General features: G+C 43.9%; 4 protein-coding genes across 11 annotated transcripts; all 4 read right to left on the reverse strand.

The window, feature by feature from the left end:
- Nucleotides 1-9,289: 9,289 nt before the first annotated feature.
- On the reverse strand, nt 9,290-12,156 carry LOC123997643. Its single transcript, XM_046302087.1, has 4 exons — nt 11,892-12,156; nt 11,182-11,308; nt 10,901-10,982; nt 9,290-10,772 (listed from the first exon to the last, which is right to left on the reverse strand). The coding sequence occupies exons 1-4, from the start codon at nt 12,001-12,003 to the stop codon at nt 10,392-10,394; spliced, it is 702 nt and encodes a 233-aa protein (XP_046158043.1). The 5' UTR covers nt 12,004-12,156; the 3' UTR covers nt 9,290-10,391.
- Nucleotides 12,157-12,245: 89 nt separating this feature from the next.
- On the reverse strand, nt 12,246-22,996 carry LOC123997289 (sialic acid-binding Ig-like lectin 12). Its single transcript, XM_046301439.1, has 3 exons — nt 22,964-22,996; nt 12,622-12,931; nt 12,246-12,513 (listed from the first exon to the last, which is right to left on the reverse strand). Exons 1-3 carry the CDS (start codon nt 22,994-22,996, stop codon nt 12,248-12,250), a joined length of 609 nt encoding a protein of 202 aa, XP_046157395.1. The 3' UTR covers nt 12,246-12,247.
- Nucleotides 21,282-47,694, reverse strand: LOC123997642 (myelin-associated glycoprotein-like). 6 transcript variants are annotated; one of them, XM_046302082.1, is made up of 13 exons: nt 47,581-47,694; nt 35,434-35,569; nt 34,234-34,373; nt 33,883-33,958; nt 31,375-31,743; nt 30,789-31,085; nt 28,558-28,815; nt 26,600-26,860; nt 26,166-26,468; nt 25,772-25,871; nt 25,002-25,104; nt 24,558-24,611; nt 21,282-23,880 (listed from the first exon to the last, which is right to left on the reverse strand). In XM_046302082.1, the coding sequence occupies exons 4-13, from the start codon at nt 33,926-33,928 to the stop codon at nt 23,719-23,721; spliced, it is 1,953 nt and encodes a 650-aa protein (XP_046158038.1). In that variant the 5' UTR covers nt 33,929-33,958; nt 34,234-34,373; nt 35,434-35,569; nt 47,581-47,694; the 3' UTR covers nt 21,282-23,718. The 6 variants fall into 6 exon arrangements, with proteins under 6 accessions (XP_046158038.1, XP_046158037.1, XP_046158040.1 ...); XM_046302081.1 differs by lacking the exon at nt 47,581-47,694 and adding an exon at nt 43,194-43,352; XM_046302084.1 differs by lacking the exon at nt 35,434-35,569 and having other exon boundaries at nt 47,581-47,627.
- Nucleotides 47,695-48,645: 951 nt separating this feature from the next.
- LOC123997644 (lipolysis-stimulated lipoprotein receptor-like) lies at nt 48,646-58,634 on the reverse strand. 3 transcript variants are annotated; one of them, XM_046302089.1, is made up of 11 exons: nt 58,382-58,634; nt 56,626-56,955; nt 56,315-56,434; nt 55,718-55,774; nt 53,969-54,115; nt 53,080-53,283; nt 52,807-52,866; nt 52,177-52,305; nt 51,437-51,776; nt 50,850-51,318; nt 48,646-49,619 (listed from the first exon to the last, which is right to left on the reverse strand). In XM_046302089.1, the coding sequence occupies exons 1-11, from the start codon at nt 58,419-58,421 to the stop codon at nt 49,584-49,586; spliced, it is 1,932 nt and encodes a 643-aa protein (XP_046158045.1). In that variant the 5' UTR covers nt 58,422-58,634; the 3' UTR covers nt 48,646-49,583. The 3 variants fall into 3 exon arrangements, with proteins under 3 accessions (XP_046158045.1, XP_046158046.1, XP_046158047.1); XM_046302090.1 differs by having other exon boundaries at nt 58,504-58,617; XM_046302091.1 differs by lacking the exon at nt 55,718-55,774 and having other exon boundaries at nt 58,382-58,623.
- Between the last annotated feature and the right edge of the window lie 12,726 nt (nt 58,635-71,360).

Genomic DNA, 71,360 nt, shown 5'->3' on the forward strand with positions numbered 1-71,360 from the left:
AGGCGTGGGAGCCATTCTATCCCAGCGCTTCCAGTCTGACGATAAGGTTCATCCTTGCGCTTATTTTTCTCATCGCCTGTCGCCATCGGAACGCAACTATGATGTGGGTAACCGCGAACTGCTCGCCATCCGCTTAGCCCTAGGCGAATGGCGACAGTGGTTGGAGGGGGCGACCGTTCCATTTGTCGTTTGGACAGACCATAAGAACCTTGAGTACATCCGTTCTGCCAAACGACTTAATGCACGTCAAGCTCGTTGGGCGTTGTTTTTCGCTCATTTCGAGTTTGTGATTTCTTACCGTCCGGGTAGTAAGAACACCAAGCCTGATGCCTTATCCCGCCTCTTTAGTTCTTCCGTGGCTTCTACTGATCCCGAGGGGATTCTTCCTTATGGGCGTGTTGTCGGGTTGACAGTCTGGGGAATTGAAAGACAGGTTAAGCAAGCACTCACGCACACTGCGTCGCCGCGCGCTTGTCCTAGTAACCTTCTTTTCGTTCCTGTTTCTACTCGTCTGGCTGTTCTTCAGTGGGCTCACTCTGCCAAGTTAGCTGGTCATCCCGGCGTTCGAGGTACTCTTGCTTCTATTCGCCAGCGCTTTTGGTGGCCTACTCAGGAGCGTGACACGCGCCGTTTCGTGGCTGCTTGTTCGGACTGCGCGCAGACTAAGTCAGGTAACTCTCCTCCTGCCGGTCGTCTCAGACCGCTTCCCATTCCTTCTCGACCATGGTCTCACATCGCCTTAGACTTCATTACCGGTCTGCGGGGAAGACTGTGATTCTTACGGTTGTCGATAGGTTCTCTAAGGCGGCACATTTCATTCCCCTCGCTAAGCTTCCTTCCGCTAAGGAGACGGCACAAATCATCATCGAGAATGTGTTCAGAATTCATGGCCTCCCGTTAGACGCCGTTTCAGACAGAGGTCCGCAATTCACGTCACAGTTTTGGAGGGAGTTCTGTCGTTTGATTGGTGCGTCCGTCAGTCTCTCTTCCGGGTTTCATCCCCAGTCTAACGGTCAAGCAGAAAGGGCCAATCAGACGATTGGTCGCATACTACGCAGCCTTTCTTTTAGAAACCCTGCCTTCTTGGGCAGAACAGCTCCCCTGGGCAGAATACGCTCACAACTCGCTTCCTTCGTCTGCTACCGGGTTATCTCCGTTTCAGAGTAGTCTGGGTTACCAGCCTCCTCTGTTCTCATCCCAGCTTGCAGAGTCCAGCGTTCCCTCCGCTCAAGCGTTTGTCCAACGTTGTGAGCGCACCTGGAGGAGGGTGAGGTCTGCACTTTGCCGTTACAGGGCACAGACTGTGAGAGCCGCCAATAAACGTAGGATTAAGAGTCCTAGGTATTGTTGCGGCCAGAGAGTGTGGCTTTCCACTCGCAACCTTCCCCTTACGACAGCTTCTCGTAAGTTGACTCCGCGGTTCATTGGTCCGTTCCGTGTCTCCCAGGTCGTCAATCCTGTCGCTGTGCGACTGCTTCTTCCGCGACATCTTCGTCGCGTCCATCCTGTTTTCCATGTCTCCTGTGTCAAGCCCTTTCTTCGCACCCCCGTTCGTCTTCCCTCCCCTCCCCCCGTCCTTGTCGAGAGCGCACCTATTTACAAGGTACGTAGGATCATGGACATGCGTCCTCGGGGACGGGGTCACCAATACTTAGTGGATTGGGAGGGTTACGGTCCTGAGGAGAGGAGTTGGGTTCCATCTCGGGACGTGCTGGACCGTTCGCTGATTGATGATTTCCTCCATTGCCGCCAGGATTCCTCCTCGAGTGCGCCAGGAGGCGCTCGGTGAGTGGGGGGGTACTGTCATGTTTTGTCTTATATTGTCTTGTCATTTTGCTTTCCCTTCTGTTCGTTTTCCCCCTGCTGGTCTTATTAGGTTCGTTCCCTTTTTTCTCTCTCCCTCCCTCTCTCTCTTCTCTCTATCGTTCCGTTCCCGCTCCCAGCTGTTCCTATTCCCCTAATCAATCATCTAATCTTTTCACACCTGTTCCGAATCTTGCCCTCTGATTAGAGTCCCTATTTCTCCCCTTGTCTTCCGTTTCTGTCCTGTCGGATCCTTGTATATTGTTCACCGTGCTGTGTCTTTGTCTCGCCCTGTCGTGTCGTGTTTCCCTCAGATGCTGCGTGTGAGCAGGTGTCTGAGTCTGCTACGGTCGGTGCCTTCCCGAGGCAACCTACAGCTTATGGTCGAGTCTCCAGTCTGTCCTCGTCACTACGAGTGGAATTAGTTTTTTATGCTTTGTTTACCGCTCCGATTTGTCTAGGAGTATTGCATTTTCCTTTACTGGAATAAAGACTCTGTTTTCGCCAAGTCGCTTTTGGGTCCTCATTCACCTGCATAACAGAAGGATCCGACCAAAGGATGGACCCAGCGACTACAGACGCTCGTAACACTGCCGTCGAGATCCAAGGAGCCATGCTCGGCAGACACGAGCAGGAATTGTCTGCTGCTCGTCATGCCGTGGAGAACCTGGCCGCTCAGGTTTCCGACCTCTCTGGACAGTTCCAGAGTCTTTGTCTTGTGCCACCTGTTACTTCCTGGTCTGCCGAGCCTCCGGAACCTAGGGTTAATAACCCACCTTGTTACTCCGGGCAGCCCACGGAGTGCCGCTCCTTTCTCACCCAGTGTGATATTGTGTTCTCTCTCCAACCCAACACATACTCTAGAGAGAGAGCTCGGGTTGCTTACGTCATATCACTCCTTACTGGCCGGGCTCGAGAGTGGGGCACAGCTATCTGGGAGGCAAGGGCTGATTGTTCTAACTATTACCAGAACTTTAAAGAGGAGATGATTCGGGTTTTTGACCGTTCAGTTTTTGGTAGGGAGGCTTCTAGGGCCCTGGCTTCCCTATGTCAAGGTGATCGATCCATAACGGATTACTCTATAGAGTTTCGCACTCTTGCTGCCTCTAGTGACTGGAACGAGCCGGCGCTGCTCGCTCGTTTTCTGGAGGGACTCCACGCAGAGGTTAAAGATGAGATTCTCTCCCGGGAGGTTCCTTCCAGTGTGGACTCTTTGATTGATCTCGCCATCCGCATAGAACGACGGGTAGATCTTCGTCACCAAGCTCGTGGAAGAGAGCTCGCGTTAACGGTGTTTCCCAGCTCCGCATCGCAACCATCTCCCTCCTCTGGCTCAGAGACTGAGCCCATGCAGCTGGGAGGTATTCGCATCTCGACTAAGGAGAGGGAACGGAGGATCACCAACCGCCTGTGCCTCTATTGCGGACTTGCTGGACATTTTGTCAATTCATGTCCAGTAAAAGCCAGAGCTCATCAGTAAGCGGAGGGCTACTGGTGAGCGCTACTACTCAGGTCTCTCCATCAAGATCCTGTACTACTATGTCGGTCCATCTACGCTGGACCGGTTCGGGTGCTACATGCAGTGCCTTGATAGACTCTGGGGCTGAGGGTTGTTTTATGGACGAAGCATGGGCTCGGAAACATGACATTCCTTTCAGACAGTTAGAGAAGCCTACGCCCATGTTCGCCTTAGATGGTAGTCATCTCCCCAGTATCAGATATGAGACACTACCTTTAACCCTCACAGTATCTGGTAACCACAGTGAGACTATTTCCTTTTTGATTTTTCGTTCACCTTTTACACCTGTTGTTTTGGGTCATCCCTGGCTAGTATGTCATAATCCTTCTATTAATTGGTCTAGTAATTCTATCCTATCCTGGAACGTTTCTTGTCATGTGAAGTGTTTAATGTCTGCTATCCCTCCCGTTTCTTCTGTCCCCACTTCTCAGGAGGAACCTGGCGATTTGACAGGAGTGCCGGAGGAATATCATGATCTGCGCACGGTCTTCAGTCGGTCCAGAGCCAACTCCCTTCCTCCTCACCGGTCGTATGATTGTAGTATTGATCTCCTTCCGGGGACCACTCCTCCTCGGGGTAGACTATACTCTCTGTCGGCTCCCGAACGTAGGGCTCTCGAGGATTATTTGTCTGTGTCTCTTGACGCCGGCACCGTAGTGCCTTCTTCCTCTCCTGCCGGGGCGGGGTTTTTTTGTTAAGAAGAAGGACGGTACTCTGCGCCCCTGCGTGGATTATCGAGGGCTGAATGACATAACGGTTAAGAATCGTTATCCGCTTCCCCTTATGTCATCAGCCTTCGAGATTCTGCAGGGAGCCAGGTGCTTTACTAAGTTGGACCTTCGTAACGCTTACCATCTCGTGCGCATCAGAGAGGGGGACGAGTGGAAAACGGCGTTTAACACTCCGTTAGGGCATTTTGAGTACCGGGTTCTGCCGTTTGGTCTCGCCAATGCGCCAGCTGTTTTTCAGGCATTAGTTAATGATGTTCTGAGAGACATGCTGAACATCTTTGTTTTTGTCTACCTTGACGATATCCTGATTTTTTCACCGTCACTCGAGATTCATGTTCAGCACGTTCGACGTGTACTCCAGCGCCTTTTAGAGAATTGTCTCTACGTGAAGGCTGAGAAGTGCTCTTTTCATGTCTCCTCCGTTACTTTTCTCGGTTCTGTTATTTCCGCTGAAGGCATTCAGATGGATCCCGCTAAGGTCCAAGCTGTCAGTGAGTGGCCCATTCCAAGGTCACGTGTCGAGTTGCAGCGCTTTCTAGGTTTCGCTAATTTCTATCGGCGTTTCATTCGTAATTTCGGTCAAGTTGCTGCCCTCTCACAGCTCTTACTTCTGTCAAGACGTGTTTTAAGTGGTCCGGTTCCGCCCAGGGAGCTTTTGATCTTCTCAAAGAACGTTTTACGTCCGCTCCTATCCTCGTTACTCCTGACGTCACTAGACAATTCATTGTCGAGGTTGGCGCTTCAGAGGTAGGCGTGGGAGCCATTCTATCCCAGCGCTTCCAGTCTGACGATAAGGTTCATCCTTGCGCTTATTTTCTCATCGCCTGTCGCCATCGGAACGCAACTATGATGTGGGTAACCGCGAACTGCTCGCCATCCGCTTAGCCCTAGGCGAATGGCGACAGTGGTTGGAGGGGGCGACCGTTCCATTTGTCGTTTGGACAGACCATAAGAACCTTGAGTACATCCGTTCTGCCAAACGACTTAATGCACGTCAAGCTCGTTGGGCGTTGTTTTTCGCTCATTTCGAGTTTGTGATTTCTTACCGTCCGGGTAGTAAGAACACCAAGCCTGATGCCTTATCCCGCCTCTTTAGTTCTTCCGTGGCTTCTACTGATCCCGAGGGATTCTTCCTTATGGGCGTGTTGTCGGGTTGACAGTCTGGGAATTGAAAGACAGGTTAAGCAAGCACTCACGCACACTGCGTCGCCGCGCGCTTGTCCTAGTAACCTTCTTTTCGTTCCTGTTTCTACTCGTCTGGCTGTTCTTCAGTGGGCTCACTCTGCCAAGTTAGCTGGTCATCCCGGCGTTCGAGGTACTCTTGCTTCTATTCGCCAGCGCTTTTGGTGGCCTACTCAGGAGCGTGACACGCGCCGTTTCGTGGCTGCTTGTTCGGACTGCGCGCAGACTAAGTCAGGTAACTCTCCTCCTGCCGGTCGTCTCAGACCGCTTCCCATTCCTTCTCGACCATGGTCTCACATCGCCTTAGACTTCATTACCGGTCTGCGGGGAAGACTGTGATTCTTACGGTTGTCGATAGGTTCTCTAAGGCGGCACATTTCATTCCCCTCGCTAAGCTTCCTTCCGCTAAGGAGACGGCACAAATCATCATCGAGAATGTGTTCAGAATTCATGGCCTCCCGTTAGACGCCGTTTCAGACAGAGGTCCGCAATTCACGTCACAGTTTTGGAGGGAGTTCTGTCGTTTGATTGGTGCGTCCGTCAGTCTCTCTTCCGGGTTTCATCCCCAGTCTAACGGTCAAGCAGAAAGGGCCAATCAGACGATTGGTCGCATACTACGCAGCCTTTCTTTTAGAAACCCTGCCTTCTTGGGCAGAACAGCTCCCCTGGGCAGAATACGCTCACAACTCGCTTCCTTCGTCTGCTACCGGGTTATCTCCGTTTCAGAGTAGTCTGGGTTACCAGCCTCCTCTGTTCTCATCCCAGCTTGCAGAGTCCAGCGTTCCCTCCGCTCAAGCGTTTGTCCAACGTTGTGAGCGCACCTGGAGGAGGGTGAGGTCTGCACTTTGCCGTTACAGGGCACAGACTGTGAGAGCCGCCAATAAACGTAGGATTAAGAGTCCTAGGTATTGTTGCGGCCAGAGAGTGTGGCTTTCCACTCGCAACCTTCCCCTTACGACAGCTTCTCGTAAGTTGACTCCGCGGTTCATTGGTCCGTTCCGTGTCTCCCAGGTCGTCAATCCTGTCGCTGTGCGACTGCTTCTTCCGCGACATCTTCGTCGCGTCCATCCTGTTTTCCATGTCTCCTGTGTCAAGCCCTTTCTTCGCACCCCCGTTCGTCTTCCCTCCCCTCCCCCCGTCCTTGTCGAGAGCGCACCTATTTACAAGGTACGTAGGATCATGGACATGCGTCCTCGGGGACGGGGTCACCAATACTTAGTGGATTGGGAGGGTTACGGTCCTGAGGAGAGGAGTTGGGTTCCATCTCGGGACGTGCTGGACCGTTCGCTGATTGATGATTTCCTCCATTGCCGCCAGGATTCCTCCTCGAGTGCGCCAGGAGGCGCTCGGTGAGTGGGGGGTACTGTCATGTTTTGTCTTATATTGTCTTGTCATTTTGCTTTCCCTTCTGTTCGTTTTCCCCCTGCTGGTCTTATTAGGTTCGTTCCCTTTTTTCTCTCTCCCTCCCTCTCTCTCTTCTCTCTATCGTTCCGTTCCCGCTCCCAGCTGTTCCTATTCCCCTAATCAATCATCTAATCTTTTCACACCTGTTCCGTATCTTGCCCTCTGATTAGAGTCCCTATTTCTCCCCTTGTCTTCCGTTTCTGTCCTGTCGGATCCTTGTATATTGTTCACCGTGCTGTGTCTTTGTCTCGCCCTGTCGTGTCGTGTTTCCCTCAGATGCTGCGTGTGAGCAGGTGTCTGAGTCTGCTACGGTCGGTGCCTTCCCGAGGCAACCTACAGCTTATGGTCGAGTCTCCAGTCTGTCCTCGTCACTACGAGTGGAATTAGTTTTTTATGCTTTGTTTACCGCTCCGATTTGTCTAGGAGTATTGCATTTTCCTTTACTGGAATAAAGACTCTGTTTTCGCCAAGTCGCTTTTGGGTCCTCATTCACCTGCATAACAATAAGGTTGGCAATACGAGAGGTCTTCTAACTTACCTTTGTTATATTATTTTCCTGGAATGAACAACTAGTAGGTTTTGAGTGCTTCTCCCCTATTTGGAAAGTTGGTCTGCCTCCTCTTCAATCCGAGAGAGATATTCTGAGGGCAGGTTCATGTCTCCTTATTCTGTACACAAAAACTATTTAAAACTGTATAAAACTGGTTCATATATCCCAAAGTCATTATATTTATTTAGCCGTTAATGTATTTAAAGCCTATTTCGGAAAATTAATCAAGTTAGATTTGGGTAAATAATTTTAGGTGAAAATTGAAATGGATCCTTAAGAGGTTTTAAAGAGGGATTACATGATTCAATTCGAATAACCAGGAGAGATCAGCCAATGAATTATACTTGTAAGCAAGCATTTCTGCAGGTGGCAGTAAATCACCAACCTTAGCTTTATTCCTGTTCATATAACACACTCTAGGTGGCAGAATGTGAGGGTAGGCAATAACATCTCCTACCCGCTGATCCTCAACATGGGGGCCCCACAAGGGTGCGTTCTGAGCCCTCTCCTGTACTCCCTGTTCACCCACGACTGCGTGGCCATGCACGCCTCCAACTCAATCATCAAGTTTGCGGACGACACAACAGTGGTAGGCTTGATTACCAACAACGACGAGACGGCCTACAGGGAGGAGGTGAGGGCCCTCGGAGTGTGGTGTCAGGAAAATAACCTCACACTCAACGTCAACAAAACTAAGGAGATGATTGTGGACTTCAGGAAACAGCAGAGGGAACACCCCCCTATCCACATCGATGGAACAGTAGTGGAGAGGGTAGCAAGTTAAGTTCCTCGGCATACACATCACAGACAAACTGAATTGGTCCACTCACACTGACAGCGTCGTGAAGAAGGCGCAGCAGCGCCTCTTCAACCTCAGGAGGCTGAAGAAATTTGGCTTGTCACCAAAAGCACACAAACTTCTACAGATGCACAATCGAGAGCATCCTGGCGGGTTGTATCACCGCCTGGTACGGCAACTGCTCCGCCCTCAACCGTAAGGCTCTCCAGAGGGTAGTGAGGTCTGCACAACGCATCACCGGGGGCAAACTACCTGCCCTCCAGGACACCTACACCACCCGATGTTACAGGAAGGCCATAAAGATAATCAAGGACATCAACCACCCGAACCACTGCCTGTTCACCCCGCTATCATCCAGAAGGCAAGGTCAGTACAGGTGCATCAAAGCTGGGACCGAGAGACTGAAAAACAGCTTCTATCTCAAGGCCATCAGACTGTTAAACAGCCACCACTAACATTGAGTGGCTGCTGCCAACACACTGTCATTGACACTGACCCAACTCCAGCCACTTTAATAATGGGAATTGATGGGAAATGATGTAAATATATCACTAGCCACTTTAAACAATGCTACCTTATATAATGTACTTACCCTACATTATTCATCTCATATGCATACGTATATACTGTACTCTACATCGACTGCATCCTTATGTAATACATGTATCACTAGCCACTAACTATGCCACTTTGTTTACTTTGTCTACATACTCATCTCATATGTATATACTGTACTCGATACCCATCTACTGTATGCTGCTCTGTACCATCACTCATTCATATATCCTTATGTACATATTCTTTATCCCCTTACACTGTGTATAAGACAGTAGTTTTGGAATTGTTAGTTAGATTACTTGTTGGTTATCACTGCATTGTCGGAACTAGAAGCACAAGCATTTCGCTACACTCGCATTAACATCTGCTAACCATGTGCATGTGACAAATAAAATTTGATTTGATTAGAATGTACCATTGCACCACCAAAATAAAATCATCACAGGGGGCCGCAGTGGCTCACAGGGCTACATACCCACATGTAGTCAGAGCCCTGACTCTGGCTCTGACTACATCTGACTACATGTGTGGGTATAGATGTGGGTATGCAGACCTGATTTTTTGGGGGGCCTCCACCCCCGTCAAAGTTGCCCATTGCTGATTTATTCAATTGGTATCTTATAATTACTATTGAATGAAATTTGTGGAGATGGTAAGTTGGAAAATGTACCATTTATACATTATTTTAAACAGATTTCAGAGAACAAACAAATGAAAATATAAATAAAGATTGAGGTAGTGCCTCAATATAAAACAATACTGCAATAATGCACACTTATAAATAGAAAAATATTCTCATAAATGGGTTAGCTGAAAATGTCATGAAAACGATAGGCATGCTTCAATGTGGCAGAAGACCACATGTTGTGGTGATTCTGGATGGCCAGATATCTAGCAACAATGACACAAAGCTGCCATCTGGCGAATAGTAGGTGGCTTGTTTCAGCTAGTTTTATGTTGTTCTTGAAATGTTATATTTCTGGGGGTGTTATTTGCTAATATGGCACACAAAAAAATGCTACCTAGCTAACCAAACAACTGTAACAATGTATTTGAGAGACAATAAGTGCTCATTGTGCAAATGTATTTATATGGAGATGAAATATGTGACATGTAGTCTACAATCTAAGCCAACACATCTGTTTTACCACATAGTTGTGCTCGCATCTGTTTTGTTGCTAAACAACCAATCTGTAGCAAAAAAACTTTTAAAAGCATAATTTACTTTTTTTCTTGATTCCTTAATTTGAGCTCTCCAACAGTGTATCAGTATTCTATTTACAGAAATATATTGATAACATCCACACATACTACCTAATATCCCCACCCACTTGTCAAATCAAAATGCAAAAATGAAAGGAAAGAGGAGAAGAAAAAAGAAATGTCTTGACCTCTACTTTTCCCAAACACGTATGTGTCAGTCCTTCCCCTTGGTGACAAAACACTGTCATTACAAAAGTAAATTGACTCTTCCTTGAAAAACTTCATAAAAAACTTGACCAAAACTTGCTTCTATGTACAACTAGAAGATATTCTTATTGTAAATGTACAACCACCAGATAGATACATACAGTACCATCTGACACAGGGCTGTAAAATAAATAATTTACCAAAACTATTAATTACAGTAGTTTCAGTTATTAAACAACATATCTGTATTATCATAAAACATTCAAACTTGATTCAGCACATGAGGAAACAACACCAAAACTACAGTAGTTTCAGTTGAGCAAAAGTCCCACTATCAACATAAAACATTCAATCTGGATTCAGAAAATGATAAAGGAACACATGGCTATATAATACTGCATGCTATCCCCCATGTTTCTAGTGAAAATTGCTGTGTCACTCACCACCCATAATAGCCTTGACGTTGGAGTAAAGCTCTGTATTCTCATATGTCTCTGCTGCTGGCTTACCATTCTCGTTCTCCTCCTCATTCATCACTCCACTCCCCTCTCCTCCACCTTCATACCCTTCTTTCTTATTCTCTCGTTTGATTTTGGCGTACTCTGACTCTGAGGTGGTGGTCTTCTTCTCTGCCTCCTCAGGAGTCTTCTTCAGTTGGGAGTAGTTGATAGTGGCGTAGTGCACATCTTGAGGTTCTTCCCCTTTGGCAGAGTTTCCTGCAGCTCCACTGGTCTGGGGTCCTGTGTTTTCAGCTCCCTCCATCAGCACCACCTGCAGAGGGGTCTGTTCGCCCCGTACAGCCTGTCCTGAATTCGTCTATGGAGTAGATTACAGAGAGCACTGTGTGAGGAGTCTTGTTAGCCTGGTTGTCCCAGATCTGTTTATGCTGTCAATGCTAACATAATGTTGGTAAAGCTGAAAAAAGAAAGAAACTGGTACGGCACCTGTTGGTCTTCACATGCCACCATCTCCAGTTTCGTTAATGCGCTTTTGGAGTCTGAGTCCTTTGGGATCCTCCCTTTGCATCTAGGGAAAATATTATAAATAAAATGTCTCAATAACTATATGTTAGAGAGGTTGGCAAGCACCTCTATTACAACATGGTGCAAGGCATTGCAACTTTTGACAATATATCTGATACTCTTGATAGGAAATGTGAATTTCTAAAGACAATCACCAACACTCATATAACACTAACTGTACTTCAGTAACAGAATGCATGTACCTTTTACATTTCCCTGTCAAACACAGGATGATACAACAGATGGTGGCTGAGAAGGCTGCACCAATCACAAATGCAGCAATCAGTTTTAGGTCCGACAGCAGAGCCCATATGTCTTTAAATACTTCCTCTATAAAGAGAACAAAGCATGTATGATTTTAGAAGTTGCTCACCATACTTTGTATCTTTTTTCTTTTTAAATGAAATAATAACATTATATTTTCTCACTCAAAGCATATAAATCCTCTATGCTGCAGACATATTGGGTGGGATAGGGAAGCTGTTGCTCTCTAACAAAGTAACTACTTGTCACGACTTCCGCCGAGGTTGGCTCTCCTGCCCGTTCAGGCTGTGCTCGGCGGTCGTCGTCACCGTCCTATTAGCCACTACCGATCCCTTTTTCGGTTATCTGTTGGTTTTGTCTAATTGTTTTCACCTGTGTGTTAGTTAATTAGTATCTGTATATAATGTAGGTTGTCCCGCCCTTGTTTTGTGCGGGATTGTTTGTTTTTGTCATTTAGTTTCGGCTGTCTGTGTTTTTGTGTTTTATTTCTCCGGTTTGTCTGTTATTTCCTGTTTTGGATATTTTTCACCCTGTTTGTATTTTGGGTTGTCCGTGTTTGTTGTTCACCGGAGAATAACCTCTATTCATTATTTGCTCTCTGCGCCTGATTCCACCCACCTTGACTAGTCGTGACAACTTATATCTTTACCTCCTTGCTTTCCTTGGCTCTCTTTTTGGGTGACTTGCAGCTTCTCTCTCACTCTGCCCACTTCATTTGTGCTGACACATTCCACAGTAGTGTTGTGGTTTCCGACATGCATCCTGATGGTGGTGTTCACTGAGGACCTCAACACTGATTTAGTGAGGGAATACTCCTCAGTGTTAAGCCAGCCTATGAGAGGTAAGGGAACCCCCTGGCTGACACACACAGGTCATGACCTTTGCCTGGATGACACACCCAGAAGCATTGAGAATCACTGGATGGTCTAACGAGAGACAGAGGGGGAAGATATATCATGGACAATTTAAAGTAAACATGTTTCAAGCTATTTTGTGTTGTTGTACTCACATCACAGTGACAACAATGGAAGCTGTCAGAGTCCTGTTGAGGTGTTGAGCTTTACACACATACTCCCCAGCATGTTCTCTTGTCATGTTGGAGATGGTGAGAGAGGCCAGTCCAGAGATATTCTGTTCCAAAGCTGTTGTCCCATTCTTACTCCAGGTGATAGATGGTGGTGGTGGTGGGTAGCTGTCAACAAAGCAATACAGATTCAGGGTATCACCCTCTCTCACTGTGTTACTACCAGAGATCTTGGGTACCTTCACATCTAGAAAATAAAGTATGATAAGTTTATCATGGTCATGAATCATAACTGTTGAAGCACAACAAGCTGTTGGGTTGTGCAAAGTAAGGTCAGATGATGTAGGCTACTTACGAGTCACATTCAAAGTCACTGTCTCCTCAGTGGTGATGTTCCCTTTGAATGTCACTTGGCACGTGACCTTGGTGGTGTAGTGCTCTGCTGAAGGTGTAAAGGTCAAAGTTGAGAAGTGGGTTGTTGTGAAGCCGGTCAGATCCGCTCTCCTTTGTGTCGTGGTGTTGTCTCTGAGCTCAGTGATGTTGTCCCCTGTCCCTTTCCATGTCCATGTGATGTTAGGAGGAGTTCCAGAGCAGATCCCCGGGGCGGTGCAGGTCAGGGTCGCTGGTTCTCCCTCTGTCAGAGGAGGAGTCAACACTGAGGGCTTCTGGGTCAGAGCTGGAGGTAGGTAATAGAAACACAGACTGAGTTCTAAATTCAATCAGGATCGTGGAAGATTCGCACAATAGCATGATTTACATTTAGAGGCAATGGTCCCGTATTCATGGTAAATGCACATGTCGGCTCATTGGAATTTACCATTACATTTAATTCACGCTATAACATGGATTTTGTATCAATGTAGAAAACAGCAGAAACATATAATCATAGAAAGTATGAAATCATAGTACCGGTTTAGAAAAATAAACACTTTGAAATGGGAGACTTGGGGAAATCTTGGGCTTTGTAAATTGGAGGTACTTATGTTAGTCAGTGTACATGATTAATTACACTAAAGTAATACTCTTGTCACTGTAACTAACACTAATAGTCATGCTGTACCTTTCACTGCCATTTTCAGTTTCGTCTGGTATGTAAATTTCCAGTTCAATGTTCCGGACAGTCTAAATTTATAATCTCCATCATCAGTCTTAGTGATGTCGTTGATGATCATACTGCAGTTCTTCTTTGTCAGGTCTGTCTCCAGTAGTGCTACTCGCCTTCTATAACCCTCCTGAGCTATAGAGGAATTTCTTGAGTGGAAAATGGAGTCTGTTTCGACTTTAATAGAACATTGTGCATCAGGGCATTTAAGCCACATTGCTATGCTAGCAAGGAAGTCATCAGGGTGAGTGAACGAACATGGAATAACAGCACATAGTCCAGTCTGTGGTGTTATCTCTGCTGGACTGAAGGTGATGTTGTATGCTGCTGCAGTGGCTTTCTCTGACGGAGGGAAATTAATATAGTCATGAGTAAAACAAGAAGCACTGATACTACTGCACTTGTTTGTAAAAATAAATCATGTGACAGTATCTGTTGGGATGTGTGCCATATGTATATTAACAATAGTAGTGATAAAAGGAACCTTACTTGGGCATGTGGTTCCCTCTGTCAGAGAGAGAAGTAGAGCTGCCCAGATGAGGACCCACATCCTGCCTCTACTGCCTCGATGAATCAACCACAACACCGGGGTCTCTCTCCTCTTTCTCCTCTTTGTCTAATGGTCACAATCTCTGTCTGTGTCTACTGGTATGGAGCAGGAGACAAGTGTGAAATACAATATGAAATGGTGTTGTGATGATAACAACATATAGCAATACACATCGGATATTAATATTTCATTACACCTTTATGAGTGCTACAGTGGCATTCATAACAACCCTCTTAGCACTTTTATTCAACTAAGATGTATTTTTCTCTAATGCCTAGAGGATGTCATAGAAACATTTATGTTCAAGGTTCATATGAATGCCTTCTTCAATTGCTCATAAATATATTTAACTGCATTCATAAATATTTATTCCTATGCTATTTAAAGCCTTATGAAGGAATGTGTTGTAATGCCCTAAATGAATAATATTACCATTACATAGTCATAATTCAGTTTTAACAGTCATTCAATGTAATGAGACAAAAATATATAATGGTTCAATAGCTTGTCTTTTGATCCATGCAGAGAATAAGACTGAATCAGCACATTACCTCTCTCTGTGAGCTCTCTCTTCCTATTGACTGTGAGCCCTGTGTGAGTTTCTGATGGCGGTGAACTGTCACTTCATGTCCCCAGTCTGTTACTCCTCCCTCTAACCTGGTGCTGCAATCCAGGAAGTCCCTCTGTAGTGCATATCACCCAGCCAAACTGTACTGTATCTAGACCATAATCAACCCAAGCACATCAACCAACCCATCAAACCCCACCAATCCACACATACCACCCAGCAATACTGTACTGTATCTAGACCATAATCAACCCAAGCACATCAACCAACCCATCACACCCCACCAATCCACACCTATCAACCAGCCTTGATCAACACTGCAATCCCCTTGCCTTGTATATTCAGATGCAGCTTTATTTCATAAGACATTTTCTATAAGATTTCTATCAGAAAATGTGTTTATATTCAATATATTTCTGTGATGGTTCTATACCACAATCTTTACAGTATACAGACATATAAGACCAACTTATGAAGAGAGCGGATTCCTCTTTCACTGTTACATTATGTTGACTTAATAGCAAGAAGACATGGTAATAATGCAACTGATCACAGCCTGAAATGGAAGGAATTTGTTGCAACAATGCCTGATAAAGTGTCAGCAATGTGTAAACTGAATTTCAGTTTCAATTTCTGTAGTTGTAAAGGAAGTGCATGTAGTCATAAATAGTTTACTTCATCTTCACACTTTGTGACTGTGATATGTTATTTGTTAGGTCGGGTGTTACTTCCCCGAAAAACTTACACTTAAACTCTACACCATGTTCCTTGAAATATACAGTGCCTTGGAAAGTATTCAGACCCCTTAGCCTTTTCCACATTTTGTTACGTTACAGCCTTATTCTAAAAAGGATTAAATAAAAAATCTCATACATCTACACACAATACCCCACAATGACAAAGGCAAAAAAAATGTTTTTATCAATGTTTGCTCATGTATTATAAACAAAACATAAGTACCTTATTTACATAAGTACTCAGACCCTTTGCTATGAGACTCGAAATTGAGCTCCAGTGCATCCTTTTTCCATTGATCATCCTTGAGATGTTTCTACAACTTGATTAGAGTCCACCTGTGGTAAATTAAACTGAATGGACATGATTTGGAAAGGCACACACCTGTCTATATAAGGTCCCACAGTTGACCGCGCATGTCAGAGCAAAACTAAGCCATGAGGTCAAAGGAATTGATTGTAGAGCTCCGAGACAGGATTGTTTCAAGGCACAGATCTGGGGAAGGGTACCAAAAGATGTATGCAGCTGAAGATGTATGCATTGAAGGTCCCAAAGAACTCAGTGGACTACATCATTCTTAAATGGAAGAAGTTTGGAAACACCATGACTACCTAGAGCTGACCACCCGGCCAAACTGAGCAATCTGGGGAGAAGGGCCTTGGTCCGGGAGATGACCAGGAACTGAAACAACTCTCAGACCATGAGAAACAAGATTATCTAGTCTGATGAAATCAAGATTTAACGTCTGGAGGAAAGCATGGTGGTAAGAGCATCATGCTGTGGGGATGCATTTTAGCGGCAGGGACAGTGAGACTAGTCAGGATCGAGGGAAAGATGAACGGATCAAACTACAGAGAGATCCTTGATGAAAACCTACTTCAGAGCGCTCAGGATGTCAGACTGGGGGAAAGGTTCACCTTCCAACAGTACAATGATACTGGGCACACAGCAAAGACAACACAGGAGTGGCTTCGTGACAAGTTTCTGAATGTCCCTGAGTGACCCAGCCAGAGCCCTGACTTGAACCTGATCTAACATCTCTGGAGAAATCCTAAAATAGCTGTGCAGCGACGCTCCCCATCCAACCTGACAGAGCTTGTGAGGCTCTACAGAGAAGAACGGGAGAAACTCCCCATTTACAAATGTGTAAACCTTGTAGCTGTAACGGTTTTCTTCTTCCTCCGAAGAGGAGTATGAAATATCGGACCAATATGCAGCGTGGTAAGTGTTCGTCATATTTATTACACTGAACACAGAAAACAAACTAACAAGAGAATAAAGGGAAACCGAAACAGTCCCGTATGGTGAAAACACTGAAACGGAAAATAACCACCCACAAACAAAAGTGGGAAAACAGGCTACCTAAGTATGGTTCTCAATCAGAGACAACGATTGACAGCTGCCTCTGATTGGGAACCATACCAGGCAAAACACAGAAATATAAACACAAGAACAAAACATAGAATGCCCACCCCAAATCACGCCCTGACCAACCTAAAATAGAGACATGAAAAAGGAACTAAGGTCAGGACGTGACAGTAGCTTCATACCCAAGAAGATTAGGCTGTAATCATTGTAAAAGGTGCTTATCAGATGGCGCCGGAGGGGATGGCTGCCGTTTTATGGGCTCTTAACCAACCATGCTATTTTGTTTGTTTTTTCACATTGTTTGTAACTTATTTTGTACATTATGTTGCTGCTACCATCTCTTATGACTGAAAAGAGATTCTGGACATCAGAACAGCGATTACTCACCTTGAACTGGACAAAGAATCTTTATTTAACCAGTTGAAGCTAGGGGGGAGCTATTTCATTGTTGGATTAAAAAAAAAACGTGCCCGTTTTTAAGCGCAATATTTTGTCACAAAAAGATGCTCGACTATGCATATAATTGCCAGCTTTGGAAAGAAATCACTCTGACGTTTTCAAAGCTGCAAAGATATTATCTTTGGGTGCCCCAGAACTGATCTTACAGGCGAAATCAAGATGCAACTTCAACCAGGAAATGAGCAGGATTTTTGAGGCTCTGTTTCCCATTCGCTCCTTATATGGCTGTGAATATGCTGTGAACGAGCTTATGCGCTCTGCCGTTCCTCCAAGATGTCTGCAGCATTGTGACGTATTTGTAGGCATATCATTGGAAGATTGGCCATAAGAGACTACATTTGCCAGGGTCCCGTCCGGTGTCCTTTGTCCACGTTGGTGCGTAACTCTCAGCGGCAAAATTTTTACCATGCGATACAGACAGCGAGGTATCGTTCCTGGAAGTGTGCATCATTGAAGAGATATGTGAAAAACACCTTGAGGATTGGTTCTAAACAACGTTTGCCATGTTTCAGTCTGTCACAGTTTTCTAATGGTGAAGGAGAGTCGGACCAAACTGCAGCGTGTCGATTGCGATCCATGTTTACGTTTGTTTAAATAAACATGATTAAACACGAACACTACAAAACAATAAACGAAACGAAACCCGAAAACAGCCTATACATGTGTCAACTAACATCAAACAAGGACATCAAGACACTCAGGACAATCACCCACAATACAACCAAAGAATATGGCTGCCTAAATATGGCTCCCAATCAGAGACAACGATAAACACCTGCCTCTGCTTGAGAACCACTTCAGACAGCCATAGACTCTCCTAGAACACCCCACTAAGCTACAATCCCACTAAGCTACACACAACATACAAAAACCCATGTCACACCCTGGCCTGACCAAATACATAAAGAAAAACACAAAATACTTCGACCAGGGCGTGACACAGTCGATATTATGGAGTTAATTTGGAAAAAAGTTTGGCGTTTGGATAACTGAATTTTCGTTTTTTTTTTTGGAACCAAACGTGACGCACCAAACGGACCGATTTCTCCTGCACAAAAAATCTTGCAGGAAAAACTGAACATTGCTATCTAGCTGAGAGTCTCCTCATTGAAAACATACGAAGTTCTTCAAAGGTAAAAGATTTATTTGAATGTTTTTGCTGGTTTTTGTGAAAATGTTTCCTGCTGATGCTAATGCTAAATGCAATGCTAGTTATCAGTACTGTTACACAAATGCTAGTTTGCTATGCTTGAGAAGCATATTTTTGAAAATCTGAGATGATAGTGTTGTTAACAAAAGACTAAGCTTGAGAGTTAGCATATTAATTTAATTCATTTGCGATTTTCATGAATAGTTAACGTTGCGTTATGGTATTAGGCTTGAGGCTATGATTACGCTACCGGATCCAGCATGGCTCAGCGCAAGAAGTTAATGAGGCGGACGAGATGGATTTACTCTAGACACCCGTCAAGGCCCTCATCCCGTCATCCCGTCAAGAGACGGAGATATCGCAGAAGGAGGTCGGGGTGCCTTGTAAGGTTAGACGATGAGTGGCTAACCTGCCTTTACCATCGGTACTATTGGCCAATGTACAATTGTTGGATAATAAAGTGGACAAACTATAAGAACGTATATCCTTCCCAAGGGAATTAAAAAGTGTAATATCGTATGTTCCACCGATTTGTGGCTGAACGACGACATGAGTAACATACAGCTAGCGGGTTACACACTGTATCGGCAGGATAGAACAACAGCCTCTGGTAAGACAAGGGGTGGCGGTCTATGTATATTTGTAAACAACAGCTGGTGCACGATATCTAAGGAAGTTTCAAGGCTTTGCTCGCCTGAGACCACCTTTAGACTGTAGACCACCTTTACTCCACACACAGAGACGCGAATAAAGCTCTCCCTCGCCCTCCATTTGGCAAATCTGACAATAATTCTATCCTCCTGATTCCTGTTTACAAGTAAAAACTAAAGCACGAAGCACCGGTGACCCAGTCAATAAAAAAGTGGTCAGAATAAGCAGATGCTAAGCTACAGGACTGTTTTGATAGCACAGACTGGAATATGTTCCGGGATTCTTCTGATGGCATTGAGGTGTACACCACATCAGTCACTGGCTTCATCAATAAGTGCATAGATGACATCGTCCCCACAGGACTAAGATCGAATCGTACTACAGATCATTTGTTCGTTCAACATGGTGGGATATTTTTGTGTCGGTAAAAATGTATTATGCGAGAAATAGCAGTGGAAAATCCCGCACTGATTATATCTGCAGCAAGTCAGTTTGGTGGAAACGTGCACATTTTATTCTGCATGAAAATCTGTCGCCAATTGGATGGAAACCTGTATGGTGGGGTAAAGAGTAGAGCTAAAGTAGAATAGTGTTGGACCAATTAAACAAAGTGTTTTCGTACCAATTAATTTGTATCACTTCCCATAGAAATCCCTGGGCCAGAGAATATTGATGTTGCAGTCTATCCGTTGATAATTGTTGGTCTGTTCCTCAGCCTTAATGTGGCCCTCCTTGTCTATCTGACCAGTGCTTGTAAATGGTAAAACAACATTCCAATCCCACAGTTTCATTACAGGGGGACATATGGCATAAGGTCAGGTACCAATGAAATGCTTATCACTGTTATATCTAGATTTTTTTATCAACAAGTTATGCAAGGTAGGACTGTCTGAGCGAGGTAAATTATAATCAAGGACAACTTTAAGTTCCGTTCGGCTAACTGAAATTTGCAACCAGAGAATGTAGCCTAGCGGTTAGAGAGGCAAACCAGCAAACAAATTCCAGATCCGATGAGGGAAAAGTATTTTGTGAAGTGAGCTGGCAACTGGAGGGTTGCTGGTATCAAATATTTGATGCCATTTCGTGCCCTTGAGCAACCCCCCACAACAGCACCCAGTGGCAGGTTAGTGTTTTTGGCCTGAATCTCGTTCTCGACGCAGCTTTGCAGAGTGGTCACTAGCTGAAATGGCCAAAAGTCATAAAATGTGATTTAAACCGACTTAACCCTAACCTTAACCACACAGTTAACCCTAATGCTTAACCTAACCTCAAATGAACACTACACATCTCTGTAGCTGACCCATCTAGCGAATTTCGCTCTATTCTGTAAATATCAACCTGTCGCAAATTGTGGCAGCCCCCCCACACCTCTACAAAATATTTCTGTATGTGTATGTATGTGTGTCTTTCAGAGGGGTTGGCTTCAAAAAAGGAAGTCAAATTTTGGTTGTGCAACTGACCAATAAAGTGATATAGGCCACCCCCGGGGCGGCCCATATCACCCCCGGGGCGGCCTATATTACCCCCGGGGCGGCAGGGTAGCCTAGTGGTTAGCACGTTGGACTAGTAATCGGAAGGTTGCAAGTTCAAACCCCTGAGCTGACATGGTACAAATCTGTCATTCTGCCCCTGAACAGGCAGTTAACCTGCTGTTCCTAGGCCGTCATTGAAAATAAGAATTTGTTCTTAACTGACTTTCAGGTAAAGTAAATAAAAAAGATCAATCTTAATAAACAGGTTGCAACATCCTCTGCTTGTGATTCTACTTCTTTCAGTACTGCACAAATTGGCTCTAAAATCATGTCAGTTAACAGTGTTTCTGTGACTTAAATAGCAAAAGGGTGAACAGAAGATAGTACCTACATCTCATTGGACAAAGCAGACTTGTCTCCCGAAAATGACCTCATCACCCCGAATCCATAATGATCCTCTGCTTGTGATAAACTTCTATTTTATTTTAGCATTTGGTTCAGAGGCTTGATTTAGCTTCTTTTTTTTTCAATTCCAATTATTTTCTATTGCAATACGTAGTTTTTGCTTTGTTTTTACCCCTGAAAGCTTTTTTAAGTGAAATAATTCAACCTCTTTTTTAGAATAATGTCACAGGATTTTTGCACACAAATATATTATAAACGAATTGTGTAGTATTTTATGTAAAAGCACATTAGGAAGCTACAAGTTTTTATCTTCCTCATATTCAACTATGTTGCAAATATTATCAAGTGAAATGGTTTAAAATAAAGCTTTGTGAGATGGACCTACTGCAAACAATGAGGGGTGGTGTGGGGGGAATAACTGTTACATACCGTATCAATAAAGTCATACTAATACATGGAGATATAGAATGTATTCAGGGTGTATTCTCCATACTGTTTTGGATATGAGAAAACATATCAACTATATAGATAACAAACTGAACTGGTCACATTCTCTGTTGTTTACTTGATTTATTTGTTGTTTGGACCCAAAGAAAGATGGCTTTGCTTGAGGCAGGACAGACTTGTAAAAGAAAGAGAATGATCAAACATCATCATAGAGCTCTTGTTGTCATTAAGTAATAACAGTGCTAATTTGCAGAAGGATTGCAGAATTCTGATCGGAATTATTGTGTCAAAGATATAAAACAAAAACCATCACAATAATAATAATGAATACCACAAAGTAAAGAAAGTACATATCTGCTTTACAACACACTATGTGACAAACAAATGAGAGAAGACATGAACAACGCTTCTCCATTTTGCTCCCAGGTTTAGAAAGAACTTAACCCCCCATGAGGCGTTCAAGAGAACTGACGACAGTAAGTGTTACTAAACGGATGTCCATATTGGCATGTCTCAACGTTGGGCAACACATCTTGAACACTCTGCCATTAGGTCTAGTGACTTAACCATGTCAGAACAATGACATAAAATATGTTATTAACAGTCATGACAGCTGACATAAGCGTGACACCGTCATGGCACAAATCTTTGCTTCAGTCGGGTTATTGGCTTAGCATACCGCTAGCCAACTAATTTACATAACTACCAATTTGTGTCATGACAGTGTAAAGGGTTGTCAGTATTTTGACATCAGTTTTCATGACCGAAAATGACATGTGTTATGTTATGACAGCGTTATGTCACCCTTATGACTGAGAAGTCAATTAAAGTGTTACCGAACCTGTATCCGACTTGCCTGTGTAAACCATTGTTGCAATAGTGAGCATGTACATACCATAATGTATTTACACATATGGCTGACAGCATAATAGTCATGCAGGGTATTTATTTACATAATGTATACTGGTATCCTTTTACCCATCCATATGCAGCTTATTAATATTGTATTAACAGTCATTGTTATCTAGTTTTGCCATTAGTGAGCTTGGAGATTACATTACATGAGTTGATCAAGTATATTTGAATAGCACAACCAACTGGTGTAACAACTTCAATGTTGTGCCACTCAAATGCCTCATCTGATACAACCCTATAGGATTAGGCATCGATTTCACACTTTACAACCATTGAAGAAGACATTTTGTGAGAAGCGGTCTCAGGTAAAGTGATCTTTTGAAACAGCCACAGTGATCAGTGTTCGCTGATCTTTCAGCACTGTTTACATACACACACACACACACATTGTCTCAACGAGATACATTTTGGCCTGCTGTGCGAGTGTTACAGTGGAGTCATGTATGCCAGATTGATCCAAAAATGTATTCTAATCCATTGGTTCCCATTTAAGGATAAGTTAACACTTACCCTTAGCAAAACATCGTCCAAAAATACTAGTAATTAAATCATGGGCAACGGCATAAATAGAATATTCTGTGTTACCCCGGCATATTTCCTCAAGAGCAAAACACAATGCAATCAGTGCTTATAATGCATAAAAACAAAAATAAATCAGGCCACTTCTTCCACAAACCTCTAAGAGTATCAATTTTCTCTCTTTATATAAAATCAAAGAAATATTCATTTCTCATCATCATCAAAAGCCACGGAGTCACAGCACACATCACTATTGAACTATATGTGGGAACAGAATATGTGAGATGAGGATGACTGGCTTCAATTGGATGTGTACCAGGCCTAACGTTTGTTGAACACTGGTCAGCGTTGACAACCACTGGATCAGGAAGAGAGAAGAGATCCCTCATTTCCTCCAGATCCAGGGTCAGAAATAGAGATAAGAAAAGAAAAAGCACAAAACACACCCCTTTCCCTGACACTTCGACTGGCAGCGGACACAGTGGAGAAGAACTATAACGGACGGATCTAGACAGTTAGCTTGGTATCCAAACTGATTTGCGCTGCGTTTCACAGGAAAACTGGTGAGCGCAGCGTTCAATCTGGTTTAACCAGGCTAGCTATGAGTATGATATAGGGTGACATACAGAAGGGGAGCCCCAGAAAAGCAATGCCAACAATTAATGGTGTAGAGATGGAAATAGCAACATTGAATCTAGATGATACAGTACAGTAACTAACGCATTGCACCTGTTGTGAGGGAATTGTTTGACTATGAACAATAGAGTAAGAGCCTGGAGACCGACAGCTGCTGATAATACAAAGATCTTTTTACATTGTCCACTGGGCCGTGTTCTGACCCTGCAAGTAGCTACCAGCAGTCCTGGGTGGCGAGATGTGACTGGGGTTCCCCTTGGAGGCTTGGGGGTCGACTAACGGGGACGTCATTTGAGATGATTCAGGGACGGGCGGAGACGATGGGAGTTCTTGGTGTGGCGGTGAAGGTTGGTGATGGTGTCTATGGGGGAGGGGGGAAGACGTTTGAAGAGGGGGCGAATGACGTGAGGAGGGGGGCGACAACATGGCTGCCACTGTGTCCCGCGGTGACGATGGGTCAGGGAAGGATCGCGATTCATTTGGCCTTGATCTCGGTGTAGTCACTGCCGTCATCCCCCCTCCCTGAGGCCCCCCCATCCCTGGAGCGCCCCCCGAGAAACTGCAGGGCGGCGTAATTCAGCTCTTGCCTCTCCAGGTCTGCCATAGAGCCCACAGGTTGATAATCCCCGTCTTCTCCCTGTTGAAGGTACGGAAAGAGAGAAGGCCCATTCAGAATCACAGGTTATATCAGCACAATGCCACCAATGCCATTGACACCTCAGAACATTCAGAGTATAAAGGGATAACATGACAGACATTGAGAGAGGAGAAAGGAGGGTTAGTAGTTACTGGTGAGCAGAGGCGTAAAACAAGGAGATTGAGGCGGTTTAGCATATCCTGTTAGTATCGAGGCAGCCGTGCAACAGTAGTAGTGGAAATCAAAGGCAATAGAGCACATGGAAGCTGATCTCAGACAGCAGACGACTGTGGGCCAGATCTGGTTGTTTTGTGACACATACAATGTGGCTCAGTTCTGGCACCACAATGAGTCATATGGCCCAGATCTTGTCCAAATGTATGAGATGCGAACTGGGGGAGGGTTGGCACTTTGCTTATGGGCCATCTCTGGCTTGAGTTACTTTTGGTCTGAATGTGGGCCACATTGCCAGGCAAGGTCTGGACATTTCATGTTACAGATCCACTTCAGGACCGTAACACCAAGTGGTTAACTGGGTAAAATGGTAAGTCATAATATTGTAGATTAGAGCCAAATTTGGGCCATCGTATAATTTTGCTGTCTGTGATGTGTGAGGGATGCTGTCTACCACTGAGACTTGGAGTTGGGATTGGAGCTGGGTTGTTTAGGAACCTTACCGTGCTCTCCTCTAGAATGGAGTTAAACTTTGAGCCCAGAAGCTCTGTCTTAAGCTGTGCAAGAGTAAGGGAAGAGAAAACAGAGACAGAAGAACGCAGAGAAGCGATGAAGCAGAAAACAGTGGTCTGGAAAGGCTATGGTGGCAGCTACACCAGTGGTACTGTGATAGATAGCTATAGTGGTACTGGGATTCTCCGGCTAGGCCAGTAGTTGGCTGGGGAAGTTTACATTTTCTCTTTAACATAAGAGGTCATATAGGTTTTTGATGATTTCTGAATATCTCCATGGAATGAACCTTACTTTACATCAAAAATAGGACATGAATTGAATGGGTATAGTATAGTTTCAGTATCAGCAACGGGTAAGCTATCATTCTCACGTTTAAGACAGATCTGAGAATGGTCATTATCATCATTATAGTCATCATCATCAACATGTCTCACCACTTTCTTCCTCAGACATTGTTTGTCCTTCTTGACTGTGCTGTAGTACAACGCTGGGTTCTCCAGTTTAGAGACCAGGTCCTGCCCAGGGTTGCCATTCTCTCTGGGGGGTGGAGTCACAAGATCAGACTCGGTCTCATGGCCACTAACTAACTCAGGGTGACACTCCAAACCTGGGCATCCATTTTAAAACAAGGGCCTGCATCCCAACGCAGTTAATAATCTACAGGTTCGTGGTTGTGGTCGACGTTCATGGTTGTGGTTATTGGTTCATGGGTTTAGTTGCGGTTGAGCCGACACCCTCTCTTGGAGCGACTTTCAGTAAAAGCTTTTGTCGGAATGTGATGTTTTGGTATAATGCTGAAGCACCTTAGTTAAGTAGGCTACCGTGGCTGTATTTTTAGCATAGCAGGTCAAGGGTACAAAGCAGTATCAAAGCAGGGAATTGAGCCTGCAAACTATAGGCTACGGTTAGTCTGGCTTGCTAACCCAATCCACCAGGCAGCCATTTTGGATCTCCATCTCAGAATATTCCAGAAATGGGACTAGGGATGGCAAATTAATTGAACTCGCTCTGGCGTTAGCATAACTTATGACTAATGATTATCAAGTCCGTTCATCGATCAATCATTCACTCATGAATACACAGAGTTGTTTTAGAATGGATGGCGAGGCTGAAGTGTTTCCTTATCGTCAAGTCAAACAGGAAATGACCTGTACCTGTAACTCGCATCGACCCCTGTCACAGTTAGTGAAGGGTGGATACTCACTTCTTGTTGTTATGGCCCACATATCTCACTGCTGCGATGATGAAGGCGATGACAGCCACTCCACCGATGGTGCCAACAATCACTGCCATCATGTACTTCTCTAACATCGGACAAGAACATCATATTGAAGACAATATAGAAACATAAAATACTGTTTAGCTAGGTCCTGGTACTGTAACGCATTTACATTCAAGATAATGCTATTGCCATATCAAGCCAATGGGGTAGCCAGTTTATGCTCTTACTTATACAGTCAATCTAGATATCATATAAAGGTACTACACTTCTGATTTCAGTTCAATCCCTCATGTATGCTTGGCTATACAACGTATAGCATTTTAATTGTATGCATTTGTTTCTGTGTTTAACCATAAACCTGAACTTGTGTACTCACTCTCCTGCTGTAACTCCAGATGAAAGCTCTCCGACCCGTATATGTTGCTAATGCTGCAGTGCACATTGACAGCACCGTTGCCCAAGCGCTCGCCCTTCTCCCGTAGTTTGATCATGCCCGTGGACGTGTGGCCGTCCGTGTGCGTGTAGTAGTTGTAGCGTCCGTCCGTGTCGTTGATGGTGATGTTCTTGTCGGGGAGGTAGAACTCGATGATGGGCTCAGGGTTACCCGTAGCCATGCAAACACACTGGACTCCCTCCCTCACCACTGTGCACTTGGACTCGTCCAGAAGGACTGGGGCGTCTGAAGAGAGGGTGGAGGTAAGGATATGACTGACATGTAGAGTGGGATGGCATGGTGTAGCATGGTGTAATGTAGGTGGTACAATACGATATGATATGTTATGATACCACATGATGTGATGTCCCACTCACATTCCACAGTGATGTTGAGGGAGCTGCTGGCTCGTCCGTGTTCGTTCTCTGCCAGGCAGCGGTACTGTCCGTCTCCCTGAGGGGTGAGCTCCAGAAGCTCCAGCACAGACACCTCCTCGGCCGTGATGGTGCCCACCAGCTCCCCGTCCTTCAGCCAGGTGAGGGTGGGTGCGGGATTGCCTTGGGTGCTACATTGCAGGGAGATGGAGGAACCTTCCAAAACGGTCAGGGAGCCATTTACCACTGGCTCACTGGGAGGGTCTGCAGGGAGGATAGAGAGGGGATGAAAGGTAGAGTTATATGAAAGGAGTTCAAATGTTTTACTGTCTATAAACAAGAGCAAGAAGCTATGGGCCAGGTTTATCACATGACTAATACATCGTTATATATATTGCGCATCACTACTTCACAGGAGAGGCATTTGACTGCAAACATTTAATTTTTTTAATCAAAATAAGTTTTGGTGCAGGAATGCCTTCTTGATCATGTGAACTTTCATGTGCCTTAATAACAAACATGTATGCCATCTGTAAATATGAATACAATTGTTAAATTACGGGCCTAGTTGGTTTAGCCACGGAAAAAGTCAGGAACCTTCCCACTAGCCATGATTGGCTGAGATAATTGATGGGCTGGACAGGCTGAGAGATGAGTTCGGATTGGTCTGCCATGTAGCATGCTTCTGTCTATAATGAGCTGCTCAGTATGTCTAGGTAATCTTTTCTTAAGCAGATTTGTTTTGGAAATATAGTTTTACACTTTCTGGAGGACTCAGTTTTGAAATCAGTGTAATTCCCGGTGGAAGCAGAATATGATAGCTAAGGAGATGGAGAAAATTCAGGCGTTTGATAGCAAATGCGGAGGGAGTCGAAAAGAAAACATTCTGTTGTGTAAAACTAAGGGCAACCATGTCATCCGTGACAGAGAGGGAGAAGCGTTCATCCATGTACTGTATACAGGTAAGAGAGTATAGCTAGCTACATTTTCAGATATTATACATGTCTAAGTCATTTTCATTGCAAGTTAAAGCGTACTGTTACCTGTGTAGTAATATTATTCGTATCTCAGAGCCATTTTCTAGTTTAGCTACCTGTAGATTCATGCAGGGTACTAATGCTACGAGTTGGGATAATGTTTCATTGTTTAGCTAGCTAGTTAGTTATCTACATGTCTAAACAAAATACTCCACTATGCAAGTAACCATTTCCCCGTACAGTTTATTTGTGCATTATTTGTGCATGTGACAAATAAACTTTGATTTTATTTGATATAGTGTGTGTTTACCAGAGACTGTAATGTGAAGAACAGCATGAACTGCACCATAGTCCGATATAACGTTAGACCAACGAGACAGTGTCCAAGTTCTAAAATTCTCTGGTAGAATGCCATGCTTTTACATTCACAACTGTAAGATATTTTATGTAATTCAGCGAACCGTTAACTTGTAAATTATGATCTTGTTGTGAGTTTATTTTCCTGGAATAATTCATTGATAACTGTATACAGACATGTTGATAGACCAGCCTTTAGTCTTGAAATCTTGCCTCACGTGTGAATCCTTAAAGAGATGGGTGGGGCTATGTCTTAAGAGGGTGAAGAGGGGAACAATGCTTAATGGGTGTAGACAAAGAAGAGCTACCTAAACATTCAAGTGTCAGTTTCTTAGAAGTGAGGTTATAAGTTTATCAACTTTTAAAGCAGAATTACTTTCCCATTGTTCCTCAACTGCAGTGTGTGATATACTATTTTCTAGCTCAGAGTCTTTACTTTAATCCAATGTAAAAAACACAATTTCAAATTTGACTAAATAAGACCAAACCAAGTCGGTCGGTCACATATGTCACTGCAAATGACATAAACTAAAATGTCAGCTTGGTTGACATACTGTATAACTACAATGGTTAAATGTAACTATTTTTGATTATTCCAGAAACACCATGTTGCACAATGACACTTACACAAGACAGCCAGGTACATGGACGTGTTCATGGCGCCGTAGCCATTATCTCCCACGCAGGTGTAGATGCCCTCCTGAGAGGGGGTTAAGTCCTCCAGGGAGAGCGAGGCGTTGGAAGCCGTGTCCCACAGCAGCTCCTGGTCCCCAAACAGCCAGGAGATCCTGGGAGGAGGGTTACTGTCCACCTCGCAGAGCAGTGTTACCGAGCTGCCCTCCATCACCTCCACGGACACGTTCACCCACACCGAGCGAGGGGCATCTGGGGTGAGAGGAAGGGGAAGGTGGGGTTAGACTATTAAAAGTGACAGGTGTATAACCTGGTTAAACCCGACCTAACACTGCACTCATCATTGTTTCAAAGAAAAACAAAAGGTGAAACGTAGACAAACAGGTTTGGATGCCAGGCTAACATACTCAATGCATACCATGGCACAATCTTGCAATATATTTCTAAATTCTACTTTAGATGTAGAATAATGGATGACTGTAGATATTGACAATGATTCTACAATGTGTAGGCTACCCTGGGGCGGCAGGGTAGCCTAGTGATTAGAGCGTTGGACTAGTAACTAGTAACCGAAAGGTTGCAAGTTCGAATCCCCGAGCTGACAAGGTACAAATCTGTCGTTCTGCCCCTGAACAGGCAGTTAACCCACTGTTCCTAGGCCGTCATTGAAAATAAGAATTTGTTCTTAACCGACTTGCCTAGTAAAATAAAGGTAAAATTAAAATAGCAGAAATATGTGTAACACTGCTAATTTGGCGTAGTCTTTAGCGCTCCGCACCGCTAAAGCTAACTCTCTCTCCTCTGCTCTCATCCTTCTAGACCTATCGGCTGCCTTCGATACTGTGAACCATCAGATCCTCCTCTCCACCCTCTCCGAGTTGGGCATCTCCGGCGCGGCCCACGCTTGGATTGCGTCCTACCTGACAGGTCGCTCCTACCAGGTGGCGTGGCGAGAATCTGTCTCCTCACCACGCGCTCTCACCACTGGTGTCCCCCAGGGCTCTGTTCTAGGCCCTCTCCTATTCTCGCTATACACCAAGTCACTTGGCTCTGTCATAACCTCACATGGTCTCTCCTATCATTGCTATGCAGACGACACACAATTAATCTTCTCCTTTCCCCCTTCTGATGACCAGGTGGCGAATCGCATCTCTGCATGTCTGGCAGACATATCAGTGTGGATGACGGATCACCACCTCAAGCTGAACTTCGGCAAGACGGAGCTGCTCTTCCTCCCGGGGAAGGACTGCCCGTTCCATGATCTCGCCATCACGGTTGACAACTCCATTGTGTCCTCCTCCCAGAGCGCTAAGAACCTTGGCGTGATCCTGGACAACACCCTGTCGTTTTCAACTAACATCAAGGCGGTGGCCCGTTCCTGTAGGTTCATGCTCTACAACATCCGCAGAGTACGACCCTGCCTCACACAGGAAGCGGCGCAGGTCCTAATCCAGGCACTTGTCATCTCCCGTCTGGATTACTGCAACTCGCTGTTGGCTGGGCTCCCTGCCTGTGCCATTAAACCCCTACAACTCATCCAGAACGCCGCAGCCCGTCTAGTGTTCAACCTTCCCAAGTTCTCTCACGTCACCCCGCTCCTCCGCTCTCTCCACTGGCTTCCAGTTGAAGCTCGCATCCACTACAAGACCATGGTGCTTGCCTACGGAGCTGTGAGGGGAACGGCACCTCAGTACCTCCAGGCTCTGATCAGGCCCTACACCCAAATAAGGGCACTGCGTTCATCCACCTCTGGCCTGCTCGCCTCCCTACCACTGAGGAAGTACAGTTCCCGCTCAGCCCAGTCAAAACTGTTCGCTGCTCTGGCTCCCCAATGGTGGAACAAACCCCCTCACGACGCCAGGACAGCGGAGTCAATCACCACCTTCCGGAGACACCTGAAACCCCACCTCTTTAAGGAATACCTAGGATAGGATAAAGTAATCCTTATCACCCCCCCTTAAAATATTTAGATGCACTATTGTAAAGTGGTTGTTCCACTGGATGTCATAAGGTGAATGCACCCATTTGTAAGTCGCTCTGGATAAGAGCGTCTGCTAAATGACTTAAATGTAATGTAAATGTAGTCGGCAAGATTATTTTTATATATTAATATAATCCCCCACATTACCTAATGTGTCTCCTGTTGTGTCCCAATGACACGCTTGTCACAGAATTTGAGGATTCAAAGCTACATGTTCGGTGACAACAGTCAGTTGGTCACTTACACTTGACATCCAGAGAGATGAGTCTCTCATAGACCAGGGTGGTGTTGGGGTAGTAGACCCTGCAGCCCAGCAGCTGACCATTGTGTATGGGCCTGGGGGTGAAGATGAGCGTGCTGGACAGCACGGCTGTGTTGCTCTCTTCCACGTAGTCTGAGGTATACTCGGGTTCAGGCAGGTAGTCTGTGTACATCCATTGGATCTCTGGGCTATTCTCTGGACAATTGTCTGGAGCATAGCACGTCAACTCCAGATTCTCGTCAGCGACTATCTCCTCAGGGATGTCAATGTTGGGCTGGTCTGGGGGACAGAGAGGATATAAGCGAATGAGTGAAGATTCACCATTTCACAATATTTACCAATTCTCATTAAAACTATAATAATTATAATCCCAGCTAGGACAATCCTAGCCTGGTCCCAGATATATTTGGGCTTGCCAACTCCTACTGTCATTGTCATGACAAACAGTGTCCACAGTCGTTGGAAAGACAGCACAAACAGATATGGTACGAGGCGAGGGCAATCCAGCCCTTAAATGTGACACATTCAATGGTAAACAATTGTAAACATAACCTCTCAGCAGGCTTACCCAGCACCTTGAGCTCAGAGAAATCTGGGTAGGTGTAGATGTTGGCACCGCCCAGGTCGGCACGGAAGTAGTACCTCCCTGAGTGCTCTGTACCTATATTACTGATGAGCAGGGTGCAGTTCCTCTGTTGCAGGTCCCCAATGAGCTTGGTACGCCCTTTGTAACTTTCATGTACGATGTCTGTGCGCGTCTTGATCACCACAGGTGGGAAGAGCTGGGGGTAGGGCTGACCAAAGTACCAGATGCCGTGGGTGCCGCGGTACGGCCGGATACCGGACGGGTACATGAATGTGCAGGGGATGACCACGCAGGAGTTGGTCATGGCCGAGATGTCCCTGGGTATCCATACATTCCACTGGCCACTGACATCTGAGGGAGGGCAGGAGGGATATGGGACAAAGATTGGAAATGGAAATATTGAGAGCAAAATTATATGCTGTATCAATGACCCGTCGATCTACAATACATCTACAGTTTCAAATGGAATCACTGAGAAAAGATGAACAGATTGAGGTTGAGATGGTAAGAGCAGAGACCCTATGTGGAGGAAGCATATGGCACCACTGGCACCACTGTTTAAGTGATAGGGACAAGGCTGAGTCAAGTTGGGCGCCAGCAAGCCATCAGAAAGCACTGGAACATTAGGCTGATTCCCTGCTGCCATGTGTGACAGTTGGAACCTGTATCTACTCTGTACCTGTTTGTTTTAGTGTTGTTTGTTGTAAGTTTGACACACTCTAAAAGTGGGTCAATGCAGTAAAACCACCAAATCAGTTTTACAGTGCAATTGCATACAGTTGAAGTCGAGAGTTTACATACACTCATGTTGGAGTCATTAAAACTCGCTTTTCAACCCCTCCACAAATTTCTTGATAACAAACTATAGTTTTGGCAAGTCGCTTAGGACATCTACCTTGTTCATGACGCAAGTCATTTTTCCCAACAATTGTTTACAGACAGATTATTTCACTGTATCACAATTCCAGTGGGTCAGAAGTTTACATACACTAAATTGACTGTGCCTTTAAACAGCTTGGAAGACTCCATAAAATTATGTCATGGCTTTAGAAGCTTCTGATAGGCTAACTGACATAATTTGAGTCAATTGGAGGTGTACCTGTGGATGTATTTCAATGCCTACCTTCAAACTCAGTGCCTCTTTGCTTGACATCATGGGAAAATCAAAAGAAATCAGCCAAGACCTCAGAAAAAAATTGTACACCTCCACAAGTCTGGTTCATCCTTGGGAGCAATTTCCAAATGCCTGAAGGAACCACGTTCATCTGTACAAACAATAGTACACAAGTATAAACACCATGGGACCATGTAGCTGTCATACCGCTCAGGAAGGAGACGCGTTCTGTCTCCTAGAGATGAATGTACTTTGGTGCGAAAAGTGCAAATCAATCCCAGGACAACAGCGAAGGACCTTGTGAAGATGCTGGAGGAAAGAGGTACAAAAGTATCTATATCCACAGTAAAACGAGTCCTATATCGACATAACCTGAAAGGCCTCTCAGCAAAAAAGAAGCCACTGCTCCAAAAACACCATAAAAAAGACAGATTACGGTTTGCAACTGCACATGGGGACAAAGATGTCCTCTGGTCTGATGAAACAAAAATAGAACTGTTTGGCCGTAATGACCATCATTATGTTTGGAGGAAAAAGGGGGAGGCTTGCAAGCTGAAGAACACCATCTCAACTGTGAAGCACGGGGGTGGCAGCATCATGTTGTGGGGGTGCTTTCCTGCAGGAGGGACTGGTGCACTTCACAAAATAGATGGCATCATGGAAAAATTATGTGGATATATTGAAGCAATATCTCAAGACATCAGTCAGGAAGTTAAAGCTTGGTCGCAAATAGGTCTTCCAACTGGACAGTGACCCCAAGCATACTTCAAAGTTGTGGCAAAATGGCTTAAGGACAACAAAGTCAAGGTATTGGAGTGGCCATCACAAAGCCCTGACCTAAATCCTATAGAAAATGTGTGAGCAGAACTGAAAAAGCGTGTGCGAGCAAGGAGGCCTACAAAACGGACTCAGTTACACCAGCTCTGTCAGGAGGAATGGGCCAAAATTCACCCAACTTACTGTGGGACGCTTGTGGCAGGCTACCCTAAATGTTTGACACAAGTTAGTAAGGCGATGCTACCAAATAGTAATTGAGTGTATGTAAACTTCTGACCCACTGGGAATGTGATAAAAATAAAAGCTGAAATAAATCATTCTCTCTGCTTTTATTCTGACATTTCACATTCTTAAAATAAAGTGGTGATCCTAACTGACCTAAGACAGGGACTTTTTACTAGGATTAAATGTCAGGAATTGTGAAAGACTGAGTTTAAATGCATTTGGTATGTAAACGTCCGACTTCAACTGTATGTAAACTTTGACTTTAACTGTTTCTGGATTACTTCGTTTCCAGTATTACATTTGTAGTCTTGAAATGAATTTCCCCAGTCTGAGTTGTGGTGTAATCGAGTAGTTGAGAAACATAAAAGTCTTACCTTTGATGATTAGCAACACTGGCAGAAGCAGCTCCAAACACCACATGGTGTCTATTTAACCCTGAACCGGAGACCTCTGCAACAGACATCGGACCTCAATTACGCATCAACTACTTCACCCTTTACCATTCTGTTCTGGACCAATGGAGCCCAATGCTAAGTGATATATTTTGAATATGCCAATATAGTGGCATATAACTAATGTCAGTAGTGGTGACATGTAAATGCAATGGCTAAATTATACATTTTTTAAAATATTATAATTAGCCTATGTTGCTTTTATCTCAGGTAACAATGGCAAAAGTCAATATGATTGTGTGGGAAAAGACAGTAGACATTACTGACTATTACCTTGAATTGCTCAATGGGCGAAAAGTAGCCAAGACAGAAAATGTCTGATTCCTCAGCTTGGTGGTAGCAGTAGTAGTAATGTTCACTAGAGGGCGCCCAATCACACCCAGACACCTCAACAGCCCTCTCCCTTATCTTCTCTGTAAAAATATATATATATATTAAAACACACACAACAATTGACATGAGCATCAGGCGATGTCATCAGCCCTGCTGCCTGAGACGGGCTCTTCACAGGCACTGGCACATAGACATGGTGACGCACACTCTCTCCTTCTCTCGCGCGCTCTCACTCAGACGGCATGGTGTGAGTGCCTGTAAAGTCACTCATTAGGCTATTCATACGTAAGTCCCAGGTCTTCGACAGACAGTCACTGTTGGGCCCTGTTCAGAACCATGACTCAATACCCTAGTCCCTAGGCCCCTATCCACTACATGACATCATGGCGTCAACCATCATCATTTGGTCCGTTGGTTGTTTGGACCATTTAGTCTGTATCTACCAGTCTGTGTCTCCCCCTGTATGTCACCCATGATGCTATGGAGGCAACGACTTGTCTTTAGCCTCCCTCCGAGCAGCCGGCGGCTGCAGATGGTGGGCCTAAGAGTGGATTGTGTTGGAGAGCTCCATGATTAACACATCACTACGTCCCCAGACAGTCTATAGGCTGATAAGCTGTGTTCCTACGGAAAATAAGGGCAAATTCTGTTGGTTTTATGCAGTTTGGCAACAACAGGGAGAGGGTATTCTGGGCTGAGGGACACGAACATCTCGTTCTCGAACAAGCGATTGTACGCACACAAACAGCATGCTCATGCGTATTTCCAAACGGTGGCATAACACTTATACACACACACACATTTGAAATTCAAAGTAAAATCTACGGTCCACATACAGATCACTTCTAAAGTTGACTTGGACCCCTTTCAACCAAACCATGAGGCTCTAGGTTATGGCAATCACAGCCAATGCCATTAAAACATTTCTAAAACATTGCGTCCAGCTGTACCATCTGCATTAGACAAAAACCCCAAGAGAGGGACTGTGTCTGAGCTGAGAGTCAACACATCAGCCATGTCAGGAGGAACATAATAGCCCGGAGAGCAGGGCACTGACACCACCAGCAACAACAACGAGAGCCATTGATTGGCAGACAAACGGCCAGCACAGAGACCAGCCACAGACCACTTGCCTCATACCAGCTTCAGCACCAGGCTCCGGCTCCCTCTCGGTTCCTTCCCTCGGGATCTGTCGGTTCTACGTTCTCCCCGAGCGTGTGCTTCCCTTGTGGGTCTCCACAGGTGGAAAAATCCTGTCTGTCGGGTTCTATGGATTCTAGGACGGGGGACGAGGAGAGAAAGAGGGACAGTGGCAGAGAGAGAGATGGAAAGAGGGAAAGAGAGACTGTGTGAGCTGCAGACTGTGGTGAATGTGTGTGGTGGGTAGTTTTGAATATGAATTCAAACATTTCTCTGCCTTTTCCTAGGCCCACTACACGCATTCCTCTCCTCTATCGCCCTCTCTGCTATTGCCCGTCTCTCTGTCTCAGACCATGGACCAGGCTTTTGACTCTCACAACCAGGTCAAATGAACCCTGCTAGCATTAGATAACTTCCCTGCTAGGACCTACTGTATCCACAAAGATCCAGTGACCTCTGGGTGAATGTAAGTTGAGCCATAATATCACTATGACTAGTGAGTATGACTAGATAAGTAGGACTGGGTTTATACCCATACAGATGAGAATGTTCTCAATTTCCAAACAGTTCCATTGGAATCATACATCCCCACAGTTAGAGGCTTTAGTTATTGTACGGTGCCCACGTTGACTACGGTAGTAGTTGCAAACAAAATGAGTAAATATTTTAAAAACTAAGCCAAAAGATGCAAACCTGGGATTCTGATCTAAAAACAAACAACAATGGTTCTTATTTTATTACAAAAAAAATAAGACATTTGGTGTTGTAAAATGTTTTGAGCATTCCGTTGGACCACACACACACACACCAAATATTTTCCTGCATAAGGTATGTTTGTGGATGTGGGATGACAACATGGTCCAGCAAGCAACTAGAAGGACCCCCTACATATCAACGCAACAAGGAATACTTCTATTTCATGGTGGAACGGTTATTACAGTTTAAGTGGCGTGAGTCACTGTCCACCAAGCCATGGATGTTTTCATGGGAATCCCTACACAAACACACTTGAGGATGGGCTGAGTAGGCCTGTGTGGTGGAAGGTTGGTAGAGTCCGAGTGAATACCTCATTCACAGACTGGAGCCTGTACAAATGAATGTGCAGCATGCCACAGACCCCTACACAAATGGGGCACACGGCTTGCCAACACACTTCGCACTGTGGCCCTTACGGTGACACAACAGCTATGTGACCTTCCTCTCCGCCTCCTCCTCTCTCCTTCCCCCATCCCCTCATCCTCCTCCACTCGCTGTCGTTCCATTGGGACAAAGCAGTGTTTCCCTGCGCCATGGTCATTGTGTGTGTGAGTGCCTGTGTGTGTATGTATGTACGTGTGTGTGTGTATGTACCACTTGGGGGAGGTTTCCTCCTATGTCATTTCAAACATTTACAGAACTTAGAGTGTACAGTCGTGGCCAAAAGTTTTGAGAATGACACAAATATTAATTTCCACAAAGTTTGCTGCCTCAGTGTCTTTAGATATTTTGGTCAGATGTTACCATGGAATACTGAAGTATAATTACAAGCATTTCATAAATGTCAAAGGCTTTTATTGACAATTGCATGAAGTTGATGCAAAGAGTCAATATTTGCAGTGTGTGGACCCTTCTTTTTCAAGACCTCTGCAATCCGCCCTGGCATGCTGTTAGTTAACTTCTGGGCCACATCCTGACTGATGGCAGCCCATTCTTGCGTAATCATTGCTTGTAGTTTGTCAGAATTTATGGGGTTTTGTTTGTCTACCCGCCTCTTGGGGATTGACCACAAATTCTCAATGGGATTAAGGTCTGGGGAGTTTCCTGGCCATGGACCCAAAATATCAATGTTTTGTTCCCCGAGCCAATTAGTTATCACTTTTGCCTTATGACAAGGTGCTCCATCATGCTGAAAAAGGCATTGTTCGTCACCAAACTGTTCCTGGGTGGTTGGGAGAAGTTGCTCCCAGAGGATTTGTTGGTACCATTCTTTATTATTGGCTGTGTTCTTAGGCAAAAATTGTGAGTGAGCCCACTCCCTTGGCTGAGAAGCTACCCCACACATGAATGGTTTCAGGATGCTTTGCTGTTGGCATGACACAGGACTGATGGTAGCGTTCACCTTGTCTTCTCCAGAAAAGCTTTTTTTCCGGATGCCCCAAACAATTGGAAAGGGGATTCATCAGAGAAAATGTCTTTACCCCAGTCCTCAGCAGTCCAAACCTTTTGCAGAATATCAGTCTGTCCCTGATGTTTGTCCTGGAGAGAAGTGGCTTCTTTGCTGCCCTTCTTGACACCAGGCCATCCTCCAAAAGTCTTTGTTCCTGAGCAAGCTCTGTACTGGTGGTGCCCCGATCTCTTCATAACATTCTGGAGTATATGCAAATTGCCATCATACAAAATGAGGTAACAGACTTTGTGAAAATTAATATTTGTGTCATTCTCAAAAATTTGGCACAACTTTATGCATGTTCATCTGCTAATCTGACCACTATCGCATTGCCATTGTTAGCAATGTTGGCACAGCAACATTTCCAAACTGCTATACTTTAGTTAATGGCATAGAGACAAAAATAACACATTGATGAAATGTTTTTATAAAGTTGTTTCTTATTCATGATTGTTGGTTTCTGTGTGTTATACAGAAATAACAACATTACACTGCTAGAGGTCACAGGTCTGGTGAAATGTACACACTAAGGTCATCCACACTAAATGACCTTAGTCTGGACCTTCACTCTTGGAACATTCACATTGTAAAAATGACTGCAACACAAATTCCCCTTTAGGAGTCTATGGGAGAGTTTCAATTGGTTTTGCTCGCTTCCTGCTTCCTCTCTGTTCAGGGAATCTGGAAACAAATGTGCTTGTATGAAATGAGACTCCCCTTTTCCACTTGCGCGTCATCAGGCAAATGACGTTTCTAGGGGTGGAATCCCCAAATAAATGTGTAAAGTGATTTTTTTTAAACAAACAAAGGTAGCTAGTTGTGCAAGACATTTGAAAGGTTAAAGGATAAGTAGTGTATCGTTTTTAAAAGTGTCCATGCTTTTCTCCTTCGAGAAAACAACAGCTGATTCAAAGGGGGTGTGGCGGCCGTTAAAACCCTTCCGTGCTAGGCGCCGTTGGAACGCTCTTGTGCGTCCTCTGCTGAAGTAGATCATCGAGGAGAGGAGGACACTTCTTCATTCGCCAACTAACGAATTGACGCTCTCCTCCACCACTTATCGTTTTCCGGGTCACGGAGGAGAGGAGGACAGCTTACTTTTTATCAGTTGAGAATCTCCCTAGGCGTACACTCCACTACTCCTCCTGTTCTTCATAGTGTTTCACATAGCCTGTGGGGGCTGTATTATCCCAGCGCCAACAGAGTAGTAAATAGGCAGAATAATCACAGGCATCCTTAGCCCTATAATTTCATTCTAACAATTATTCTTCAAAGAGAAAATCATAGCCTACACTAGGCCATATGCAGTGTGCACTATGTTCAGGACGTCTAGTGCAACAATGAGACTATCGACACAGAATCAGTAAGGCCGAAACAGGCCATGACACCTTTCCATATTTCCATGACTCATATTCCATATTCCAAATGATCAACCAATAACAAATGGCCCCACTGTCCTCAAGAGAAGGAGCCAGCTCAGCCAAGATAATTTGTATTCTTAATATCATATACTGCATGTATGTGAAGCTCGCTGGTGGCTCATAGGAATAAAGGAAACACTGTAAGCGGAACACTGCCCATTGTGAGGCAGAAACTGGAGGAATTTTCCGGAACAGGCCAGCTCACAGCTTGCGTTGCTGTTCGCCTGTGACGCGCACTGGTCCACAAGCTCTGGCCCCCACTGAAATACTCCAAGGAGCAGATGGTCTTAAAGCACACCCGCTCCCCCCTCCCACACACACAGCACTCGGAGCTGCCTGTGAGAAGCCCACCCCTCCACCGTCACTCCACATGACACAGTCTGTGTGAGGTAGAGTACTGCTTATAAGGCCACAATTACAACCTGTAAAATGATGACAAAATGTAGGTGTGACATGTACAGTGCCTGTACAGTATCTGTGTGTGCATGTACAGTGCCAGTCAAAAGTTTAGACACACCTACTCATTCCAGGGTTTTTCTTTATTTTTACTATTTTCTACATTGTAGAAACAGTAACCAAAAAAGTGTTAAACAAATCCAAATCTATTTCATATTTGAGAATCTTCAAAGTAGCAATCCTTTGCCTTGATGACAACTTTGCACATTCTTAGCATTCTCTCAACCAGCTTCATGAGGTAGTCTCCTGGAATGCATTTCAATTAACAGGTGTGTCTTGTTAAAAGTTCATTTGTGGAATTTCTTTCCTTCTTAATGTGTTTGAGCCAATCAGTTGTGTTGTAACAAGGTAGGGGTGGTATACAGAAGATAGCCCTATTTGGTAAAAGACCAAGTCCATATTATGGCAAGAACAGCTCAAATATGCACAGAGAAACAACAGTCCATCATTACTTTAAGACATGAAGGTCAGTCAATCTGAACTTTTCATGAACTTTGAACGTTTCTTCAAGACCTGTCGCAAATAACATCAAACGCTATGATGAAACTGACACTCATGAGTACCGCCACAGGAAAGGAAGACCCAGAGTTACCTCTGCTGCAGAGGATACGTTCATTAGAGACTGCTCAGAGGAGACTGTGTGAATCAGGCCTTCATGGTCGAATTGCTGCAGAGAACCACTACTAAAGGACACCAACAAGAAGAAGAGACTTGTTTGGGACAAGAAACACAAGCAATGGACATTAGACCAGTGGAAATCTGTTGAATCTGATTAGTCCAAATTTGAGATTTTTGGTTCCAACCACTGTGTCTTTGTGAGATGCAGAGTAGGTGAACAGATGATCTCCGCATGTTTGGGGACAAGTTTCCCAGGACCTCTATACCAGGCGGTGTCAGAGGAAGACCCTAAAAATTGTCAAAGACTCCAACCATCCTACTCATAGACTTTTCTCTCTGCTACCCCACAGCAAGGGGTACCGGATTGCCAAGTATAGGTCCAAGAGGCATCTAAACAGCTTCTACCCCCAAGCCATAAGACTACTGAACATCTAATTAAATGGCTACCCAGACTATTTGCATTGCCCCCCCCCCCCAACCCACCCCCATACTGCTGCTACTCTCTGTTATTATCTAATCATGGTCACATTAATAACTCTACCTACATGTATATATTACATTTACATTTACATTTAAGTCATTTAGCAGACGCTCTTATCCAGAGCGACTTACAAATTGGTGCATTCACCTTATGACATCCAGTGGAACAGTCACTTTACAATAGTGCATCTAAATCTTAAAAGGGGGGGGTGAGAAGGATTACTTATCCTATCCTAGGTATTACCTCAATTACTTCGACTAACCGGTCCCCCCGCACATTGACTGGCTACCGGTACCCCCTGTATATAGCCTTATTATTGTTATTTTACTGCTGCTCTTAATTATTTGTTACTATTTTTGTAGGTATTTTTCGTAAAACTGCATTGTTGGTTAAGGGCTTGTAAGTAAGCATTTCACTGTAAGGTGAAATACCTGCTGTGTTTTGCGCATGTGACAAATAACATTTGATTTGGTTTGCATGCGGGGGTGTATTTTCTGAGTGCATTTGTGTGTGTGTTTGTGCACCTGCGTGCATTCAAGAGTGCATTTGTGTGTGTGTTTACCAATGTGTGTATCCTCTACCTGGCAGCCGTGTGTCTCTGGACCAGTATCCAGTAAAGTGCTGCCAAATGCAGTCCCAGCACAGTGGGCAGATGGTGAGCCACAGGCCTCCTCGCTCATTAGAGTGCTCTCTCTTCCGCCCTGCCCAGTAGGGGGCGACAAACAGAGCAGTCACCTGCATAGCCCCACAGGCAGGAGGCCAAGACCTACTGCGGAAAGATACGTATCGCCATTTTCAATTCTCCCCCGAACCTTCCCAATGTCCGAATCCCAAACGTTCCCAATGTCCGAATCCCTTCCCACACTGCTATTATTTCCTTTTGTACAACATATAGACTGAAGGAGTGTGTCAGCTAATACCATGTTCCTCACTCCTATGAAGTATTTTGTTTGCATCAGCGGTCACGCATTAGAAGAGCCAAAGAAAGGACACATGGACCTTACGGCACAATAAGCTCAAAACAGTCCGTCCGAATTTAGATTTGGAATCTTCATCTGCTGTTGTATCTGCTTTCAGAATTCTAAGTAATTGTGGTGAGACACTGGCAAAAGCTCTGGTAAAAGTAGTAACTGTTCATTTCTGTGTGGTACTTGGAGGAAAATCTGTCCTGTAATTATTGCATGGCTTTCACTAGCCCCCACTCACGCAAATGCAAACACACACACACACACACACACACACACACACACACACACACACTCAGATACATACAAACTCACACACACACACGCACACACTCGCACACACGCAAACACACACACACACACACACACACACACACACACACACACACACACACACACACACACACACACACACACACACACACACACACACACACACACACACACACACACACACACACACACACACACACACACACACACACACACACACACACACAATACTCAATCACTAGATCACTCACTTGCTCATTTGCCACTTCACTTACACACTCACCTTAGAATACAAGGTAAAAGACGCATTCTCGTTTCACTCTCAATGTCTTATCAATTTCAAGTCATGCCGCTGAGTATTAAATGAAAAACAACTGAGATCCAACACATTTGCTGTGTCACTGTATTAATGAGGACACATTGAACCATCATACAGACACTGCTCCTCATACCTTCAATATTACTATAGAAAAGCAAGAGTCGTTCAGGTGTAATAACTCATCCAAAGTCAGCACCTAGACCAGTGGTTCCCAGACTTTTATGAACAGCGGCACACCTCCATGTGATAAACATTTCTACAGAAAACCTAACATTCCCCTATTAATGTATTTAGTGGTAATGACCTCCATCTAATCTGATCCATACTACAAATCTTCTATTTTCTGTGATGATTTGAAAAAATCGATTAAATAGGGTTTATTTGAATTATTTGAATAGTTTGCATAGTTCCTTACTCATTATGAATCACTTGAGTGTAGGCTGCCCCTTTAAGAGCGTCCAAGAATCCACCGCAGGAAAAAAAAAAATGTGCTCAGGTAAAATAGGTATTTCGTTGTGAACGGTTTGCGCTAGAGAGGAGCGGTTTTCTGCATTATAAAGGTTCAACCACGGACACAAAGCCATGGTCGGTTTGTTTCTATGGTAGAGGCTGTGGTACAGCTCAGCCTAATCAGACTTGCCTGTGCTAATGGTTCTTGCAGGCAAAGTCAAATTATACAAATTACTTTTCTCTTGATGAGAGGCCTGAACACATTGGACTTGAAAGACAATGACAGAGATGTAACCATGTGCCAATGCCAATATTGTATTAATGTATTGTCAATGTATTAGCTGAGCGCACTTGGTGCTCCCAAGTCAAAATTCCACGTGCATTCCACAGGTCAGGTCACCCTCAAAAGAATTCTGCACACCGGTTGAAAACCACTGACCTAGACATCTCTAACAAAAGGTATGACACACGGAGAGGCCAAGAAGCACTGAGCAACCAAGTCAATAGCTTTCATTAAATAATCATGGCCATGAAACCAACTAACTCCATGGACCAACTGACTCCAACTATCTCCATGGACCAATTAACTCCAACTAACTCCATGAAAATGATATTGTTCAGAGCTTTTACTCACCTGTGCAGTCAGGTGAGTGTCACAGGCGTTTCTCTCTTGGGCTTCTAGCCTTAGTGCCAACAAGCCTGTCCCCAACAACAAGCACATGTACTACTATACTCTAACCATCACGCCACCGCTCACGCTGCCATCAAGAGACCTCTCGCCCCTCTCTGTACCATGCCCCATCAAGAGGGGAGGAATAAACTGCCCTCCCTCCTTCTCTCCCATATGGAAATCAGTCTCCTCAGTGTACCAGCATTGTTCTGTGCCTTCGCCTCGAGGCCCAGCCATTCATAAATGCACACCCCGCACCTCCCTGGCCACAATGACCTCCACTGTTCCCACTCATCCCAACACATGTGGGTGAGGCTTTGAGCTCCGAGACCCTTTCTATCCAACACGGCCATTGGTTTAACATTGGATGGGTCCGAGCATATTTGTTTGTTTTGGATTGATGGAGTGCAATGTCCTTGTTTGAGGTCACTACTACGCCAAAGGGGGTGGAAGAAGGGACGCCGGAGAAGGGGGACAAACAGGGTTAAGAAAGAGATGGGAATTAAAATAGCAATGTCATTGTATGGAAATGGTTGTTGTTTTGTGGTAGTATATGCCACTCATGTCCATATGTAATCTATAGACCTTTTTGAACTATAGCTACGGTACTTGTAGCTGCCACCTAACCTGACCAATAGAGGGCTTGACCAATACATTTGCCACCACAATCTTCTAAACGGCTGGATATATAGAGCTGTTGCCAGATCATTTTATGTTAATTTCTCTACCATAAGCCACCTCCAACATAATTTTAGAGAATTTGGCAGTATGTCCAACCTGTCTCACAACCACAGACAACGTGTAACCTCGCAGGATTGTCAATATGTATGGGACAACTGATGAAACTCAGGACTATTTATGTCTGTAATAAAGCCCTTTTGGGGGGAAAACATAGGTCCTGGCTCCCCAGTGGGTGGGCCTATGCCCTCCCAGGCCCACCCATGGCTGCGCCCTTGCCTAGTCATGTGAAATTCATAGATTAGGGCCTCATTTATTTAAATTGACTGATTTCCTTATATGAACTTTAACTCAGTAAAATAGTTGAAATTGTTGCGTTTATATTGTTGTTCATTATATTTACAAGGGCCAGAGGAAAGGTCTAAATATGGTTAAATGCTGAAAACCAATCATACGCACATGGCATATATCCAGATATATCCACATCCTGATAATAATATTAATATTATATTAATTATGATATTGCGATATACACTGAGTGTATACAATATTAGGCACACCTTCCTAATATTGAGTTGCACACAGTTTTGCCTTCAGAACAGCCTCAATTCGTGGGAGAATGGACTTTACGAGGTGTCGAAAGCATTCCACAGGGATGCTGGCCAATGTTGACTCCAATGCTTCCCACAATTGTGTCAAGTTGGCTGATGTCCTGCGGGTGGTGGACCATTCTTGATATACACAAACTGTTGAGGTTGAAAAACCCAGCAGCGTTGCAGTTCTTGATACGAACCACAGCGCCTGGCACCTACTACCATACCCAGTTCAAAGGCACTTACATGTTTTCTTTTGCCCATTCGCCCTCTGAATGGCACACATAAACAAACGTGTCTCACTGTGACAAGGCTTAAAAATTTCACAAGTGACATCAATAAGGGATCATAGCTTTCTCCTGGATTTACCTGGTCAGTCTATGTCAAAGAAAGAGCAGGTGTTCCTGATGCTTTTCAGACTCCGTATACAGTTTATATTGCTCAGGCCTTAGAAAATAGAGCACGAAAACACAATGGTGAGGGGAGCTGCTCCCTGCGCCCCTTGACTGAACCTCTCTCCACCCAAGACTCCTCCACCCCTTCAACCCACCCTGCTACCACCCCCCCCTGTCCTGACACAGTAGCCATTGTCTCCCAGGCCCTGCTGGGAGAAAAGAACAGCACAGCTCGAGCCTGACACCGCACAACACTGGGAAGTCGATGTGCACAGATAATTGTCTTTTAATCACAACAATCCTCTTTTCTCTCTGCTCTTGCTCCTCTCTCTCTTCTGGTGGCATTAGCTAATTCGACCCATCGCCCTTCTTGTTCTATGATTTCTCACATTAGTCTTCCATTGTTTGGTCATGGCAGCATTCAAGTGAATCATGTTTCTTCTTCTGCTTCTTCTAGTTCACCATCATCACCCACTACCATCAACAAATACACAAAGACACACTTACTCTCTCTCTCTCGCTCTCACACACACACACACACACACACACACACACACACACACACACACACACACACACACACACACACACACACACACACACACACACACACACAATATCCCCCTATTGTAGTGTATGATTTTGGGGGGGTTGGGCTCTTGCTGGACAGAGATAGCCAGGCCAGGGAGGGTGAGAGCAGAGCACACACTGAGAAAGGATCCACACCGACCCATCCACCTTTGGTGGACAGGAGAGATGCATGGTTGTCATTTGTGACCTCCCAAGTGGAGCAGTAGTCTAGCAGTGCTCGAGGCGTCTCTAAAGACGTGGGTTGGATCTCGGGCTGTATCACAACTTGCCGTGATCGGAAGTCCCATAGGGCGGCACACAATTGGCCCAGGGCCGTCTGGGCTAAGGGAGGGTCTGGCCGGGGGGTCTTTACAATTAAGCTGTCACTGTAAATAAGAATTGCCTACTTAAATAGAGGTTACATTTTTTAAATAAAAAGTTATTGGTACGCATACAGGGTGTCAGTAGAGAGACATCAATCAAATGTATTTATAAAGCCATTTTTACATCAGCCGATGTCAAAGTGCTATACAGAAACCCAGCCTAAAACCCCAAACAGCAGACGTAGAAGCACGGTGGCTAGGAAAAACTCCCTAGAAAGGCAAGAACCTAGGAAGAAACCTAGAGAGGAACCAGGCTCTGAAGGGTGGCCAGTCCTCTTCTGGCTGTGTCGGGTGGAGATTGTAACAGTACAACAATCAAATACTTAAGCTCTGACGGTACTACTCTCACTGATCTTTAAAAAAATAATAATAATAAGATCCGTAAACTCATTATTTTTCTCTCTCATTGATGAACATTTCTCATGATTTTCTGACACTACTAGCTTGCTATCTTGGTACATTCCAGACCTGGGTTCAAATACTGTTTGAAATCAAATACTTTATCTGATGCTTTATTGAAGTTGCCTGGTTTAATGGATCAATAGAATAATCAAAACAATGCAAGCCCCATCTGGCACTTTATGCAGGCTCGAGCAAACACTCAAAAGTATTTGAAAGATTTCAAATAGTATTTGAACCCAGGTCTGGAACCTTCTGCTACATTCTGCCATCATGACATTATGACATAGAAATGAACATGTTGTCATTACGTCCATCTGTTCCAGACATTATTGGGTCCAAAGGAATCAGGTCACTAGATTATTGGATGTGTCTGTTGTACACCCACTGTCACTACTGGCTTGTGTCCCTGTGGAACGGAGGAATTACTCCCCAAGGCACATTTGCTCCCCAATCTGTGCCCCACTTTGCCTCATACCCAATTCTGGCTTTATCTTGGGAATTAAGTAAACTATACTGAGATATAATGCCAAGATCAACTGAATTGTATTTGTTTAAACTGATTGTCCCAATGGACCCTTCTCCTGAGGCACCTCATCTTATTATCTAAAAGCAAAAATGGGATCACCTTCTCGAATAAGAACAGAATAAGAGAACAAAACTTTGTTGGGATATGAAACAGCACTCATACCCATCTAGCTATCCTAGATGTTCTGTTACACTGCTGCAAATAGACCCAAGCCAACATAATGTACACCCCTTAGCATTAATGAATTGGTGTGAGTCATGATGTTGTTTTCAGCCTTAAACAAAGACCACGGATGAGGAGAGAAGCTCCGTTGCTATATCGAGGCTTCTAAAGCCTTACTGGTACCAAACCTCTACAGCTTTCACATGAAAACAACTCGTATGTTATAAAAGGTCACCAACTCACTCTCACAGTGCCACACTCATCCTGTCACCAAAGCCTGAACGTGACTGCCAACAACCAGGTGCTAAAACACTGGAGACACGAGGCTGAACTCGCAAACCACACCTTGTGAACTCGTTTGTGATAACCAATGAATTGTAATGGTACCCTGATACAGAGCATGCAATACAGTGTGAGGTATTAAAGGCAAACACAATGGGATACAATGGAAGCGTTTCAGCCGACTATCAAATAAAGTAGGAATACGCAAGAATATACAGCCCTGAAAAGACTGATGCAATTAGCAATAGTAATCAAAGTCAATAAGTCAATTAACATAATTGCAATAAAATTGAGTTTAGTAATCTAAAGCTAAAAGCAAACATAAGAACACAAGTCCCATACATTTAGTATAGCTCTTACCTCGTCAGTTGATATGCACCCAGTGAAGCACTCAAATGCCCAGCAGATAAGAACCAGCAAGTCCTCCTCTCCTATGGCATCTGCCTTCTCTCCTACTCCCTCCCTCTTTCTCTCTCTCTCTCCCTCTCTCTCGGTGAATCAATCAAAGAAAACTAAGGGAAAACACAATTCTGTATCAGTTGTATTACTTGTAATATGAGGTCATACCCATTGGGTAAATCTGTCATAAACCACTTTCTTTATATAGGCAAAACATTACATTGTAGTGTCAAGCAGGTTGTAGTGAGTGAATAACATTAACTAAAAGACTGTTTGGCTTCCTTTGTGAAACACGTTTCAATATATACCACGGCTTTCAGTCAATCCACATAAAGGGCTCGAACCACTCAGTGTATAATTATCTATATAACTCTTAAAGTTTGTATATTTGATTTGATCTATCCAAAAGCAGAGTGACACAGCAACATCTGGTGTGCTGGTGGAGCTGATGTACCAAGCAGGTGGCAGCAGGTTTCTTACCTTGTACAGTACCAATCCTCACGACTTGCCATAACAAAATGTGGCAACAATTCAAAATCCTGAACATATTTCAATAACAGTTATAAACAGAGGGCACCGTTCAGTCAGACACAGCGTTACACCACATCCATCATGTATACATATACATATTGGCCGATGTTGAACATGGAAATCGGACAAGCAATAGCAAAAGGCCTTAAGATTTCAATCTATGAAAATAGGAAAGACAACGTATGGTAATGACATTCATGTGGTCAAATAGTAGATACCCATAAAGACAGAAACAAATATTGAAATACTATCGTGCCTTCTGTATGTCATACACTATTCCCTACATGATACTCCCTCAGCGAACAGCTCTTCTTCATGCCACAGAAACAAGACAGTGACGTCCGGTGGTACCTCCTAGAACAGCATGTCAGATCGCTTATTATTGAATTTTCACTTAGTTTCCAATTTACATCAATGCATGACTAAGTGAATATTTGACTTAAGTAGAAGTTCGCCCTATAGAATGTATTTTATAGAGAGAAAAAAAGCACTGAGCATTTTGAAAAAGATTTATTGTAAAATGACGCCTGTTGTAAATCACAGTAAACACAGCACGGACAGTGGGTATGACAAGTAGACTGTACAACAATGCAGCAAGTTCATTTTTCATAGCAATGTAAAAAAATATATATAATCTGCCTATGGCTGACATTATTCATGACAAATACATGCTGGACAGACAGTTAAAACTAATCCAATACTCTAAATACGATGATAAACGCAATGTAAAAATAACATGGCTATTATTCGATTTTAGTCATTTAGTAGACGCTCTTATACAGAGCAATTAAGGTAAAGTGCCTTGCACAAGGGTACATTAGCAGATTTTTCATTTAGTCGGCACTGCGACTAAGTGAAGAACTCTCTTAACCGCTAGGCTACCTCCCGCCCTAATAAAATCTATTCCATTTCAAATGTACAGCATGATCTAATTTCTTCTCACAGTAAGTAATTAAAAGTTAAAATTAATACTTGCTTTAGAAACTTAAAGCTCCGGGTTACTCACATTCATACTCACATTGACTGTAAGACGACTGTAAAGTGAAAATGAATGGTTAAAAAGAGTGAATGGAAAACCCCTTTTTGGTTTACTTTGGCTACTGCCATCCCAGCGTAGTCTACTTTAATTAAGTCCTCGGTATGTTCAACCACACGCTACACTTAGCACTTCAGTTAGAGCTACTCTGTAGATTCAAATGAATTGAGAGGACATAAGGCTGACAATGTTTTCAGTAAATAATGAAGCAATCAATTACTAAATTACCTCAATAAGGTCATTTGTACATATATTTGCACCGTCAAATGTTGATATCTTAGTTTAGGCATTGAATATAAAATCACGGTAGCAAGTTTGCAACATTAGTACTATTTACATAGACAATTGGTCATTGTGTTACGGGACAGAACAGTTACGCTGGGGGATACTGAACGTCTCACACCACCAGACTCTCCCGACTCACAGCTCCATTCTGTCAGAAAAGAAAGGGAGTTGAAACAAACAGAATGATGAGTTGGCCTGATACTGTACTATAAAGCATTACTATCAATCTAGAGACAACAAGCTAAAAACATGCTAAAACATACCACCACAATTCTGGCAAAACTAGGATCTGGATATTTGTTTGTTTGTCCTGCTGAATATGATTATACTATTTTGTAACTGGCATTAAAGGGATACTTGGGGATTTTGGCAATGAAGCCCTTTATCTACCTCCCCAGAGTCAGAGGAACTCGTTGTAGCCTCTACAAATCCGAGAGTGAAAGACTCTTCTCTCGTCTCTAACATATAGACGACCTTTTGTGAACAGTCCCATCTCAAGTAAGAATGCTGAATAAACTATATTTGAACGTACTTTACCTTCATCTGACACAAAATACCCAGAGTATTGTTATCAACCCGACTTTCACTATGCTGGTCTGTATATCGGTTTGTAGTTTCAATTATGATGCAATTCGCACGCTACTTGCACAATATGTCAACAATGGCCGAGCTTAACCGAAGCAGAGACCGAACGTTATCGCACGCAATCAGCTAGCAGATTTCACAAGCACTTCCAAATGATTGTGAGGGAATGGACTTCAGTCGACAACGATCGGTTACATTCGACATATTGTGCATCACGTGAACTGCATCAGGAAATGGAAAATACATGCGACATAAACCTACCGGCACCGCAAAAAGTTGCGGAAACAATACTTTACTGTGGACATTTGATCTCCACTACCTTCCGGCAAAAGGACCAAAAGCACGGACAACCAATTTAGTCAACATTCTGACTTGTAGAGACTATTGCGTCTTTTCACAGTGACTTCTTTGACTGATTATCCATGGAATAACCATGGTAACAGTCTGATGTTTAGGTAAAACTTATGTCTCAACATCCTGTATGAACAAAGTTTGTGGTATTTTCGCGAGCAAATGCTAACTAGCGTTAGCGCAATGACTGAAATGCTATGGAAACAGCATGCTATCTTTCCCTTCAAGCTGCACGCAGAGACATAAAAAAGGGCATCCACTCGTTCATCTGAATCTGGGGAAGTAGATAAAGGGCTTCATTGCCAAAATCCCAAATTATCCCTTTAACTATGTTGATGAAAGTAGTTCTATGAATGAAACAATCAATGAGGCATTTTGGCAATGGCCTTGAGTGGCACCCTGAATGCTCAATGTCCATATGCAAAACTCTGTGATGACTGACCTTGCGCAGGTTGCTCTTCTTGCAGGACGTCAAGCTCTCGTCATCACTAATGTAGGGGGGCGGGGGAGGGGCTGGGTAGTTGTCATCGTAGCGACGGACGGGGTAGGCGGAGGGCGGGGACATGGGGAGTGGAGGGGGTCCGCGGGGGGCCCTGCCTCGGTCCGAGCGCTCGCTGTCGCTGTCCAGGCGCTCGCGGCTCCTCGCCCTCTGCTGCTCGCCTAGACGCTTCTTCTCCATGGCTTCCCGCAGAAAGCTATCATCGTAGGCGTCCCGCCCACCGCCACGGCCGCCACCACGCTCCCGATCACGTTCGATGGCCATTAGGTCATCACGGCTACGTCTCCCCTGGAGACCGCTGACCGGGCTGCCTCCGCGGCGATGGTCGTCAGGGGAGGGCTCGCGCCGTCTGCGGTCGTCAAAGTTACGGCCGCGGTCATAGCCTCCGCGGCTGCTAAAGTCATCATCCGAGCTGAGAGGAGAAAAAACAGTGGGTCGAATCATTATCTTCCCCAGATTTGACCTCTGAGAGGTAAGGCTCATGCACTAGAAGGAGAAAGAGTGAGAGAGGCGCCAAATAAGAGCCTCACCCTCTGCGATCTCTGGCTCCTCCTCCTCCGTCACGGCGTCGGGGTGGGTAATCGTCGTGGGGATCCCGGGGGTCTCTGGGGTAGCGGTCTCGGCGGGCGATGTCATCCAGATTGTCCATGGAGCGAGCGCGTCCCTGGGCCCCCATGTGGGAGGAGGGCCCACCTCCTCGCCGCGGGTAGTCGTCACGCCCCCGCTGGCCGTGCGCGGACACGCTGCTGATGGTGCTCATGGCCTCGTCCTGGTCGTACACGGTGGCGAGGGGCGGGGCCTGGGAGCGGCCGCCGCCACGGCCCCGGGGATCATCATGTAGGGAGCTCACCTCGCTCATCCCCCCATCCACTGAGAGAGAGCGACAGAAAGATGGGTGGAGAGGAGAAGGAAAAAGGAAGAGGATGGGGAAACGCTCAAGAAAGACAGACATAGATCAAGCACGAGTCAGAGTTAAAAAGCCCCATCAAAGGACATTACAACACATTAAAGTTGATGAAGCCCGTTGAAGGCTCCATGTGAAATTAACGAAAACTTGACCCTTTCAATTGAACGACAACCACAAAACACAACATTGATTAAGAGACGAGCCTAGGGACCATATTCAAAAAGCGTCTCCTATGATCTCAAAGTTTCAACTGATCCTAGAACAGCACTCCTACGCTGAGGCTCTTTGTGATTACAGGCCCAGAACTCCGCAGTACAGTACAGTAGACCTGGGTGTGCGTAGATGTGTAGATGTAAGACTCACAGCGGTTGTACTTCCCACCGGCATCACCAGACCGTGTGGGGTCCAGGTTGGCTAGCTGTCTCTCCATGTAGTAGATGGCCCGAGTTGCGTTCCCATCTGGGTCCACCTGGATACGGTAGCCACTCCGAGCTGAGGAGGAGGGAGTAAATCAGGCAGGGTAGCCTAGTGGTTAGAGCATTGGACTAGTAACTGAAAGGTTGCAAGTTCAAATCCCAGAGCTGACAAGGTACAAAATCGGTCGTTCTGCCCCTGAACAGGCAGTTGACCCACTGTTCCTAGGCCGTCAATGAAAATAAGAATTTGTTCTTAACTGACTTGCCTAGTAAAATAAAGGTTTAAAAAAAAACGAGACATTGTGACAAGCAGGGTTGGTCTCAATTCCATTTCTATTCAGGAAGTAAACTAAAAATCCTTTGAAAAGCAATGAGGAAAATTGGAATGGGAATTTCAGTTTACTTTGTGAATTGACTGAATGGAAATGGTACTGAGCCCAACCCTCGTGACAAGATGACATTTCTCAGCCCCCCCAAGATGCTTTGGGGGCTCAGCTATAGGTCTGGTTAGATTTATGTACTATCACAAATAATCAAACAGACTGAGGATTTTGTAGTATCCATTTTGACTACTCACTTTGGTCTCCTGCGCCACTGTCCTGGTCATGCAGCAAAGGCACCTGGGAGCCTTGTCCAACTACAAACAGAAAACAAAAACAGAGATTTATCAACAAAGATGTTCCTCACACCAGCGTTGAAAACCACATTGCTGCGAAAACGTGCAGTAGTGAGATCTGAGAGCAAGAGGAGCATCAGTCCAAACAAAACTGAGAAACCAAAGTCACACATCAAGTCCTTGCTTTTATCTAGCTAATTGTCATGTTAAAACTGGAGAGGGGCTGTAAGTCACCTGAGCTGGCTCTGTCGTACTCCCGTCCGTAGCCGTTGGGGTGCAGGGGGGGGCCGCCCATTCCCTGGGGCAGGGGCAGCATGGGTATGCCGGGCTGTTGCATGCCCCCTCCGTAGGGTGGCTGGGGGTACATGCTGGGAGCATAGAGCGTGGGGGCGTAGTGGCTGGGGATGCCCGACTTCACCGCCTTGCCTGCTTCGTACACTGAATTGAGGAGTCAGTTCAGTGTTGCGACACATTAACGCTGTAGTTAGGTCGCATACTGTAAATGCATATTCTGAAGGCCTCATTTGCCGGGGTTTACTTTATTGGTCTGTTAAAATGTGTTTAACTGTAAGTCATGATGAAATTCAATACAACTAGTGTGTTGTGAGCAAAACCTTATGTCTTTCTATGAACTGTATTGTTATATTTATTTTTATTTAACCTTTATTTAACTAGGCAAGTCAGTTCTGAACTAATTCTTATTTACAATGACGGCCTACCATGGCCAAGCCCTAACACTAATTGTGTGCCGCCCTACGGGACTCCCAATCACAGCCGGTTGTGATACAGCCTGGAATCAAACAAGGGTCCGTAGTGACGCCTTTAGCACTGAGATGCAGTGCCTTAGACCGCTGCGCCACTTGGGAGCCCCGAGAAGATAAGAGTAGCAGCACATACTGTATAAATAACATGTACATGAGAATGGCAAATGTAAGGTAAACAGTGCCAGGGTCACAAACTGGCAAAGTGAAACTGAATGAGAAAAGGGAGTTTGGTTGAATGGAATGGGCATACTAATGTGAAGGTGGCATGGAAGCAGGACACTCTGTGCCCAGTGGAAGAGGAACATATAGGGCTGGTGTTGGCGGGGTTTTTCTACAGAGCGGTGGAGAGTGGTACTTACGTGCCCGTGGGCAGCAGCATTTCTCAGGGCAGCAGGGGCAGCTGATGTAGCAGCAGCAGGTGTGGGGGCAGCACTGGCACCAGCAGATCGCTATGAGGAGCAACAGCAGCAGGAAGCCAAACACTACCAGTACCACCAACAACCAGTCTGTAGACAGAGAAAGAGTAGAGAGAGCGAGACAGAGAGCAAGACAGAGAGCGAGATATTATAATTATGTATGTATGTATGGGCAAGCTAATATTTGTGCCATTCAGTCAAAATGAAACATCTCTGTGTTCTCTGGGTGTCTATCAGCGTGGTTGAATATTAACGTTTCTGTATTCACATAGCACTTGTTCAGGCAGTTCTAGGTTTCCCTTGGCTCTGTTTAAACCAGAGAAGTGGAACACTTCTACTGTTCAAATAGCCAACTTGACAAATGCTAATTTCTTTAAAAATGTGGACCAGAAAAATGACAATTTACAAGTCTATCAAGAACACTTGAGAACAGAGCCCTAGTATAGAAAAATAAACATTTGTATTATAACCTGTAGCTTGGCTAGTCCAATGGTCAGTCTAGTATGCAAAGGCTACAGTATGTATTGGGTGAAAAGTCACAATGACAAGCAGTAAACATTGGAACATCTACACGAGAGGTTCATTTCAGACATCAGAGAAACCAGATTTCACGTGAGTCATTCTGTCAGAATGACTGGGGTATGCCCTGGGGCGGCAGGGTAGCCTAGTGGTTAGAGCGTTGGACTAGTAACCGGAAGGTTGCAAGTTCAAACCCCCGAGCTGAGAAGGTACAAATATGTCGTTCTGCCCCTGAACAGGCAGTTAACCCACTGTTCCTAGGCCGTCATTGAAAATAATATTTTTTTCTTAACTGACTTGCCTGGTTAAATAAAGGTACAAATAAAAGATGAGGGAGCTAGCTGCATGGGAAAGAAAAACAATATATGCCAATATAGTGAAAGAGGACATACTCACTTCAACCACACATCACCTATAAATGTCATAGGCTGCAGTCTGACTGAAAAAGAGTTAATTTGCTGTTTGAGCTGACACAAGACAGACCAGAGCTATGTGCTGAGTGGCCTCATATCGCAACAATGTCACAGCCTTTAGGGCTATAGTTATGTTCTGCTGAGAGTTTTGCAGTCTCGACCATGAAGGAGAGAAAAAGCAAGTTAGAGTTGAATATCACTTTTTAATCAACGCAACCAACTAATTGTATATTTCAAGGGTTAACAATCAGTTTTTTAAGTTGTTGTGAGGGGACTTTCCATGCAAGGATAAGTCAAAACAAGATAATTGTAAAGATGGGTGGGGGTTAAAGCTTTTTAGCTGTCTGTTGAGCATTACTTTGAGATGTTAAGCAATGTGGCTCCTCATACTAAAAGGTAGACATTGAAGGTGTTGTAATGTTTAAAAATTGACCAAGGCTTGATTCAGTACAGCCAAAATCGTTGCACGAACTACCTTGATAAAAACATCAACAAGCTTGTTAAAGTAAACCAGGCTTGATAAAGTAAACCAGCAAAACTTTCGTTTTTGTCAGCCTTTCTCAAGGGAGGCCTGCTTCTCAGACTACATTTTCTAACCACCCTGACCATATGTTGTCCCGTTCAAAGCTGTGGATTCAGGCCAAATGTTATTCACCGGAAACTGAACATAAAACAGTGGCATAGTTGACATATCTTAAAAAACAGGGCTCTTAGGCTAGGGTTCGCCTCTACTGATTATAAGGGGCAAACTGGAAAGTACCTTCCATAACCAGTAAGTCAATCTCAGGCAGGAGATCAGTGGTATTTGACTTTCTCTCTGTGAAAGAAAGAAAGCCACAATTATTTTAAAAGCCCCAACTATATCTTTCTAATAAATGACTACACCTTTGCCCTCTTGAGTCTCCCTCACAACAACGTGTCCTTCTTGGAAGTCCCTGCTAAGTGGTCCATGATTCACGAATCACTTCAAAATGGAAGCCATGGATCCTTCCGAAGAAACGTCACTGAGCAGTCTCATTAAGCACAACCAGGAATCAAATAGCACATTTGGAAATTGTGGAACTGCCTGAAAATTGGACTTGGCTTTTCAAGATCTTTTACATTTGATTGCTACTGCTATCAGATGTTGTGTTGCTCCACACGGTGTCCAGCTAACTCAACAAATAAACCCAAGCAAACTAAGGGGAAACTAAGCACAGAGAAAATTAGTGATTGTTCCTCAAAAGGACAGCAGTTCTGTGAGGAGCAGTAGAATAGGACTTGGTAGAGAGATGGAGGGGTGGTGGTGGAAGGTTGGATAGATGACAACAGGTCAGGGGAGCTCTAAAAATGGCCTATGAGGATAGGAGCCACTCACCCAGAACTATGAGCTCTGTGTAGTCCTCGCTGTTTCCTGTCAGATCCTGAGAAGACACCACAGAGCACACGTACACGCCGCTGTCTCCCCACGCCGTCTGGGCAAGGTTCAGGTCTGCGTCTAAAGAGACAAGTAGGGTGGGTTTGATGAGGGGACACTGGCAACAGACAAGACTCATTGTGGTATAGGAGTCTTGTAATGGAAGTAACACGCAGACAGAAAGAGACAGGCACATATACACACACACACCGGTGCGCTTGCCCGCCCCCCACACACACATCACATTTGAAATCCCTAAAAGCCAAACTCACTGTTCAAGATGCTGACTTTGCGCCCCTGGTACTCCAGGCCCAGAGTAACAGCACTGCCCTGCTTGGAGGCCACGATGCGCACCGTCCGCAAGTTGTCGGCACACTCAATGTTGGCGTTGTAGTTAGGGTTGTTCTGGGACAGGATGTTGTCAGCACTGCTGGGGTTCAGGGCTGCCTGGATGGGGTCCCTGCAGTAGGACTTGTACCTCCAGGTGATGACGGGCGGCTGCGTGGAAGACGTCTGGAAGTTGCAGGTGAGCGTGACTGGCTGGAACAAGATGACCACATACCTCTTGACAGGACACTGGACAGAGATGGCCATAGTGGAGCCTGGAGAGACAATAGAGGGTCTTTAAAGAGGATAGTTTGTCTCAATGCATGCAGGTAGAGATCGATATCTTCACCACCCATAACAGTGCGCAAGAAAGTGTTTGTTGTTAACTGAAGGCGGCAGCGTAGCCTAGTGGTTAGAGCGTTGGACTGGTAACCGGAAGGTTGCGAGTTCAAACCCCCGAGCTGACAAGGTACAAATCTGTCGTTCTGACCCTGAGCAGGCAGTTAACCCACTGTTCCCAGGCCGTCATTGAAAATAAGAATGTGTTCTTAACTGACTTGCCTGGTTAAATAAAGGTAAAATAAAAATAAATAAAAAGGCAGCTAACTTTTCTTGTGAGTACATTAATTGTTACATTTTCTAACTTAGTTTGTAATTCAGCAGCTCTGTTTGAGTGAGATTTAAGGCACTCTGGGTGTGGCAGGAAGTTGACCAATCTGTAAGTGACATTCACAAAGGTCTTTCATAACTAAAGACTGGTATCATAGAGAGTAGATGCAATGAGTCACCAAGACCTTCAGCTGGGCATGTTTCATCAACAAAACTCCACATTTGAGTAATAGCACAGCCCTAGACTCAGTGAGATGTCATAGTTCAGCTCTGACTGAATTCTACATTTCATAGGGGGTCAAATTGTATCAAATGTATAAGGCAGACATGGGCATTTGGCATGAACATATTAGATGCTGTTACTTGGCTCAATCAGAAACTTCAACTTGCTAAGATTGCTTCACCGTTCTTCAATTGTCAAAAAGATAGCATCCCTGTGGAATTACACCCCTTCATCCTATTCCAGGCCATGTTTGACTACAAAATAATGTCAGGAGACAAAAAAATAGCAATGATATGATGAATACTTGATCTGAAAGTAGCCTTTTTTTAAAGGCTTTGACTATGATTCCGGCTTAAAAATTAAAGTCTCTAGTAATCCTTAATGTATTATATTCTGACATGTAAATATACTGGAAATCCGTGAGTTAACTAATAAATCACAAAATCACCCATTATCTGAACAGGGCTATTTTATTTCTTTAGGAAAAACACTCAATATTTCTTATAGGTGATGATTCTACAAAGCCTAAACAAAACTGTAAAAAATACATAAACATGGTTTTTCGGGCACGTCATGAAGCCAACAGATGATTAGCATTTATAAACGTTCAAATGAATACAGATTTAACCATTTGGTGGCCAACACCTGATAAAACAACGAACTCCAGAGATCCAGGTTACCTCTTACGATAACAAAAACAATCGAGGCCAAGGCTACTTTAGCCTACGAATTCGACATCAAAATAAGTCAACATTAGATCATATAAACTGTTTAAAATAAAGAGTATTAATAAATACGCACATCAGTAACTTATTGATTACATTGGGCCCTGACCCTGCCTTGAAAAACATTCAATTTCCTCTCCCTACCTGTTGCCATAAGGACGGTCACGACGAAAGTCAGGAACATTTTTCGATCCGAAGTGAATATATTTTAGTTTCAATTTAAAAGCCTCAATTTAAAAAACTATGTATAGTAATGAATTCAAGACCTGCATAAAAAGCCATTCGAAACCTTGTAGAACCGCAACCATGTATTGTTTTTTTTCTTAACTAGATAGGCCTACTTCCGACATTTTGTCTCGCGGTGTAGGTATGCGAGTAGGAGGCGGACCTGACAGGTGAGACTGCCAAGCCTCTGGCACAACAGGGGGACGTTCGATGTGAATCCTAGGGGTGGCCGTTGTAAACTAGTTTCCATTTGCCACCCCTAAGATTTGAATGTGAATTGTGTTGAGAAAAAAAAACATTAATACTTTTTTTTAACCAATTACAGTTTATCGCCCTCTGCATTGATAATGTACATTTGAACGTGACCTGGGATACACCCGTTCCACTTCAAACTACCGGGAGTGATAGTTGGTATTGCCCAGCTCGAAACTAGTTATTATTCCTCCTTAATATTAAGCATTAGAAATGTTGCGAGCTCAAGCTTCTGGCCTAGTAAAACACTGTTTTAAGGGAAAGGGGGATACCTAGTCAGTGTACAACTGAATGCGTTCAACTGAAATGTGTCTTCTACATTTAACCCAACCCCTCTGAATCAGAGAGGTGGGGGCTGCCATAATCGACATCTCCGTCTTCGGCGCCCGGGAACAGTGGGATAGGTAAACATCTGTTAAAACACTGATGTAAGAATCTGTATGAAGTGGTTTCAGGAATCCCAATCAAAACTATGTGAAACTTGTAGGATACCATCGCTAAGGACATTCAGAGTGAAAACTATGTAAAACAAACTTTCTTCAAGGAAAATGAAATACTTGGAAGTCCACAAATCAAACTCAAACAGAAACCAACTCAAATAGAAATAAACTGGGTGGTTCGAGCCCTGAATGCTGATTGGCTGACAACCATGGTATATCAGACCATATACCATGTGTGTGACAAAATATGTGTTTTTACTGCTCTACAGTTTATAATCGCAATAAGTTGGTATATGGCTAATATACCACGGCTAAAGGCTGGGTACAGGCACTCCGCTGGGGCGGCAGGGCGGCAGCGTAGCACTCCGCTGGGGCGGCAGCGTAGCCTAGTGGTTAGACCGTTGGACTAACCCCCGAGCTGACAAGGTACAAATCTGTCGTTCTGCCCCTGAACAGGCAGTTAACCCACTGTTCCCAGGCCGTCATTGAAAGTAAGAATGTGTTCTTAACTGACTTGCCTGGTTAAATAAAGGTTAAATAAAGGTAAAATAAAAATAAAATAAATAAAAAACTCCGCGTTGCATTGTGACTAAGAACAGCCCTTAGCCGTGGAATATTGGTCACCCTCCTCTGGCATTATGGCTTAATAATTGAAGCCCACGAATGCTTTTACTGGCATTTCACGCATAGGGCAAATTGCTTATCAACAAACCATCCTCATATCGAATCCCCAAGCTGACAGTTAATCAGCAAGGCAGTTATTTTTATTTTTTATTAACAACAAATCAATACAAAAAGTACATGAGGGAACACGAGTATATATAGATTATATACAATGGACAATGACATCCAGTGGAACAGTCACTTTACAATAGTGCATCTAAATCTTAAATATAGATTATATACAATGGACAATCGAGCTAGGGGGTACAATATCACATTACAATTACACAAGGATCTTAAGGGACATACATACACTTTTAAGGGACATACATACAGCTTTTTTGTTAGTAGGAGTATTTCACTGTCTTAAAATCAGTTCAATTTATTTTTGTAGGGTAAGAAAATCTGTTTTTTTGTTTGTAAATTTACATTTGTGTATATGAAATTTGGCCAAAAGAATAATACAATTAATTACATTAAACTGTTTCAGCTTATTTCTATTGTATGTAAAGAATCCAAGCAGTACATCTCTCCACAATAGTGTAAAATCTTCATAAATGTGTTCAATTATAAATCTACTGATGTCTTGCCACAGTTTTCTTACATGAATACAATGCCAAAAAAGATTCAACACTGTTTCTGGGTGGTCATTACAAAAGGAGCAATTTGAGTTGATGTTTTCCTTAAACTTCTTCATATAGTGGTTGGCAGGGTAATATTTAGGAATAATTTTAAAGGAAACTTCCTTCATTTTGTTAACAAGTAGGTATGTGTGGCAACATCCAAACTTTTTCCAACAGATATTATCAATAAATCCATTCTAATAAGGCATGACATAAGGTATAGATACAACATCCTGCTGAAACAAGGTTCGTATCGCTCTGTTGTTGAATGGACCAAAAGAGAAACAAATCTTTCCTACTGATGAGTCAACAGGGTCAATAGAAGGTAGGCTCTGAGGGTCAGGTCTTGACACGTTCCTGAATAACAGAGCAACACATGAGGGAATGGCATCTAAAACAATTGCAACATCTTTAGGTGTTACAGGGACCTTGTAAAGTGATAGGAATTCCTTATAACTGAGTAAAAGACCCTCTGCATTTACCAGTTGGCTCACCAATAGGATATTATTTCAGAACCAATATTTTAAAAAATATATATATTGTTATACAATATATCCCGATCATTCCATATATAATATCTGTGTGGTGAAAAATTGTGTTTATAAATTAAGGACCATGACCATGACCTGCCGATTGAAAGCAGAAAGTTTCACTGGAATTTTGTCAATATTATAATTGCAAAACAACATGAAGTTAAGGCCACCAAAAGTAGAGAAGACATGATGAGGAATAAAATTACCTATTGTACGAGGGACAGTCTTCATGGCAGGGCAGTCTGTCATTAAAACAGTTTATGATTATAAACAACAATTGAGGGAAGGGTATTTGAATTACTTATTTATAGAATAACAAATCACATTTTAAAAACAAAAGACAATATACAACTTTGAAGATAGATTTCCCATCCTGACAGTTGAATGTTATATCAAAATCTGTTTTGTCAAATTGCTTTAATTCACTATTAAGTCCTATTTCAGTAATATGGTATACTTACCAACCATAGAGATGTTTTTCAATCGAACGCCATCAACCTCCCAGTCGAGTGGCCCAGCTGCTTCCCCGCTGTCTGAGCAAAAGAGGACCATAGCTCTGGTATCAGCAAGACACACAATGCATCTCCGACTCTGAGGAGGTGGTGCAGAGATGGTGGAACAACTTGTGAGGTTTTCCATGGGGTTACTTCTCTGATACAATAGGGTGTTATTCGATCCATATATTGTCTGCACTATTGCACATCCGTCGTCATTGCAGGCTGAACAACTTCCTGCAAAAAAAAGAAACGGCCCTTTTTCAGGAACCTGTCTTTCAAAGATAATTCGTAAAAATCCAAATAATTACACAGATCTTCATTAAGCCATAAACAATTAATGAACATGCACCTGTGGAACGGTCGTTAAGACACTAACAGCTTATAGGCGGTAGGCAATTAAGGTCACAGTTATGACAACTTATGACATTAAATAGGCCTTTCTACTGACTCTGAAAAACACCAAAAGAAAGATGCCCAGGGTCCCTGCTCATCTGCGTGAACGTGCCTTAGGCATGCTGCAAGGAGGCATGAGGACTGCAAATGTGGCCAGGGCAATAAATTGCAATGTTCGTACTGTGAGACGCCTAAGACAGGGCTACAGGGAGACAGGACGGACAGCTGATCGTCCTCACAGTGGCAGACCACGTGTAACAACACCTGCACAGGATCAGTACATCCGAACATCACACCTGCGGGACAGGTACAGGATGGCAACAACAACTGCCCGAATTACACCAAGACGCACAATCCCTCCATCAGTGCTCAGACTGTTCGCAATAGGCTGAGAGAGGCTGGACTGAGGGGCTTGTAGGCCTGTTGTAAGGCAGGTCCTCATCAGACATCACCGGCAACAACGTCGCCTATGAGCACAAACCCACCATCGCTGGACCAGACAGGACTGGCAAAAAGTTATCTTCCCTGACGAGTCGCGGTTTTGTCTCACCAGGGATGATGGTCGGATTCGGGTTTATCATCGAAGGAATGAGCGTTACACCGAGGCCTGTACTCTGGAGTGGGATCAATTTGGAGGTGGAGGGTCTGGGGCAGTGTGTCACAGCATCATCTGTCTGAGCTTGTTGTCATTGCAGGCAATCTCAATTCTGTGCGTTACAGGGAAGACATCCTCCTCCCTCGTGTGGTACCCTTCCTGCAGGCTCGTCCTGACATGACCCTCCAGCATGACAATGCCACCAGCCATACTGCTCATTCTCTGCTTTATTTCCTGCAAGACAGGAATGTCAGTGTTCTGCCATGGCCAGCGAAGAGCTCGGATCTCAATCCCATTGAGCACGTCTGGGACCTGTTGGATCGGAGGGTGAGGGCTAGAAATGTCCGGGAACTTGCTGGTGCCTTGGTGGAAAAGTGGGGTAACATCTCACAGCAAGAACTGGCAAATCTGGTGCAGTCCATGAGGAGGAGATGCACTGCAGAACTTAATACAGCTGGTGGCCACACCAGATACTGACTGTTACTTTTGATTTTGACCCCCCCTTTGTTCAGGGACACATTATTCCATTTCTATTAGTCACATTTCTATTAGTCACATGATTGGACTAAATTGTTTTTGGTATATTTTTGTTGTCACTGTATTAGACTAAGCATAGGTGGTTTGACGAGGTTGAAGTTGAAATAGTGCTGGAAGAGTGGAGGCAGCTCCTGTTTTCTTTGCAATTTGCAGTAACTCTTTGTGGTTCTAAATCAATAGTTGTTTTAGTGGTCAGAACATTTTGGAAACGTTCATTTGCTTGACCATGCTGTAGGTCATGTAACTGTTTGTTACATGCAATATGCTTTGTGGACTTCACCGGACAGATGTTGCTCTCTGGTTTTGTGACGAAACAAAGGTTTGGTTGAATTTATTCTGCCACTGTCTTCTAATTGTCTCGGCCTTAGGCCTATATATCACTGTCGCAAGGCATATGAACTAACAGGTTATAGAGCAAACAACACAATTATCACAATACATGGCTTGGCTTCCCCAGTGATTTTACCCCACACACTGCCAATGGTGGTGAATTGTCATACTTGAGTAAAAGTAAAGATACCTTTAATAGAAAATGACTCAAGTGAAAGTCAACCAGTAAAATACTACTTGAGTAAAAGTATTTGGTTTTAAACATACTTAAGTATCAAAAGTAAAAGCACAAATTATTTCAAATTCCTTACATTAAGCAAACCAGACAGCACAATTTTCTTGCTTTTTATTTATTTACAGATTGCCAGGGACAAACTCCAACACTCAGACATAATTTACAATTGAATCATTTGTGTTTAGTGAGTCTGTCAGATCAGAGGCAATAGGGATGACCAGGGATGTTTGATTGATAAGTGCGTGAATTACACAATTTTCCTGTCCTGCTAAGCATTCAAAATGTAACAAGTACTTTTGGGTGTCCGGGAAAATGTATGTAGTAAAATGTAGATGATTTTCTTTAGAAATGTAGTAAAGTAAAAGTTGTCAGAAATATAAATAGTAAAGAACAGATACCATTAAAAAATGACTTTAGTAGTACTTTAACATATTTTTACATAAGTACTTTACACCACTGCACACTGCTACAGCAAACACATAACAATGCAAGTTAAAATTAAAATAAATACCAGTAAATTTCACATGCTCCATCCCAGCCCCTCTTCTTCTGTAAAATGCTGTTTTATTTCGTTGACGAGGAGCTTGTTCACTCACACCCTGCGTGACAGGAAGTTGGGGGGCTTTGGGTTCCTCCAGACCTTGAGCCATGTTAGATTTAAGATTTGGAGACTCTTCATCTCTTCTGTTGGTAACAATGGTCCATTTTGCATCTCTCTTGTACCCTGTTGCACCAACCATTATTGCTGGGTTTTTCTTTGGTACCAGAGCTAGATCCAGAGCCTCATTGTATGATGGTCGGGATGGACTACCTCAGCATCTTTTCCAGGGTTGGTCTCTGGTTCAATGGCGGACATGGGTTTGCTAATGTGAGGTGCCATCAGAGAGGTATCAAGGGTGCTGCTAATACCCCCATTTCGGATTTGTGATCCCCTGAGACTCATACATTTTCTTCACCACTATAGAGACACCGACTGGATCGGTGGATCTCTGGTCAGTCTTGTGAGTGGAGAAATCATCCACTTGACCATTCTTATTATTATGACCAGATAACTCGATGATCCTCAGGGCTTTCAGACACTTGCACGAGTAGATTAGCACAAGTAACAGGCACTCCTGGTGTCCTGGAGCTGAGTTATTTTATTCTCTGTTTTGCCAGGGATAGGCCTTACAAAGCTGTCGCTCTCAACTTGTTAAGTGATGTTTTCTCAGGGTAATGATCAGTACAGATGCTGTGCTGCATATCTGCTAAGAAATCAGCACACCTATACAAAGACATTTAATAAATGTATCTTCCGGGTTAACCTGCCATGGTCAATGCCAATCCATGATCTAAGCAAACGTGCACGCACACACACACACACAAGATTGGGTAAGTCTACAACTAACTACTCTCCTGAACATGCTGCAATGATCCACCTGAGGGGTAAATAAAAACAGTCATTCTGAATCATTATCTGGACATTGGGAAAACGTAAATAGGGGCCTGGAGAATATGATGTAGGCCTCGTTAAATCCATCAGCCGTTAAATGCTACCACGTTAATAATCTACTGCCAAATGACCGCAAGCAAAATAAAACGCTACGTTTTTATAGGGTATGAATTGCGTTATGGACCTTGTGATGTCTGAGGACAAGGCTTTTTTTATATAGGCTACTAACTATTGGGATTGTAAAAGTCTATGTCACGCGCCTTATCTGATTTTTTTTTTTTTAAGAACAGGTCAAGAGAAATAGCACAGCATAATATAAATACAGAAGTCCTACTATAATAGCTTATATTTAACCAATTACACACACTAAATAGGATAACGTTTAAGCTGAATTAATCATTAATCTTATCAAATTTGATAGAATCAAACTTAAAATACGACTTTTAAGTCGTATTAAAACTACGAGTTTAAGGCAGGTTACAATTAATATAGGCATACCCCACGAAATACATGCTATTCTGCACAGACTAAATTTTTTAATGTTCCGTTTTGGCTTTGCAAACTATTCATCATTTATTTCAAGATTTCGCTTAGCTGCCAAATGGTTTCGGAATGGAATGATATCTCCCCAATATTGGATTCCGTAATTGATTAATCTATCAGGCTATTGATTTTTTTTCAGGATTTCTGGGAGCCCCAGGCTATACCATTATTGATACACCCTAATTAGCATAATATTATTCATTGCAATTCTGACTGGCACCCAAGCTCATAGACCATTTTCTTTTAATGAAAGACACCCTAAACGTATTATTTTATGACCTCGGTTTATCATGCGAAGCATTAAAAAAAACCTGTTTAGGCTATTCGATGGAGACCGAGACCTCCGCTTTGAAAAGGTCTAAACTTCAATTACATTTTGTAGGCTAGAATAGGCTACTCTAGATAGCATTATCAAAGACTATGCTAACTTTATGGGGTTAGTTTTCACCTTTCCTCTGTGACAGTATTATCGGAGGAAAATTATCGGGCTTCTGCGTGCAACATGTCTACAAAGTTCAGAAATAGCTTAGCAGGCCGTATAGGCTATTCCGAGCACGATAATGAACATTAAAATCATACAAGTTAAGATAGATGACATATTTGAATGTAGACTTAGTCAGCTTTGTGATAATAATAATAAGCATTGTTGCGAAGTTTGAGTGAGCCCAGTACGTGTCAGTTGTCAGGTACAGCCTACAGTATGCTTTAACCTTTCAAGGAAATAGACATGCGGGACCGGACAATACAGATGTTGTGCCGAAACTCTGCCCCCTGCCAGAATTTCTGCTCTTCACTCCGTTGTCAGTTTAGCCTACATTTCACTGATCTTAGTTTGGCTATTTGTTCCAAGTGTATGTGGCGGTTCTGGCTTTTAACCCCCCCCTTCCACGCCCGCACCAGAGGGCGCCCCGTGCCTCTGCTGGCAAGATGCCGCCCTGGGTGGCTACCCATGTCGCCCGTACCTAAATCCGCTACTGATTTTGAATTAGTCTATAAATAAATCTCTTTGCCAAAATTCGTCATCTCTCCCATGTCTTAGTCGATTAGTATTTTTGAAAGTGTAAGGATAATAATTCAGCTATAGTGTTCTGAAATGTTTATTGCTTGCCAACATTTTTCTCCCTCCTATGTGTTTAATATAACATACCAGAACATGCATACATGAATTATTAATTTCGGTTGCCTATCCTGACGTGAAGTTTGTTCTGCAGAAAGTATTTGACTCTGATGTGTGTCACAGAAAGTATTTGACTCTGATGTGTGTGTGTGTGTGTGGGGGGGGTTCTGTCAGGGGGGAGATTGTTTGATCCTTATATAAAGAGTTATTTAACTTGATTGAAATTTGATAAACATCTCCTCCTGGTGTTTCAAATGTACATGGGCATAATAGGTCTATTCAGATTAGCCTACAAATACAGCTGTATTTCATATAGAAAAGCAGTTGTAAAGGGCTCTTCTACAGAGGCAAGGAATAAAGGCTGCTAAACTTTGTTAGGTTCTACCTGGAACCATAAAGGGTTCTTCTACATGGACAAGCTGAACGACCCTTGGACCCTTGGTTTTCCTCTGACACCACCTGGTATAGAGGCCCTGGATGGCAGGAAGCTTTGCCCCAATGATGTACTGGGCCGTACACACTACCCTCTGTAGTACCTTGCAGCTGGAGGCCGAGCAGTTCCCATACCATACCAGGCAGTGATGCAACCAGTCAGGATGCTCTCGATGGTGCAACTGTAAAAAAAATGTTAGGAGCTGAGGACCCATGACAAGTCTTTTCAGTCTCCTGAGGGGGAATAGGCTTTGTGCCCTCTTCACGGCTGTCTTGGTGTGTTTGGACCATGATAGTTTGTTGGTGATGTGGACCAAGGAACTTGAAGCTCTCAACCTGCTCCACTACAGCCCTGTCGATGAGAATGGGGGTGTGCTCGGTCGTCCTTTTCCTGTAGTTCACAAATCAAATTTATTTATATAGCCCTTCGTACATCAGCTGATATCTCAAAGTGCTGTACAGAAACCCAGCCTAAAACCCCAAACAGCAAACAATGCAGGTGTAAAAGCACGGTGGCTAGGAAAAACTCCCTAGAAAGGCCAAAACCTAGGAAGAAACCTAGAGAGGAACCGGGCTATGTGGGGTGGCCAGTCCTCTTCTGGCTGTGCCGGGTAGAGATTATAACAGAACATGACCAAGATGTTCAAATGTTCATAAATGACCAGCATGGTCAAATAATAATAAGGCAGAACAGTTGAAACTGGAGCAGCAGCACAGTCAGGTGGACTGGGGACAGCAAGGAGCCATCATGTCAGGTAGTCCTGGGGCACGGTCCTAGGGCTCAGGTCCTCCGAGAGAGAGAAAGAAAGAGAGAATTAGAGAGAGCATATGTGGGGTGGCCAGTCCTCTTCTGGCTGTGCCGGGTGGAGATTATAACAGAGTGTGGCCAAGATGTTCAAATGTTCATAAATCATCTCCTTTGGCTTAATCACGTTGAGGTTGTTATCCTGGTACCACACAGCCACGTCTCTGACCTCCTCCCTATAGGCTGTGTAATCGTTGTCGGTGATCAGGCCTACCACTGTTGTGACATTGGCAAACGTAATTATGGTGTTGGAGTTGTGCCTGGCCTGCTGAAATGTGAATTAATCTTCCAGTGTCTGTCTGGTGGAAAGCAGACTGAACCAGGTTTTCCTCTAGGATTTTACCTGTGTTTAGCTCTATTCTCTTTATTTTTTATCCTGAAAAAATCCCCAGTCCTTAACAATTACAAGCATACCCATAACATGACACAACCACCAATATGCTTGAACATATTGAGAGTTTCGATTTGCCCCAATCATAACATGTATTCAGGACAAAGTTAAATGCTTTGCAATTTGTTTTTGCAGTATTACTTTAGTGCCTTGTTGCAAACAGGATGCATGTTTTGGAATATTTTGTATTATACAGGCTATCTGATTTCACTCTGGTTAGGTTAGTAATGTGGAGTTAATACAATGTTGTTGATCCATCCTCAGGAGAAAACTATCACAGCAATTAAACTCTGTAACTGTTTTAAAGTCACCATATTCCTCATTGTGAAATCCCTGAGCAGTTTCCTTCCTCTCCAGCAAGTTAGGAAGGACTCCTGTATCTTTGTAGTAACTGGGTGTATTGATACACCATTCAAAGTGTAATTAATAACTTAATGCTTAAAGGGATATATTCAATGTCTGCTTTTTTTATTTTTACCCATAGGTGCCCTTCTTTGCGAAGCTTTGGAAACCCTCCCTGGTCTTTGTTGTTGAATCTGTGTTTCAAATTCACTACTCGAATGAGTCACCATAAAGTTAATTGTATGTGTGGGGTACAGAGATGAGGCAGTCATTCTAAAATAATGTAAAACACTGTTATTACGCACAAGAGTGCATCCATGCAACTTATTATGTGACTTGTTAAGCACATTTTTACTCCTGAACTTATTTCGGCTTGCCATAACAAAGGGGTCGAATACTTATTGACCCAAGACAATTCAGCTTTTCCTTTTTTAAATAAATTTGAAGAAAAAAACATCGAAAACATAATTCCACTTTGACATGATGGGTTATTGTGTATAGGCCAGTGGCAAAAACATCTAAATTGAATAATTTTACAATTCAGCCTGTAACACAACAAAATGTGGGAAAAAATCAAGCGTCTGTATACTTTCTGATGGCACTGATTATTAGTCATTCTTCAAGTTAGGCTGTCCGTTAGGCTGCACATAACAATAAAGGCTCACTGCAGTCATAAAGTGTTGTCATGTGCACTAATGAAGGGATACCAAGAGATACCCCTAATTGGGTGAATAACAGAACCCAGCAGTGTATGTATTATAGAGCAGCGGCATTAGGATGGTCAATAACTGAAGCATGTAACTTTTTTGTCCCTTAAAAACATTCAGCTGATCATGTCGCATTTGAATCCATGGCTCAACTCCTGGCACACTTTCTCTATGTATTATAATACATCTGGCGGACCACCCGAGAGGTGGGACACGAACTGGATTGATCAGAGTAGCTTAGTGGTACAACCAACGTTTTGTTTTAATCAGTACAGTCAGTTGTCCGAGGCTTGGACATTCAACACAGTTATAACAAACAAACAACTCAGTTATAACAAATGATCTTTATTAGAAAATACCAATTCGTAGGACAGCGTGGACCCAAGATGAGCGCCCTAATCATATTAAGCAGCTGTGCCACTGAAATGGACCAAGAGTAGGAAAGCGAAACACGCTGTAGATTGTGACAAGCGCACAAAGGTGAAACATGCAGTTAAACGGGGAAACTGAGTATCAAACACTCTGGAAACATGCAACTTCAATGCAAACAGGGGTTTAGCTCAATACACGGTCAAAAGACCCACTCGATAGTGATAGCGTCAAATAGAACTCTACAAACGAGAGCTGGATGCACACGGTCCAAAAGTCCCACACGTGATCGTACATCTATGTAGAACCCAGCCCACTTTAAGCCACACAGTCTGCAGTACTGTTCTGCCCGCCCCTCGTAACCCTCGCTGTAATTTTAAATGGCTATGAACAAACTGGGACATAGATATAACATTGAACATTTAAATGTTGCATTTAAAAACACTTTGCTTCTCCAGCTGACGGACCCCCTCTTCCCTCACTCATGGGGTCTGGGTGTGTTCTCAACATCTTTGGGCCCTGCAGTAGATGCACATCTGTGGTGCACTGAATAAGCTAGGGGAAAAAACTGGACAGAAGCAACAGGCTAGGCTATACTCGGTTTCAGGTTAATCACTGTGAATCCAGGAAACCAGGATGGGGAAGACAAATGCAGCAACCTATGACCGGGTTTAGCCTGATTAAGTCAAATAGAGGAGTGCAATACCACTATCAACACGCTCTGTTTAGCCAAAAATCACTGACACAGCTTCAAGCTAATTCGTTTGCATGTCAAAGAACACGTTAGGTGCAGAGTGATCCATTTACAGAAGCAGTAGAGAGGGCTAGCACTCCTAGAAACCCCACTATCCAACCTGGACTATCTGGTGTAATTCTCTGTCTCTGTCTCTCTGTCTGAGGACTTGAGCCCTAGGACCATGTCTCGAAGGGCCTGACGACTCATGGCTATTCCCATCCCCAGTCCACCTGGTCGTGCTGCTGATCCAGTTGTTCTGCCTGCTGCTATGGAACCCTGACCTGTTCACTGAACGTGCTACCTTGTCCCGAACCAGGTGTTTCGAGTGTCTCTCTCCCAACCTTGACCTCTGAATGCTCTACTATGAAAGTCCAACTGACATTTGCTCCTTAGGTGCTGTCTTGTTCCACCCTCTACTAATTAGTTGACCCAGCTGGTCATCTATGAACATCTTGAAAAAACGATCTGGCATTAATGGCCATGTACTCTTAGCTCTACCCGGCACAGCCAGAAGAGGAATGGCCATCCTTCAGAGCCTGGTTCCTCTCTAGGCTTCTTCATTGGTTCCCACCTTTTCTAGGGAGTTATTCCTAGCACCGTGCTTCTACATCTGCATTGCTTGCTGTTTTTCGGTTTTAGGCTGTGTTTCTGTATATGCACTTAGTGACAACTCCTGAAGTAAAAAGGCCTTTATAAATCAATTTGATTAAACATAAATCTAGGACACTCCAATTAGTATGATATGTTACGTTTCGTATGGGATGATTTACATCCACAAATTAATATATACATTTTGTATGACATGTTACGAATGTCAATTTGTATGATTTGTTCCAAATTTAGAATTGGTTTTGGCTAACGTTAGTTAGGTGGCTAACGCTAACATTAGCTAGGTGGCTAACATTAGCTAGGCTAGAGATAAAGGT

The sequence above is a fragment of the Oncorhynchus gorbuscha genome, linkage group LG15, assembly GCF_021184085.1.
Source record: "Oncorhynchus gorbuscha isolate QuinsamMale2020 ecotype Even-year linkage group LG15, OgorEven_v1.0, whole genome shotgun sequence".
In the NCBI taxonomy this organism is placed as follows: domain Eukaryota; kingdom Metazoa; phylum Chordata; class Actinopteri; order Salmoniformes; family Salmonidae; genus Oncorhynchus; species Oncorhynchus gorbuscha.

Bases quoted from the DNA above. Each gene is read 5' to 3' on its own strand.
- LOC123997643 (XM_046302087.1), bottom strand. From the start codon at position 12,003: ATGCATGTCGGAAACCACAACACTACTGTGGAATGTGTCAGCACAAAT. The intron at 11,309-11,891 runs GTAAAGATATAA...TTCTCTTTATAG, and splicing joins GAGCCAAGGAAAGCAAGGAG to AGGAAGTATTTAAAGACATA. The intron at 10,983-11,181 runs GTACATGCATTC...TATTTTCCCTAG, and splicing joins TTGACAGGGAAATGTAAAAG to ATGCAAAGGGAGGATCCCAA.
- LOC123997289 (XM_046301439.1), bottom strand. From the start codon at position 22,996: ATGAGGGATCTCTTCTCTCTTCCTGATCCAGTG. The intron at 12,932-22,963 runs GTTGTCAACGCT...GCTCTGACCCAG, and splicing joins TCTCTCTTCCTGATCCAGTG to AAGCCCTCAGTGTTGACTCC. The intron at 12,514-12,621 runs GTAAGTAGCCTA...TTTATTTTCTAG, and splicing joins AGTGACTTTGAATGTGACTC to ATGTGAAGGTACCCAAGATC.
- LOC123997642 (XM_046302082.1), bottom strand. From the start codon at position 33,928: ATGTGGTGTTTGGAGCTGCTTCTGCCAGTGTTGCTAATCATCAAAG. The intron at 28,816-30,788 runs GTAAGTGACCAA...CTCTCACCCCAG, and splicing joins CATCTCTCTGGATGTCAAGT to ATGCCCCTCGCTCGGTGTGG. The intron at 26,861-28,557 runs GTAAGTGTCATT...TCCTCCCTGCAG, and splicing joins CATGTACCTGGCTGTCTTGT to ACCCTCCCAGTGAGCCAGTG.
- LOC123997644 (XM_046302089.1), bottom strand. From the start codon at position 58,421: ATGTTCCTGACTTTCGTCGTGACCGTCCTTATGGCAACAG. The intron at 53,284-53,968 runs GTAAGTACCACT...TCCTCAATTCAG, and splicing joins ATGCTGCTGCCCACGGGCAC to TGTACGAAGCAGGCAAGGCG. The intron at 52,306-52,806 runs GTGAGTAGTCAA...CCTCCTCCTCAG, and splicing joins CAGTGGCGCAGGAGACCAAA to CTCGGAGTGGCTACCGTATC.